This window comes from Vipera berus, assembly GCF_964194415.1.
Source record: "Vipera berus genome assembly, chromosome: 3".
In the NCBI taxonomy this organism is placed as follows: domain Eukaryota; kingdom Metazoa; phylum Chordata; class Lepidosauria; order Squamata; family Viperidae; genus Vipera; species Vipera berus.
This window is the reverse complement of record NC_138204.1, coordinates 71,150,561-71,222,649: the sequence shown is the minus strand read 5'-3', so window position 1 is coordinate 71,222,649 and position 72,089 is coordinate 71,150,561. Positions and strand designations below refer to the sequence as shown.

Below are 72,089 nucleotides of genomic sequence, written 5' to 3'. Positions count from 1 at the left end.
ATTCTGTTGTCTGCTTTCAAAAGAAAGTATATATGTATACATACATAACACCTATGTACACATACTGTATACATACATACAGATACATACCTACACCCATGTATTAACTGTTGTGTTAATGTAACTGTTATATTAATGTATATTAACATTAACTGTTAAAGATGTGAGCAGTTCCATAGGCAGAAGGCCACAAAAGCTATCAGTGGTCTCTGTAATATGGCCTTAAACAAAGCTTAGCTATATTTGCTTTACTTTAAGCGGGCTGAAGGTGACATTTAGACAGTATGCCATCTACTGTTATTTCTGGTTAATTCTTCCAATTTAATGGGGTGAAAATTGCACTCAGTTTAATAGAAACAGCTATCCTGCCTGGTATGCTAGACACCTTCATGTTCACCAGCTCCTATCTTTTGGGGGAGGGGGCCACAGTTTATAAATACTCTCTGCCCCCAACTCCTTAGCAATTAAACTTTCTGGAGGAGAAATAATGAAGACCAGAATACAGAACAGTGCTTTGAATTATCTCTCTGGATAAAGATAGCTTTTTCATTATCAGCAAGGTTTGTTCGTTTGTTTTTTTTACTGCACTGGCGAGTTTCCTTCAGTCCTTAGCCAAATAAGTTTTAAATACAAATTTAACTTTAAAAAAAAACCCACTCTTGAAATAAACAGCAAAATGACAACTAGAAAGTGGATTATGGAAAGTTAAAAATGGATTAAGGATCCGTATGGATTTGAAATAAGGTTTTGAAATGAATTATAACAATCTTTCCCATGGGTGAGTCCCTTTCGGTTGTTCAACAAAACATCACAGGACGGCCCCTTGCAATTTGACTGCTGCATTCTCCATTAGCTCTGCTTGTTGCAAGCTGGGTGGGAAACATGCATATAACAATCACATGACCGTGGGACGTTGCAGTGCTTGTAAATATGCATTGGTTACAACAGGGGTGTAAAACTGCCGGCCCATTGGCCGGATGCGTCATCAGGAAACTGCACCCACCCCATTGCCGGCAATGGAGAAAAAGCTCCGATACGTCGTGCGACGTCACGTGACATGTCTGGATTTCAATGTGCCTGAATGATGATTATATGACCCCAGGATGCAGGAGTGGTCATAGCTGCAAGGATTGGTCACAATTTGATAACGCTGTAAGTTCAGACAGTTGCTTAATGAGGCAGTTGGTAAGTAAGGACTGCCTGTACAACTACACTCAGTACCACGTGTTGGCTAAATTAAGCCAGTTGGGCTAGAAACCAGGAGACTGTGAGTTCTAGACCCACCTCAAGTCATGAAAGCCAGCTGGGTGACTTTGGGCCAGTCCCTCTCTCTCTCTCAGCCCAACCCACCTCACAGGGTTCTTTGTTGGGGGGGGGAAGTAGGAGGTAGGAATATTGAGTGTGTTTGCTGCCTTGAGTTATTTATAAAAAATAATAAATGCAGGATAAAGAAATCTGAAACAAAAAAATAAAAAAATAGTGCTGCTGTGTTTATACAGGCAGCAAGAATCTCCCAAACAATTCCTATTTTTGACCAAGGGTTGCTGTTTCAAACAAGAGACTCAGATCTTGTGCTCTAGCCCAAGGGGTCCCCCAACCTTGGCCACTTTATGACTTGTGGACTTCAACTCCCAGAATTCCTCACCAACCTTGGCCACTTTATGACTTGTGGACTTCAACTCCCAGAATTCCTCACCAACCTTGGCCACTTTATGACTTGTGGACTTCAACTCCCAGAATTCCTCACCAACCTTGGCCACTTTATGACTTGTGGACTTCAACTCCCAGAATTCCTCACCAACCTTGGCCACTTTATGACTTGTGGACTTCAACTCCCAGAATTCCGCACCAACCTTGGCCACTTTATGACTTGTGAACTACAACTCCCAGAATTCCTCAGCCAGCATGGCTGGCTGAGGAATTCTGAAAGTTCAAGTCCACAAGTCATAAAGTGGCCAAGGTTGCGGACTCCTGCTCTAGCCTTCTCTGGAGGCAACCCCCATAGGGGGAACTGCTTCAACTCAACAACAAAACAACAGATGCATTTACAAGGGAAGTTTGAAAATGCCTCCTTTTAAGATAGAGTTTCCAATCCAACTGATGATCAGTTTCCTGGTCAGAGTTTCTTTCCCGGGAGATGAAAACTGCACAACTGGTAGTACAAGTAATCCTCGACCTATGACCAAAATTTGTGTTGCTAAGTGAGACAGTTGTTAAGTGAGGTTTCCCCCATTTTATGAGCTTTCTTAGCGCAATTGTTTAAATGAATCCCTGCATTGTTTAAATTAGTAACATGGTTGTTAAGTGACTCTGGCTTCCGCATTGACTTTGATGTCAGAAGGTCACAAAAGGCGGCACTGCGGCCGTCATAAATGAGTCGGTTGCCAAGCATCTGAATTTTGATTACGTGACCATGGGGATGGTGCAATGGACGGAAGTGTGAAAAACAATTAAAAGTCACTTTTCTCAATGTCGTTGTAACATCGAATAGTCACTAAATGAACGGTTGTAATGGCATTCTTTACATTTAAGAATTATTGTTGCTGGGGCACCCTTGGTTTTGCAAATTTAAAGTGGCCCAAGGATTTTACTTAGGAATCCTGAAAGAGCAAATTATAATTTTTTAGAATGGAACTCTCAGGCCTGGTATAATAAATAGTCTCACTGTTATAAACATTAACAGCGGGGAGCCTTTGCGTTATTTTCGTAGTCTCTTGCGTGGAAAGGAGACAAGGCTTCTCAGGGGCTGAGTCTGGACATAAAAGGGAATGCCGAAGGCTCTCTCAATGAAGTATAGTGAGCGAAGCCTGGTCCTCTTCAGCCTGATTCCTGAGGAACAGCTGAGGTTTCTTCTGTTCTCCTTCATTATGATACATAACCTTAAGGCAGACGTGAACCAGATATTCAAAGAAGCAATTCCTTGGGTAGCAGGGTTACCTCAGTTAAGTAGGGCACATCACAACCACACACCGCAAGCTGGCAGCTATAGGATGCCTGACTGATATTCAAGTTAGGGGAGATGAAGATGCCAAGTTAATTTAAGGCTTTTGAGTGATACGCTGGAGGAGTCTGCTCTAGAAATACTGGATGGGATGATGAGAAAAACTGAACTTGATTTCGTTTGCAGTCGGCAAAATTATAGTGAATACTGTTTTTTTCCCCCCCAGTCATATATTTAGGAGTTTCCCTTGATTGTTGCATGAAAAACTACAATTTGACCATTTTTAGAGGTGCTTAGCGGGTGCACAGGCATGCCTTTTGAGGGCTACATATGTTTCTTCCAGAAAGCAATAGCATGAAATTTTCTCCTAGAGTTAATAGCTATAATCCTTTTATAGAAGATATGGTCCTCAACTTACAACATTTACTAACCATTTGACTTTACAACAGCACTGGAAAAAGTGGCTTCTGACTATTTTTCACACTTATGACCGCTGCAGCATCCCCATGATCATGTGATCAAAATTCAGATACTTGGCAACTGACTCACATTTGTGATGTCGTGCAATGTCCCGGAATCATGTGATCACCTTTCTGTGACTTTCTGACAAGCAAAATCAATGGGGAAGCTAGATTTGCTTAATAACCGTGTCGCTAACTTAAACAACTGCAGTGATGCACTTAACAACTGAGGCAAGAAAGGTCATAAAATGGGGCAAAATTCACTTAACACTTGTCTCACTTAGCAACAGAAATGTTGGGCTCAGTTGCGGTTGTAATTCGAGGATTACTTGCATTTCTCTTTTCATCTTTCCTTTTTCAACCCCAACATTTCTCCTGCTGCAAAAACACGCCGATTGGAACAGTTTGATGAATTTCCTTTGTATGTCTACCTTTCCTAATTTCAAAATGTTTCTAGATTTGTTTCTTGAAAATAATAATAAGTAATGAATCTTTGGCTATTGGAAGGAAGGTACCCTGTGCATGCACAAGAACCCTGAGTCCTTTCCCAAGAAACGGGATTCCTTTTTTTCCTGCCTCTCAGGTTTACAGCATCCGAATGGGAAAGCAATTAGCAATACTTCCTAAAGGCTGCACATGAATTCTAGAGGTCAGTGTTTTGGCAACAGCCTGTCCTTTCAGTAAAGGCAACCTATTTTTACCTGCTAGTGGCTACCCAGCATGCCTTGCTAAATACATAATTTCCACTGCCAAGAACTTGAGCCAACATGAAATCAGCAGAGTGCAATGTTCTGGACAGTTGTCAAGGGAACAACTCAGAGGCCTGACACAATGGATTCTAGTTTTCTTGCCTTCCAAAAGCCATTTCTCTAACACACACACACACACACACACACACACACACACACACACACAAACACATGTGTATATATACACATGTACACACACACACACACACACACATATATATACATGTACATACATATATGCACCAACCCTCCTATCCTTCCATAAGGGCCTAAAGACCTGGCTCTGCCAGATGTTCTGGGGCCCCAATGGGGGACCTTTACAATGGAGGTGGTTGATCTAGTAACAATGGATCCCACCTCCCCCATTCTGCCCCTGCCCTCCCCATGTGTCCTTGATTTTTAATTCTTGCTTTCAGTGTATTTATGTTTTACTGTATATATACCTTTTTGACTGTAAGCCACCCAGACTTACCTTATGGTAATATGGGCGGGCAATAAATTTTATTTAGGAATGAATGAATGAATGAACGAACAAACAATTGGAACTGACAAAAATAAAACTGAACTTGAAATAGAATTTTCTACAAATGATGATCATAAAATAGCTAAAATGTATGAATTGTTATTGAGTTTTGAAACAGATGAAGAACAGGTTGAGGTTTGGTAAAATGAGCTGCAATTTTGGTTTTACTAAACATGGATCAATGGATGAAAATGTGGGGAAGTGGTGTTACATTTACATGGTGTTATAATTTAAGAGAAAACTTTTATTAAATGATGTAATGAAGGTATATAGTGCCAGATAACTTGTCTAAAATGTATAAAGAAATATCAGATCAGTGCTGGAAATGTGAAAAGGAAGAGGAGACTTTTTATTATGCAGGATGGATGTGAAAAAGCAAGAAAATAGGATATACAGTATATTCATGCAATGATGCAAAAGATATTGTGGACTAATATCATGATGAAACTAATATTTTATTGGGTCTTATGAATAAGGTATTAGAAAACAAATATGGGAAATTAATACTGTAGATGGCTAACTGTGGCAAAACTATTGTATGGAAAAAGTTGGAAAAGCAATGAAATAATTGCAGTGGAAAACTGGATCACAACCAGTCTTGCAGAAATGGCAAAGCTGGCCAGTTTGGCCAGAGAAAAAACAATAAAGACTTTTTTTTAAAAAAAAGACTAGAATGTAGGAAAAGAGCAGGTAGAACTGGGGATGGAATTAAATGTGTCATCAGCCTAGAGTCATTATGTTGTCACAAATGGTCCAAGCCCAACCCCTCCTGAATTCCATTGACCCTTATCTGGTGCCAATTTAGTACTGAAGTTTAGTTGATAGGCTTGAGTAATAAATCTTCTGAACTGCAACTTAAATATGGTCCTGATCCTTTGCGCCTGACATGGAACCCTTATATGAAGTTTTGGCTGAAAGAAAAAAAAATGAATTGATGGTTATGAGATTTGATTGAACATGAGCTGAAAAACACGAGATGTTTTTTTTCCCCTAATTCCTTTTTTTGTTCTTTTCTATCTTCTTGTTTGTTTTGAATAATTTTATTACATTAAAATTCCTAACTGAAAAAGTAAACTTTCAAACACAGTTGAGCACAGTCGAGGAACTGAATCAAACTGATTAAGAAATGAGTTTGTGATGCATAGATAAACAAATAAATGGATAGACTGACATCGATAGAGAATGGATGCTTTACTAAGGTGTAGGAACTGGTCCTGTTAAAAAGCAGTTACTATCCTGATCTGGAGTCAGGAGTATAATTTTAAAACAAAACAAGCCAAAAAATGGATAAAAGAAATTCTGTTGTTTGATGCTTAGGGGAAAAAACAACCAGAATCTTGGCTTTGATGATTCTACTTGTAGCTGCTTTGGGCCACACAAAGCATCCTTGCAGAGGTAGAAGAAGGCCTCCTTTAACGTTTCTGAATGCCAGTTGAACAGAGGGACTAGTTCAATCTTTCTTCCCTACCATGGCAACGAGAAGCCAGTGTGAATTTCGGGGGTGGGGGTGGGGGAGATCAGAAAGACATAAAATGGGTGTGTATGTACATACATGAGAGAAAAGGTATTGTATGTTGAGTAGATGGGCCTGTACGAGTAGCTGCCAATCACATATTCTCGGGATCAAGAAAAGCTTTGTGCCTTGAAGTCTCAATCAGTTTGGGATCTATGTTCTTAAATAAAAAACGATCTTGTAGATGCAGCTAATCACAGTCCATAAAAGAGGACAGGTTTTGACTGAGGAAAGTGAGGGCTGATCCTCTAAGCAGGAGAATGGGTGACAAGGTCTGCTGGCTTTGTTTGTGGACTATATTTTACACTGGGAATTTAAAAGCTGGCATTGTGTTGCCTGATCTTGACCAAATTGCTTTGCCTTACTCCCTTTTTCTAAAAACCAGAATAATAGAGAGTGATTTCACAGAGTCCCGAAAGCAATCCAGCAAAGAAGGAATGGGCCTATCTGAAAATTAATGTGTGAAAGAATAAGTTACTTGGGCTTGAGAGGGAAAATGAATTACTCTAATTGCTACATGTTAAACTTACGTGGTTTAACATGTTTAGTTTTAATTGCTTATTGTGTGGTTTCAATGATTTGTACGTAATCGGACAACAAACTTGCATGTTACTTACATGAGCAAGAGAGCCCTTTTGAATAAAAAATTAACTTTTTTTTAAAAAAAGTCTGGAATGTAGTAAAAGATCAGGTAGTAAAATTTTGACTACCAGCTACACTGTGGGAGTGGGGTGTCTTTGTCTCCCAGCAATGCAATTTTTAAAATTTGGTTTGATTTTCATTTTATCAACTTGTATTCTGTTTTTATAAAATCTTGACTGTTGTAAGCTGCCTTAGGTGTTGGGTGTTGACCAAGTGAAAATTGGGCAGGTAAATAAATACAGCTGTTGAAAGGGCCCAAGACCCTGAATTTTGTGATTTATGCACAATGTCTCAGTCCAATTTCATCAGAAACAGTGATGAATATTCCCAATGTGATGCTTGAGCCAGCCCTGTACCTCCTTAACTGTCACATCATCCCATCCATACACAACGAGATGGTTAAATCAACCAGAATATTCTGGGTCATAAGCTTGGTTGAAATCAAGATATCCACAGCATTTCTCCTATCTGTTTAGGAAGTCGAGCTGATCAACCCACTGTTTAACTTTTTCAACATCTAAATGCTTCCACCCTCTGGGGAGTACTTAGGAATTGTAAGAAAGTACCAATGCAAATTAAGGCAATGGATAATCTGGTAAGACTTGTTCGCATGTTGACTTCAGTAATTATAGCTTTGTTTGCAGGATGCTACAGTCAGATCTCTTACTGATCTGCTCTAGAATCTTGCAAATCAGACTGGATTGTAGTTTCTAGATATTCCTTTTCCTTATTTCTACTGTCTTCTTGGCTCTTCTCAGATTATTCCATAATTCCTAAAAGTGTAAAACATGCAGTCCATTTGGCCCTAGTAATTTAAACTCATTCAAGGTAAATATACATTTCCTGTTCATGAATCTTTCAAGTCTTGAGCTTCAATCCTGCCCTTTCATTATTTTCTGCTGGGATGTACATCCTCTTACTGGAAATAATAGAGTCAAAATAAGAGTTGGGAAGGTGTTTCTCTTTTATTCCTAACATCCTTTGCCAACTCCAGCTTATTCTGAATTTAAACACTCATGAATGCAGCATATTTTGTCAAAGAAGCCACGATGAATTTACACAGCCATAAACCATGGTTTACAAATTGCAGTTGCAGTGTATGCCTCCCAGCATACACAAAGGACAGCACAGCAGGAGGCTGATGGTGCAGATCAGCAGAGGGGCTGGACAGCTCCGGGCGATGACTGCTCACTCAGGATAAGCCTAATGACTTAAGCTGTTGACAGCCCCAGGCATGGTCAGCCTGGTGGGAAGCCAGGATCTACACCCATTGTCACCTGCACTGGCCCAGGTTTGAACTGATTGGATGCCATCCACCTGGGCAGGTACAAATAGACGCCAGGCTTCCCTGTTTCCCCAGTTCGTTCTGCTCAGAATAAACTCATCTTTACCCCAGCTCTGTGTCCGTCTCTATGTGAAGCACGCGACTTTACAGCAGTAACTGGATTTTACATAACACATTAATTCAAAACTAAGCACCTAAGCTCCCCCCCTCCACCTTGTTCCCTTCCTCTCCATCTATGTCAATTTTAACTAATTTAAAGTCATTACAGGTAGTCCTCAACTCATAACAGTTCATTTAGTGACCGTTCAAAGTTAAAATTGCACTGAAAAAAAGTGACTTATAGCTATTTTTCACACTTAGAACCATTGCAACCTCCCGATGATCACATTATCAAAATTCAGGCACTTGGCAACTGACTCATATTTATGACCTCTGCAGTGTCCTGGGGATCATGTGATCACCTTTTGCGACCTTCTGACAAGCAAAGTCAGTGGGGAAGCCAGATTCACTTAACAACTGTGTTACTAACTTAACAACTGCAGTGATTGACTTAACAGCTGTGGCAAGAAAGGTCGTAAAATGGGACAAAATTCACTCAACGAATGTCTCACTTAGCAACAAAAATGTTGAGCTCAATTATGATTGTAAGTTGAGGACTACCTGTATTTATTGTTTTTATTGGTTTTAGTGATTGCAAGCTGCCTAAAGCCACTTCTGGGAAAAATGAGCGGCATATAAATTGAATAAATAAATAAATAAACAACAATAAAGCTATGCAACATCTACCACCGTACTGTGGGTTGGAACAACACATGAACCATGAAACAGATCTAACCCAGTTTACCCTGGCATCACATGCATAGGGATGACAGGGCGACAATATAAGTGAGGTCATGCATGTCATAACATCATTCTAACAACTGTGACATCACAATAGCATCTATTGGATGCCCATGACTGCATAGTCTCAGAGATCAAACCAATCAATCAGAATAGAGGTGAAAGGGACCTTGGAGGTCTTCTAGTCCAACGCTCGGCTCAAGCAGGAGACCCTATACCATTTCAGACAGATGGCTGTCCAGTCTTTTCTTAAAAACCTCCAGTGATGAAGTCCCTACAGCTTCTGAAGGCAAGTTGTTGCACCGGTTAATTATTCTCACTGTTACGAAGTTTCTCCTTAATTCCAGGTTGCTTCTCTCCGTGATTAGTTTCCATCCATTGTTTCTTGTCTTGCCTTCTGGTGCTTTGGAGAATAAGTTGACCCCCTCTTCTTTATGGCAGCCTCTCAAATACTGCTACCATGTCACCCCTAGTCCTTCTTTTCTCTAGACTGGCCATACCCAATTTGCTTGAGCTTGAAGCATTGTTTGGCTTACTTTTTTCATTAAGAACAAAGACTGTGTATAGTTCTTCATGAATGTGATGAATAAGGCAGAAAAAAAATAAAATGTGAGAGAAAATAAAATTAACAGAACTATCTAGGCAGATTCAGGCTACTGAATGTTTAACCTTAATAATCTGGATTTGAATCCTTAATGTATTCAACTACGGTATGTTTGTGAAGCTGAATTAAGGATGTTGATTTTCTTTCTTTTTCTTTTTGAAATGGGAGAATTCTTTAATAGTTACATGACAGGTGAATAGCACTGAATTTGGCACCTGCTGTTGAGTAAAACTTTAATCGTTGTGTAATGTAAATTTACTGTTGTTTTCAAAAATGAAATGGGAAGAATATAACTTTTTTTGTTGTTAGTCAATTGTGGAAAAAATATGGCAGATCTATTCATGCCTATTTGTAACTGAGGGGTGAGTGGGAGCATATGCAGGCTATGGGGCCCTCTCTTCCTGCCCAATTCATGGTTTAAAATGTGTGAAACCATCTAATAGTAGTTGAATCGGCAAACTATAGTTAACCAAACAATGACTTGCAATAGCACAATGTGTGAATCCAGTTGCTACCTGAATTTGTATGTCAAACTAACTCTAGTCTTTGAAACAACTAACAGGACAATGTACCTAGAATGGATTTTTACATTTTTTCTAAGCTACGACATTGTAGATACAGAAAGAAAAGGCTTACTAGCTACTGTTGGGAAGTCTCTCATTCCCTTGTACAGTTGTTTACAGTTGCCTGGGCACATCATTACCCATTGGGCCACACTTGATCAGGCCTTATGGCCAAACACATCCACTCAGTTTTAATTTTACCTTTTATAAATTAATCACATTTAGACTACTCGCTTGTAATTTTCATACATCTGTTGAGCAATGTTATTTATATAACCTGGGCCTTCTTGTAGTAGAGCTTGGTCTTTCACCTTTTTGCTAAGAAGGCAAATTTATCCTCTTCCACTGAGGATAAACTACCGGTAGTCCACAGTGAATGAGATGGTACAGTATTTTCTAAGACAACAGGAGGAGATCCACTTCCCGATGACTAGCAAGACCTAAATAAATGTGAGAGGTGACTCAGAGGCCAGAGTAGACCTACTAGGGATAGGCTGTAAAAATACCTGGCAACTATAAATTAGCAGAAAAAAGTCAGATTTTTCTGTCGCTCAGGAGAAATTTTCCCAGTTGATATAGAAGAGAGATTTAAATTTAAATAAATAAATGAAAAAAATACACAGCAGAATCAACCATCATTTCCACTTAGAACGCAACTCCTTCATACCAGAAACATGGCTCTAGGGAATTTACATTTAAAAGTACTTTTATTTCTTGCCTTTAATTTTTTTTAAAAAAGCATGAGATGTACTGATCAGTCCAACTCTCACAGTCTGACTGACTCAACTGGCCTGTCTGAGCCTATTTTCTAAGCTTGTTTTGCTCAGACAGGAAATGGTTGTTTAATTTCATAGAAATTAGAAAGTTCAACCACACCATTTCTCTTTCAAGATTCAACTTTCTTTCTCAGTTGTAGAAGTTTACATAACAATATCCATTTGTGTGGTTTGACTGATTAGTTTATAATCCACCTGTCTGCTTCAGCAAGTTTAGAAACTCCTTAATTAAGAAAATACATTAATATTTCAAATCTTCCAGAGTTGACCTTCTGATAGAACTTAAAGGCAACTTGTTTATTTTATTTATCCTTATCTTTAGGAAGTTGTGTGTGCATGCAAGTTAGGCAACTTATGGAGGCAAAGTTGAAAAATAAACTTTTTTGTGCCCTGTGAATATATTACTTAGGGAAGCTACAATAGGAAAGGGCAATCTGAGACCCCATGATATCATGTGGCCCTGGAAATGCTCAGTATGGCTTCTGAAGTTCTCAACATTTATTAACTGAATTCTGATGTTTAATGTTGTAAAAGAGGGAATATACTATAGACATGACTGAAGAACAACTATATTGTTGTTGTTAATTGCGAAGTCGTGTCCGACCCATCGCGACCCCATGGACAACGTTCCTCCAGGCCTTCCTGACCTCTACCATCTTCTGGAGTCCATTTAAGCTCATTCCTACTGCTTCAGTGACTCCATCCAGCCACCTCATTCTCTGTCGTCCCCTTCTGCTCTTGCCCTCAACCTTTCCCAGCATTAGGCTCTTCTCCAGTGAGTCCTTCCTTCTCATTAGGTGGCCAAAGTATTTGAGTTTCAACTTCAGGATCTGGCCTTCTAAAGAGCAGTCAGGGTTGATCTCCTCTAGGACTGACCGGTTTGATCGCCTTGCAGTCCAAGCACCATAGTTCAAAGGCCGCAATTCTTTGGCGCTCAGCCTTTCTTATGGTCCAACTTTCACAGCCATACATTGCAACTGGGAAAACCATGGCCTTTACTATATGCACTTTTGCTGGCAGGGTGACGTCTCTGCTTTTCAGTATGCTGTACATTTATGCTGTACATGTAGTTAATTTGACTTAAATGTACATGAATTTAAAGTAAATTAAATTTTTGTCCCAGCCTCAAGTATCACGTTTTGGAGAGTCTGGCCTTTAATACATCCCTCAAAGTCATTTGGTTTAGGAGAACATAAGAAACCCAAATGGTGGAAAATAAACTTGGGAATAATTGTGCTTAAACACTGCAGCTAAAGTAGGTTATCAATATAAGATAATATTTGTACTCAGGGTTGAACTGTGGGGTCGTTGGTGCTCTCTGAGCTTGCTTGTTTTCTTGCCAATGTTTCATTACTCAACTAGATAACATCTTCAGTGCTAGATGGGCCACTTGTATATAAATAGAGAGCAACCCCTTTTAGCACTGATGATGTCATGGTGTTTGGAAATGAAACATCTGCAAGAAAACAACCAAGCGCAGAAAGCACCAAGGGCCCTATGAAGTAGATTAACTTAACCATTTTTTATACATGTTCTAAACTAGAAAACACGTTAGGTCTGCAGATAAACTATTTCAGATGTGGCTTAAGAGATAATTTTTCTTGAAGTTTGTTTTATGGTCATCCAATTTCCCTTAGATTTTGATTCACACAGTACCACCTACCTTCCTTCAATTGCTGCTCTCCAATTCAAGCAGGACACTGAACAATCATAGGATTCTTCCCTCTGTTTTTGATATGATGTAAATAAACAAATCAGCTAGTATATTTGCATAAATTAATTGATGAAGCCAAGGAAGAAAGCAGCATTGCTCCGTTTGAAAATTAGAATGAATGAATGATATTTATATTTTGCAATCACATAGGACTTTTGATAATTTTATTGTATAGGAATTTACAGCCACTAAAGCATGCATAGTCACAATACTGAAAAAATCAAAACTTCAAAAGCATGCATTCCCTTCCCCAATTCAGTCATTGTCCTTTTGAATGGTGTGTAAATATGGTTTATTTCTATGTGTCTATTGATGGCTGATTTGTCTGAATGACAAGCTTCCAGGAATTCCCTAGCATTTTTAGCTTTAACTTGGTCTAGGACAGGGATCCCCAAGCCCCGGTTTGTGGACCAGTACCGGGCTAAGGCATGCCACCAACCGGTTCGCATAAACAAGCAAAGCCCCATCCATGGGATGCAGGCAGCACACAAAACCACACACTCTCTGGTCCGCGGAAAAACCTTTCTGCACGGAACTGGTTCCTGGTGCCCAAAAGGTTGGGGACCTCTGGTCTAGGATGCTCATAGTTTCCCAGTTGAAACGATGGTTGAGTCTGTCCCTGTGTTGTGACATTAAGGAGCTTTAATTGGGTTTGCTGACTGCTAGTTGGTCTTCATGTACATGCATAACAATAGACATTTAGAGAAAAAACATATTTACAAACCATTCAAAGAGACAATAAAAAAAAACTAAGAAGAAAATGGCCAGAACACATCCTCTCCAGGAACCAATACCCAGATAAGTAAGGATTAAACAGCAGACAAACAATCTAGTAGAAAACAATATACTGATCAAAGAGGAGAAAATCATACCTCCACCAACACTGGCATGGCAAGCTACCATATATAAATAGGGAGCAAGCCCCCCCCCCCTCACTCACACCGATGATGGTACCTAGTCAGGTAATGAAATGTCTGCAAGCAAACAAATAAGCTCAGAGAGCACCAAGGACTCCACAGTTCAACCTTGAACTACATATGTTCTCTTCTATTGAGAAGCTTTTTCTGAGGGCTTGGCGACTCTCCCTGTGCTACTAGCATTTCTGATCATGCTCTGCACTTGTGGCACTCAAAAACATTCAAATCATGCAGACTAAGTCCTTTCCCTCACACATGCCCAAACTCAGTTCAAGCCTCTCTAGGCAAATCCATTCCTTCAGCTCTCCATTCTTCTATCCCTAATATCCCACCGCTCTGATGCCATCTTAAAAACATAACTGTGAATCACAGTTCAAGTGCCCATATAAAAGACGTTGATGTTCATTGGTGGTGTTTTAAGGTTGTGGAAAGGATTGTTTGGACAACATCAGAGCTGAAGGGTGGAGGACAATTTGTAATATTCAGCAGAAAAAAACCAGTTGCAGGAGGGGGAGGGGGCAATTATATGCTTGGGTGTGGCAAGACAGAGAAGAAATGGGTGTGAACTCAGACACGCTCCCAAAAATTGTCTGTGGCCACCTCACAAGTAAGAGTCATGCTGCAAGTCAAAACTTGAGAGCGATGCTTTTTTAGATTCAGTTCCCCCAAAAAAGCTCCATGACCATTGTAAAAGTAAATATCAAATCATGCAACAGATGAGGTAAAAACAGACTGATCCCTGGAAGTGCTAATAATGAAATTCAAGTTTAGATATTTCAAGTACATAATATGAGGCAAGAGTAATTGGACAAGATGCTTGGAAAAATCAAAGACAATTTGAAAGACAAGATAACCAAAAGTAGTCTCCAACCTCTGATAACTTTTGTTCAGTGACCATTTGAAGTTACAGTGGTACTGAACGAATGGTGGTTATGAACTGTCCTTGGACTTCCAGCTGTCCCAGCACTCTGCAGTCTGGGCCCTTGGCAACTGGTTTGCATTTACAATACTTATATACATTTTCTCCAGGATAATCTTTTTTTAAAAAATAAATCTTTATTTACATTTCGTGTTAAAAACACACCATACACCGACAAAGAAAAAAAAAACCATTTACAATATACAAAAAATGAAGAAATCAAAAAATTGAAAACGATTTCAAAAATTTCACATTATATCTACTTCTAAACTAACAATTATATTCCACTCATTAAGTCTCTTATAACCATCCAACTCCAAAGCTTATTCATTAACAATATCACTTCATTTCTGACCAACCTCCAAGCCACCCTCATTTCTTTAATCTTTTATCCATCCAAATATACCATTTATTCCATGATAGAAATGCTGGTGTCTCTTCTTTACCCTTCAACTTCTTGGTCAATGTGTCTGCTTCCGCACAATCAAGTATTCTCCTAATTATAACTTCATCCGGCGGGGTATGATTTGCCTTCCAAAATTGAGCATACCCCATCCTTGCCGCCGTTAAGATATGTAAAACCAAATACCATATTTCCTTCTTAATATTTCCAGGCCTGGAGCCAAGCAGATACGTCTCTGGTTTAAGATCAACTAAACAACCTGTGATTTCCTCTATCCATTTTTGGATCCTCATCCAATATCTAACCACTTCCGGACATGTCCACCATAAGTGACAGTATGTGCCAATCCCTTTACCACACTTCCAACAATCGGCCAACAGTCCAGGATAATCTGTTCCCAACCTGATCCTTCTGGTTTTCTTAACTTTCCACCCATTACTGTTGGTCATCCTTTTCTTTCCTTCCACCTTTCCCAGCATTATAGACTTCTCCAGAGAGTTACGTCTTTGCATAATGGGTCTAAATATGATAACTTGAGCCTAGTCATTTGTGCCTTAAAAGAGAACTTTGAGTGGATTGGCTTGATGACTGGTTGGTTTTTTCGGCCATCCACAGTATTCTCGGGAGTCTCCTTCAATATTAAAATTCAAAAGTATCAATATTGGTTCTGTCCTGCTTCTTCCATAAAGTGTCACATGAAAACCAGTGTATATCTTAAAATAATGGATCATCATCATAATTAGTTCCTGTGCTGTGGTGGTGCAGTGGTTGGAATGCAGTATTGCAGGCTAATTCTGCCGGCTGCCAGTAGTTCGATCCTGACCAGCTCAAGGTTGATTCAGCCTTCTATCCTTCCGAAGTCAGTAAAATGAGGGCCCTGATTGTTGGGGGCAATATGCTGACTCTGTAAACCGCTTAGAGAGGGCTGTAAAGCACTATGAAGTGGTGTATAAGTCTAAGTGCTATTGCTGTGCAGAGTTCATTGGGCAGCAAGTATTTTCCAGCAGTTTCAATCATTTGCAGCATCTTCAGACATTATCTTCTATAAGTGTTTGGTGCCAAGTTTTCTGAGGCTGGCCAACATAGTGCAATTTTTGGATGCCAGTCTTTAGGCATACGTAAGATATGGCCAAGAAACCACATTCAACATTCATTCCCAGTTCTCTATAGGTGTTCTAAATCTTAATATTTGCAGCACCTCTTCTTTAATGATGTGATCATGATATGTGACATGAAGGATTCTTTTCAAGCCGGGTTTTTGGAAAACATTTAACCATTTGTACACCTCCATGTTTCACAAGCATACAAGCCAGTTGGTACAACAACATTCTGGAAGAGTGTTATTTTTGTGGTAGTACCTATGGGTGCTGTAGACCAAATTGGACACAGGGGTTGAAACACGGCAGCTGCCATTCCAATTTGATAATTAATGTCCTTATCTGTACCTCCATCAATAGACATATGGCTACCAAGATAAGTATGGACAGTTGTAGGCATATTATCCTGAGCACTTCCGACTTGCATAAACTTAGTATTCTCAAAATTTATACATAAGCCAATCTTGTAATGGATACCTTTTACATTTTGGAATCAGCTATCAACAGTAAAGGAACCAGCAGTCAAGGAAAATGCCATAGCACTTGGTATAGCAGCACTAAAAGGCAAAAACTAACTTTTTTCCATATATCACAGATCTTGATTTACAGGCTTTCATGTGACATATGACAACACAGCCCAGATGTGAGAGATTTGGGAAGGAAGCATTTTAAGAATATCATAATGAGCTTACTGTAATTCTGGGTAGAAGAAACAGACTTCCCATGTGGTGCAGCTGCTTTGGAATATGGGAAGTTTTGCTAAAAACAACTGAAGTGTTTTAGAGGGTGTGCATGAGTATTTCTAGGTTCAAGACTATGTAGATTGATTAGTGAAGCAGACCTTATAACTATAATTCAATGTGTTTCAAACTCGGCTACATTAAATGGTGTGCGCTTCAATTCCCAGAATTCCCTAGGCAGCATGGAGAATGTGGAAGTGACCTCACAACACCAGTCTTTTATGAAAAAAGCAGGCAAGGTGTCAGCAGAGAGGGGATGGAATATGCAATATAATCAGAACTCTATCCTGTTGCCCTCTTGTGGTTAATAAATTATGGGGTGCTGAAGAGGCAGTACTGTTGAATTTAAAACTCCCCCCCCCAAAAAAAATATCAGGGCATAAAATTATAGATCCTCTGTTTTCAAAATTTGCTTCTTGTTTGTATTTTCCAATTTACTTCCTATTTTTTGCTGCTTAGTCTATTACTAAGCAGCTGTTGGCTCTGTTTGAAAATAGCTTGTAGCATGTCACAAAGAATTTGGCTCCTCTTTCGGTAAGGCAGCTTCTTAGGTAAGTTATGACACAGTCAGTGTACAAGCAGTAAATAAATGCTATTTTCATTCTGTGGCCATAAATAGATCCGGCAATCTTGTTTTGTAGCTGTTGAAAATGGTGGCTTCACCCAAACACTAAATAGTGATTAACGCAATAACTTTATTCTAGGGAGCCTCGGTGCTTTAGAAATTGACTGAAGGTTCTGAAGTTTTTAGCTCCAGCTTGTAAGAAAATTACTTCTTAAGACTTGTTCTCTCTTCGTGGTGCATAAGTAATTTACTAACTGTACAATAATACGAAACAGCAAGCTTATTACCACTGACTGTATAAGCCCTGGCTCTTGTACACATAACAGAAGCAATGACATGAGAAGATATCACATAGAATTTTTTAAAAAATGGTTATGTGTTTGTGCCACATTGCTTCTGCTGTTAAACATTCTTTAAGGTTTGCTAGATGCTTACTTTGCTATGAGCAGCAACTATCCTATATTTACAGCTGAAGAGCTATGCCAGAGCAACAAAAGATGTATTCAGTAGTAAGTGAATTGGTAAAAAAAACCCAAAACACCACTTATATTAAAGAAAAATATCATTACTGTAACTGTCAAATCGTAGCCACTTCAAAATGTATAGGTAAAGGTAAAGGTAAAGGTTCCCCCGCACATGCGTGCTAGTCGTTTCCGACTCTAGGGGCCGGTGCTCATCTCCGTTTCAAAGCCAAAGAGCCAGCGCTTGTCCGAGGACGTCTCCGTGGTCATGTGGCCGGCATGACTGGACGCCAAAGGCGCACGGAACGCTGTTACCTTCCCACCGGAGTGGTCCCTATTTTTCTACTTGCATTTTTACGTGCTTTCGAACTGCTAGGTTGGCAGAAGCTGGGACGAGTAACAGGCGCTCACTCTGTTACGCGGCACTCGGGATTCGACCCGCCAAACTGCCGACCTTCTGATCGACAAGCTCAGCGTCCTAACCCGCTGAGCCACCGCGTCAAAATGTATACAGGGGTTTAAAGGTAACATTTCCAAAATGGTTACTCATCTGAACTCTTGGCTAGTGATGGGGAAAAGAATGCTTTTGTAGTTGTTGAAAATTCAGTACTTAAACGTTAAAAGAAACACACAGTTTACTAATACAAGAAGTTCTCATGCTTAGTACAGGTGGATGCAGATGGGCCACCAGTGACAGATAAAGGATGTTTTCATAGAACTTGCTTTCTCTCTTTCCAACTGTGGAACAAACATATAACCGTTTTTTAAAAAAAATACTGTGTGATACTTCTCATGTCACCACCTCTGTTATGTGTACTAGAGCCAGGTCTTATACAGTCATTAGCAATGAGTTTGCTAATTATTGATATAGTACAGGGAATGTTATAGGCTGTATTAATATTGTTATGGGCTATATGACACGTTTTGACCAGCAGATCACATATTTCAAGTGAAGTAGAAAACTATAATCCTATGCAGAAAAGAATTAGAGTCCTTTTTTAAAAAAAAGAAAAAAAGAATTAGCTATCAAAGATCCATTAAAAACATAATGAATAACTGGACATTCATCCATTCTTTGCAGCTGCTCCTGGAAGTCCTTAAGGAACTTTTTCCTGCAAATTACTTGTCATTACTTGCCATTCCTTCAAGACCTTGACCAGGGGGGGTCTTCAAACCTGGCCCTTTTATGACTTGTGGACTTCAACTCCCAGAATTCCTCAGCCAGGCACCCTCATTGAGGAATTCTGGGAGTTGAAGTCCACCAGTCATACTGTAAAAGGGCCAGGTTTGAAGACCCCTGCATTAGACCAAGTAACATTTAGCAGGTGATCTAATTTTAAAGAGACCAACTGCAGAAGAATAGAAAAGTACTTTGAACGTTAAAGGTGTATAACATTCAGTAAGAAGATTACATTTTCGTGTATCTTATTACTTTTTTGTGTGAATAAATACACTGCATGTCTTTTGGAAACAAAAAGTCTACTGCTTGTTTCCATTTATAAAATGTTCAAAAAAAGATTATTCATGGTTATGAACTTGCACTCCTACATCCCAGTTGCCAGAGGCCTGGGTTTTGAAGATGTGACCCTGGGGAGGCTCAACAGCTGTAAATATATATATATATATATATATATATATATATATATATATATATATATATATATATATATATATATATAGTCCTAAGTCACTTTTTTCAGTGTTCTGGTAACTTCTAATAGGCACTAAACAAATAGTTGTAAGTCAAGATCTACCTGTATTCCGTCTTGCTGGTGAAACGCTTTTCTTAAATATGAACGTATTGAACTGTTTTGCATTATTTATTCGATTAAAAAAAGTAGGAATTCTTCAGTAAGGGAAAAAGGTCACAAAAGATGGGTGGCAAATGTGTAAACACATGCACCAGCATTCTGTATTCCTGCTCAGTAAAGCCACAAATCTAATTTCTATTTAATTATAATAGGAAAGCATGGAAATATTGCCATGAGTTGCCCAAAGTTTTGATGGTGTGTTCTTCCTGAGTAAAATTCCTATTCCTCCCCGAAGGAGAATGTCAGGCAGTCCTAAGTGGAGAAAGCAAATGGAGAAGGAGACATCTGAGAAAGAACAGCGATATATTTGCCATTCTGCTGTAATTCTAATCACTTTCCCAATCTTTGGTAGGAAGTGCACTTGTGCCAAACCAAAATATTTCACAGCTCTCCCCATTTTCCCTGGATAGATAAAACTGGGCTCATGAAATAGCCCAGAAATACGGGAGGGTCACAAAAGTAATTACACCAAAAAGACAAGTAATCAGATGCTATTTTTGGTACTGACAAATGTTTACTTTTAGGGAACTGGTCGTGTTTGTTTAAACATGCTGTTTTCTACTGATTGTTAAACTCTGACACTGAGTGGCTTTTGCAATAAACAAGCTTCGCCCTCCGACTGGATTTTGGGAGTCTGTTTTGCTTCTTACACAAATAGTCCTCAATTTACAACCATTCCCTTAGCAACCATTCAATGTTACGATGATGGATCCCCCCAAAAGTTCTTTCAACTCAGATCCAAAGCTCCCATGGCTGACCTCTCTTTGCAGTCATGTGACTGTGATGTATGTTTTTGCAAAAAAAAACAGTGTTTCAGATTTGGGCAAAAACTCCTCTGATAGCAAACAGTGGGTTCATTTAACAACCGTGGTATTCACTTCATGATTGCTGCACAAAATTGTAAAATTGGGTCGGTCACATGACTGCTTTAGGACCGTCATAATTTGCGATCATGATGCCAGGTTACATAAGGGTCATAGGTCAAATATTACCTGTGATGGAAGGGGGTGATGGTGAGAACAGCTATGCTAAAAAGCCTAGGAGTGAAGGAAAAAGAAAACTGGCCACTAAGAACGTAAATCACGGATATGTGTATCTGCCATTGTGTATTATGAAGGTGGAAGATGGTTCTATGCTTTTGTAAAGTCGCGTGCTTCACATAGAGACGGACACAGAGCTGGGGTAAAGATGAGTTTATTCTGAACAGAACGAACTGGGGAAACAGGGAAGCCTGGCGTCTATTTATACCTTCCCAGGTGGATGGCATCCAATCAGTTCAAACCTGGGCTTCCTGCCAGTGCAGGTGACAATGGGTGTAGATCCTGGCTTCCCACCAGGCTGACCATGCCTGGGGCTGTCAAGAGCTTAAGTCATTAGGCTTATCCTGAGTGAGCAGTCATCGCCCGGAGCTGTCCAACCCCTCTGCTGATCTGCACCATCAGCCTCCTGCTGTGCTGTCCCTTTGTGTATGCTGGGAGGCATACACTGCAGCTTTCATGCAACCTGACCACTCTATTTGTCTGAGTGGATTTTATTTTATTTTTTGCTGATATTATCTTCACTGTGTTTTATTTATTTTTTATTAACTAACATTATGTGAAGTTTGCTTTCCTTCTCATCCCCTTTAAAAAAATACAGTTGACACTAGAACCTTACAACACAATCAACAAATTGCAACAGGAACATAAAAGCAGACATTGTGCCTATCATTAAGCAGTCCTTTCTCTTTAACTTACATTTATTGATGACGGGAAGCTTCTTACAGACTTTTTGTGTAAAAAATTAAAAGGAAAAGAATTTGTGATTTATGGTTTTGATGTTTAGACAAGATAGATTACAGAACAAGAAGTAACACGATGTAACTTTAGATAGGTTAAAATGGACTTATAAGTGATGTAAAGAATATTGGAAGCTGCTTCCTTATATCTTTTTTCTTTCTCTTCTGTTTTTCTTCAACTTTTCTTCTTTTCTTGCACTTTTTTCTTTTTTCTCTTTTTTCCTTATATTAGCTTGTTAGTTTTTCTTGTTTAAAAGTTCTAATGAAAGTTATATACAAAACAATTTTTTCTTTTGCTGGAAATAAAGAGTCAAATGAGCTTTAATTTGGAGCACATGGTCTCCAAACAAACACATTGTGAATTTTAGTTAATACTAAACAAATGGTGGTATTAATCCATTATAAATTTATATCACCCATAAATTTGTTTATAACTTCACATTAACTCTAATATTGTAAAAGAAATTTCCTGCTGATCAACTCACTTTATCACTATATCAGTCTTCTCCAATTTGGGGTCTTCTACAGATTTTGAACTACAGCCTATTACACATCACGATAGGTTCAGATTTTTGGTTTGGGAATGTTCCTTTTCATGATATTAAACCCAAGCGATTCCTAGATCATTAGAGGTGTTTTTGATTCTTGTGCTATGATTTTTGGATTGTCATGTTATAGTTGCTTGCCGGTGGACCTTCTTGGCAGCACTAACTCTGTGAAGTTCTTTCTGATATTGGGAGATATTTATGATGTCTTTTTGACACTAGTGAAAACCCATCTGTTCATCCAGATCCTCCCTGCAACAATGTCTTCTACAAATGGTTTTGATTTTACTCCTCCGCCCACATTTTTCATATTCATACTGTGGATACGATTTATGTCAGATGGCTTAATTTGGTATTGTAATGTATTTTAATATAGGGAAACAATAGAAAAACATATTAAATTAAAATGTTGATTCCAATTTTGAAAAGCCGGAGCAGAAAAACTGACAGAGAAGGTTGACTTATATGTGGATGACTTATGCACTGATTCTGTGCAAAGGACTCTGGAAAGTTAGGGTGCAAGATGCATTTGGCTCTGAGGCTGCTGATTACCTCTTCATGAATCAAGTGAATACTTGGGGTTACGCCAGTGGCATCTGATCTCAGTCACAAGTAATACCCTGAGTTCCAGGGCACATTGAAAATATGTAACATTTTTAGACAAACAATTGGATGGATCAGGAAAAGCTAGAAAACGCAGGTCTAAATAGAAGCTGGTTTTTTTTCCTGCTGCAGCCGATTCCAAAAATCGGGGATGGATTACAAAGCTGACAATTCTCCCTTTTTTTTCTGATTTCTTTCTAACCATGGAAGGGGTTGAATTTAAAAATAAGGGCTTTCTTTGTTTCTTTCATTTTTCCTGCAAATTTCAGATCACATTGCTTGTGGTCACAAGGCTGGAATGTTTGAGTCCAATGCTTTCTTTTCATCCAGAAAGTGGCAGATGCTTCCCAGTGAATTAAGTATAATTAATTGAACTATATGATAGCAAAGCAAGAGCTGGCATTCATTGTGAACTTGCTGAAATGCCAGCTTTGGCCAACATCACTAACTGCCGGGGGACGGGGGGGAGGGGGAAACATCACTTCATTTCATTTCATTTCATTTTATTAAATTTGTATACCGCCCTTCTCCCGAAGGACTCAGGGCAGTGAACAGGGCATATATAAATAGCAAATACAAAAGTTAAAAGGGAATTAAACAAGTGCCCAAATAAAAAACAATAACAATATAAGAAACCCATTAAAAAACCCTAACGTCCCCCATCAGGCCAGACCAGCTTGTTCAAATAAATGGGTCTTCAGACCGCGCCGGAAGGAGCGGAGATCCGGTGCCATCCGGAGCTCAACCGGCAGTTGATTCCACAGAGCCGGTGCGCCCACAGAGAAGGCCCTCCCCCTGGGGGCCACCAGCCGACATTCTCTGACCGGAGGCACCCTGAGGAGGCCCTCTCTGTGGGAACGCACGGGGCGGAGGGAAGTTGACGCCGGCAGCAGGTGGTCCCCTAGGTACCCCGGACCCATGCCATGTAAGGACTTGAAGATCGTAACCAAAACCTTGAATCTCACCCGGAAGACAACTGGTAACCAATGTAGCTCGCGGAGCAAAGGTGTAACATGGGAGTACCGGGAAACTCCCAAGACAACTCTCGCGGCCACATTCTGTACCAGTTGGAGCCTCCGAGTGGTCTTCAAGGAAAGCCCCATGTAAAGAGCATTGCAGTAGTCCAGGCGAGAGGTCACGAGCGCATGAGTGACCGTACACAGGGCATCCCGGTCCAGATAGGGCCGCAATCACTAATTGCCATAGCAGATTTATATGGCAGGGAGCAAGAAGACTGAAGTCTTCCTTCAGTTACCAGCTTCCATGTCTTAGTCTTTCCCCCAAACAAGAAACAAAGCTTATACAAGTTAGTCCTCTACTTACAACAGTTCGTTCAGTGACCTTTCAAAGATACAATGGCACTGAAAAAAGTAATGTATGATGATTTTCCACACTTATGACCACTGTAGCATCCCCATGATCACATGATCAAAATTCATCATAAATAGTGCATGGCAATATTTATGATGGTTGGAATGCCCTGGGGTCATGTCATCACCTTTTGTGGCCTTCTGACAAGCAAAGTCAATGGGGAAGCCAGAGTCACTTAACAACTGTGTTGCCAATTTAACAGATACAGTGATTCATTTAACAACTGGGGGCAAGAAAGGTCATAAAAGTGAGGCAAAACTAATTTAACACCTGTCTCACCCAGCAACCGAAATTTTGGGCTTGATTGTGGTCATAAGTCAAGGACTATCTGTATTGCAGAAAATAGTTGGGCAGCAAGTAGATACAATGCAAGCCACCTTTGGCGATTGATAGTTGAATTTCAGTCATTCTTCCAAGTCTCCAGCAATATTAAAGATGTGTTGGGATGAGACTTGTCTGTTCTAGTTTGATCAGTGTTCCTTGCTAATTCTGTGACAGAGGTTTGCCAATCAATCTAATCAACCTCCTGAAGGCAGCAGAGAGTTTTGTATCTTTTGGCTCCCCTTTGGTGGTCATTCGGATTTGTGAAGCTCAGATGCAGCTACTAGATAAACATTGAACAGCCATAGTTTGGTGAGAGTGTAAGAGGTGTTTGGTCTAGTGCAGGGGTAGGCAACCTCGGCTCTTTTATGACTCATGGACTTCATAGCTGACTCTTTTATGACTCATGGACTCATAGCTGACTCAGGAATTCTGGGAGTTGAGGTCCATGAGACATAAAAGAGCCGAGGTTGCCTACCCCTGGTCTAGTGGTTAAGGCACTAGACCAGTGATGGCAAACCTTTTAGAGACGGAGTGCCCAAACTGGAACCCAAAACCCACCTATGTATCATCGGGTGCCAGGTGGGTGTGGCCAATTGGGTAGGCGTGGCTGCAGTGGTAATGGCAGACTGGGTGGGACTAAAAAGTTCAATCAATCAATTCCAACTTTGCGAGAAGTTTTTTTCCCCGCGAAAAGTTGAAATTGATCGATTGAACTTTTTTTTGTTTTTGCACACAGCGGCGGAGGCCTAAAGCGAAAAGGTTTTATAAGGGCAACAGCATGCGTGCCAAAGGCGAGGGCTCGGCGTGCCACCTGTGGCACCCGTGCCATAGGTTCGCCACCACGGCACTAGACTAAATACCAGGAGAATGTGAGTTCTAGTCCTGCCTTAACCATGAAAGCCAGCTAGGTGACCTTGGGCCAGTCCCTGTCTCTCAGCCCAACCCACCTCATAGGGTGGCAGTTGTGGGGAAAATAGAGGAGGAAGGTGTCTCGGATATGTTTGTCGCCTTGAGTTATTTGTGAAAATAATAAAGGTGGGTTATGAATAAAAAATAAAAAATAAATTGTGGGGTTCTCTTGGGTTTTTCAGGTCTCATTCTTAGGCAGTAACCTCTCTATAGCTCAATAGGTCAACATTTCTTTTAAAATATACTGATTAATATTGCTGCATTCTCCCTTGCAGCCAAAACAAACTAGATCAAGTCCATTGTTCAGGGCATATTTATCCAAACATGTGCATTATTTCCTTAATGGACCTTTAAAAAACTTTCCTGAATGTCCTGTATTTTTGTACATTATTTTTTTAAATTAATGTACACTTTTCTGGGCAAACTAACTTCAGTAATTGGTGCTATAACACATTAAGAATAGAAATAAAATAATATACATATTTTTAACTGCAGAACTCAGTGGAAAAATTGGAGGGATGCAAACTTCAGAATAGTAGGGAATTTTATTTTGTGTTTTTGATTGAAAATGAAGTTCTGTTCTGCTCCTCCTTACAACCATAATCTAGATGTGCTTACTCAGAGGTGGGTAGAATCTTGCTTCTGAGGCCAGAAAAACCGTGGAAAATGGAAAGAATTTATCCTGTGGAATATAAATTTGCTCAGCGCTAGATAAGGTCAGGGCATTCACAAGGGGCTTTTAAGCCATGCATAAATATGCAATAATGAATTTGGTGGGTTTTTTTTATGTTGTCAGAAATGCCTTCATGCTTTGTGCTACAGCAGAGTAACATAATTACCTCCAGACATCTCTCCAGAAATAATTCCTTTCATAGTGACTCAGTCTCACATTTCCTTTACCCGCATGCTTAAAAATGGCACTGTTCTGCTTTTTTATTATTATTATTATGGTATGTTTAATGGATAGAAAAAAAGATAGAAATGTGATGGTACAGTACAGACTAGTTACAAATAAATCATAGTGCCTTTGGTAACATTCTTAAAGCACTCCATGAGCAAAGCATTGTGACTCTACAATAAAAACCTTGTCTGGAAGCGTCCCAAAACAGATAAAGAGCATGCAAAGCTACTGGAAACAGAGTAAAGCAGTTAATAAGAAGGTTAATAGGACAGGAAAAGTAGCAAAAATTTTATATAGCTTGTAAACCTGATGGTTCATGCTACAAAAAACTGTAACACAAATTGCTAGCTGTTGTAAAATAAAATTGGCTAAACATCTGCATAAAAGTGGAGAAAATCAGTACTTTGGAAATAAAACAGACAAATAAAACCCAGAAGTGACAGATAATGCCTTCCACTTTTCTACAGAATTACTAAAGAGCAAAGTCTAAATTCCAATTAACTTTAGTATGTAGAGTACCATAGGGTAATAAACAGGACAATAAAACATCAGTTGTAAATATAACAATACTACTACATATATTAGATAGTAGAAAAATGGAAACATTATCTCATCTAAACTGTTGTAATAGTGTCAGAAAAGGCTATAATGAAATCATACCATTATTATATAAGACTTACTAGAATGAATCTAAGTATTCACCTAGTGAATGGTCTATATTTAGTTTTTATGAGAACCACGTAACAACAAAAAATGTAAGCTAACATGTGAACTAAATTACAATTAAAAAGCAAAACTCATAAAACATTTAAGTTTTTTAAAATATAAAAAATATGCATTTTTTAAAAAGATACTTGTTCAAAGAGAGACATTATAACCCAATTCAATTTATACAATAAAAATGTAATTCCTCAATACCGTAGTCCTGTTTAGCAACCACAATTGGGACCACCAACTTGGTCATTAACTGAAATGGTTGCAAGTGAAACTATGATTGTGCTTATGATCTTTCCTTTGCTTTAATGATCTGTGAAGTTCATAAATGTAAGGATTGGTCCAAAGCTACTTTTTCATCAACACTATGAACAGTAACTAAATGAGGACCACCTGTAATTTATGCAAAGTAGCCAGAGGAAATAGTATTGATATCCAATAGCTGGGCCATATTACAAATATTATTCTTTTAGTAGAATTTATTTTCACTCTTCTTTTAACTCCCACCATACATACCTAGAGAATGCCCCAACACATGATAACAAATTTGGTAAGCTAATGGAAAAATAATCTATCATAATGGGAAATCCTTTTCTGGAAGATGAAATAGTTCTGCCTCAAGAATAGTAGCTATATTAAGCATTTGTGTTAATGCTAACTGGAAAAATACTTGGACTCATTTTCATGTCCCTCCTGCTGCACCATGCACCAGTAACCATTTTAAAGTGACATGTCCTCACAACATTGCTGTCATCTCATCTCATCTCCAGCCCAAAGCTAAAGCAGCTTAAAGTTGTCTTTCGCTGCTCCAAACTCACATTGTGTTTTCCTTCTTCCCTGAAGACAGTTTTTAGCAGAGAGAGAAACTTCTTCCCCTTGTAGATGCTGTAGTTGATGATACATCCAGGGACTTGAATTTGCCCTTTTTCAATGCTTTTCTTTAGGTTGCTATGCATCAGTTAAGGAGATCAACTGGCAGTTGTTTTTCCCCACTCATAGGTGGGGAAAGGAATGAAACCTGGGAATCCATTAATCATCTTCTTTCTCTTGTCCCAAATGAAAATAGGACACCAACCTCTCTCAGCAACCTTGCTACAGTGGCAGAATAGGACTCAGTGGTGATGGCACCAGAATTTATGTCTGCAAACTCTTCTTCCAGCTCACAGACTAAGTGAGAGAATTTCAGCGAAGCTGTGCAGCTCTGCTTTTTGTTAGCCAACACAGTCCAAAGCAAGCTCAGGTAATTGATATCCTCTACACATTGTGGACAAGGGACTCTGTGGCTCAGTGGGTTAGGACGCTGAGCTTGTCGATCACAAGGTCGGCAGTTTGGCGGGTCGAATCCCGAGTGCCGTGTAACAGAGTGAGTGCCTGTTACTCGTCCCAGCTTCTGCCAACCTAGCAGTTTGAAAGCATGTAAAAATGCAAGTAGAAAAATAGGGACCACTACGGTGGGAAGGTAATAGCGTTCCGTGCGCCTTTGGCGTCTAGTCATGCCGGCCACATGACCACGGAGACGTCCTCGGACAAGCGCTAGCTCTTCGGCTTTGAAACGGAGATGAGCACCGGCCCCTAGAGTCGGAAACAACTAGCACACATGTGCGGGGAAACCTTTACCTTTACCTTTTATACATTGTGGATTATCATTTTCAAAATATCTTCTGATTTCTGTGCAGCTGGAACAGATGGAGGCTGTAATAATCAAAAACATTTGAAAGTCCAAGATCCTTGGAGCACATTATGTCCATTTTTATATATACTGTACTATTCAGTTTTGCATGAGGTCATTTGTCTGTTAGACTCATAAACACAGCTTCTCATCCCTCATTCCCTAGAGTGCATTTAGATTAGTGTTTTGGCATGCATTTTAAATGAAGCTTGTGCAGAACCCAACTTTTAAGAATTAATCAATTGCAATACTAGTTGTTTGACAAAATGCATAAAAGTTTTGCCGTGACCTATTTGATATTGTCCCAGACACCTCTGCACATTATGGGCAAGTCTACAAGTCTCTTGATGTTTGGTTTGAGGATATTGTAGTTGGCTAACAAGATGCAGCCTTCTCATCCCCAACATGTAGCTAAAGCCAGCTGACTTTGAATTTTTCTAACTGAGGGTTTAGTGGAGTATGCAGTCTTCCCAATGCAAACATTTCTACAATTATGTGGTGTTTTGGCAGGATTAGAACTCACAATCTCTGGTTTGTAGTCTGGTGGCTTAACCACTGGCTATCTAGCCTGTATTGAATATGGAATACAGTACAGCCTGGCAGTTTAAGCAGAACAAATGTATGCTTGCGTAGTTTGAGCTGCCTTGTAAGATCCATGCCTCTGAATTTCTGTGGGAGCTGTTTATCTTATACAAGGCAACATAGTTGAAAACTGTGAAAAACATAAAGGATTAATTATTTGTTAATCTCAAATTGTAGTTTAAATGAGATAAAATAAACAATTTTGTTCTATGTTGAGGTCATGTGTATTTTCTAATCCGTTACTAAGCATATTGTGGAACTTCAAAATGGTTGCAACTCTTAAGATCTTCTGGTGACAAGAATGTACTGAAAGAATATGAGGGACTACAACTGTCCTGTTTGTCAGCACACAGCATAATTTAATAGTATGAAGCTATTGGCTACAGTGCAATCTTACACACATTTACAATTGTACTGCAAACTTGGTTTCCTCATAATGCTATTTTTACATGTCAAAAAACAGAAAAGCCCAGTGGATATGGCTAGAGAAAGGAACATTTTCCTTCTGTTTGTTCTGCATAAGAAGTACATTCGGAAATATTGGTAATATTTGTATTTATAGCTCTGAGCACAGGTGTCTTTTATATAGCAAAATCACGTGTAATGTTGCCTTAAGTATATTTTCTTAAACGAACTGAGCAGAATTCACATGTTAAACTAAAATGTAAGTGGCTAGTTTGTGACTGAGGACTGTAATTTAGATATAGCCGTTACGATTCCTTTTAGGTTCAGAGGGTTGATGAAACCCATATAATTGGGTTAATTCAATCAGTTATGCATTAATGTGTCTATAAGCCCAAGCCTGGAATCGTTGACCTTTCAGGTTTTCAGCAAACTGGGTCTTTTACTTTGTTTTATTTAAGACAATGCACTTTAAGGAGGAAAGAAGGGAAATGAATGTCATATCTTCTCAAGTTTTTTTTTTTAAAAAAAACACTTTCGCTGAACACATTCTGAGGGAAGAGATTGCCTCGGGAAACAAGACTTCATCGCCTTATTTCTCTGTTTCGTGATGCCTGCTGGGAATTGTGGTCTTTCTTTTTGCCAAGGACCGGTTCTTCTCACAGACGGGGAGTTCAGCCTTCAGTTCCCAAGATCCTCTGCGAGAGCTGGCGGCGTCTAGTTCTGTTTCCCGGATGTCGCTTTCGCCGGAAGAGAAGCGAGTTTCTGTGGGGGCCGGCCATCTTGTGTGGGCAGCAAAGAAGCACGTAGGGGGTGGGCCGGGGCCTGGGCAGCATCGGAGGAGGATCCCACCCAAAGGGGTCCATCATGCCCGGACACCTGCAGGAAGGCTTCGGTTGCGTCGTCACCAACCGCTTTGACCAGCTCTTGGACGACGAATCCGACCCTTTCGAGGTGATCCAGGCGGCCGAGAGCCGCAAGAAAGAGAGCACCGGTGGGGGCGGCGGCGGCGGCGGCGGCCACCAAGGCAGTCGCGGAGGCGGCCCGGCGGCCCAAGCTAATTCATCCTCAGGCGGCGGCGGCGGCGGCGGCGGCTCGGGTCAGGTGGGCTCCGGCGGAGGGAGCGGCAGCGCGGCGAAGCAGCTGCGCAGGGAATCTCAGAAGGAGCGCAGGAACCCGCTGCCGCCCTTCGCCTCTTCGACTGGGCCCGGAGGCGCTGGGGACCGGAGAGAGGATGGAGGCGGGCAGCCTGGCTCCGCGCCTCTCAGGAAGGAAGGTGAGTGGCGGGCCGCTCTCCTCTTCTGCGGGAGGCGGCGGCGGCGGCGGCTGGGGGAGACGACTAGGGCTCCCCACAAGGTCAGCCTTTCTATCGGGCGGGCGGAGAGAAGCAGCCGAGCCTCCCCCCGTCAGGAGCAGGTCTTTCCCCTCCCCCCAGCCCCCCTTCCACCTAGCACGTGGTGCTGGAGCGGGACCCCCTCCCCTCTTTTTTTTCCCCGCTTGTCTGGCCGGAGGCAGAGAGGTGCCCGTCTCCCTCACGTGGAGGGCATGGCGAGCCTGCCTGCCTGCCTGCTTGCTTGCTTGCCCCGAGCTCCACCCTGTCCAGAATGCCCCCCCCCTTCGTGTTGACCGGCCGTCGTGGGAAGCGCGCGCCTGGTGAAAGCCGCGCGAGCTCATTAGGCGAGCCTTCCACGTTCTCTGCTCGCGGGGGATGCAGCAGCAGCAGCCTTGCCGGAGGAGGGGGGGGAGGGGGGGCGCGCGCGCCGACCTGAGTTTGGGTTTCTCCTCGCGGTGGGATGGCCCCGGCCAGGCCTGTGGAAAAAGGCTCGGGGAAGGCTGGGAGGCCCTTTCCAATCTTGGAATGGTGGCTTGAGAAATGGAGGGCGATTCTGGCCCCCTTTCAAGTTTAGTCATCCTGCCGGTGCCCCCCGTAGAAGAAGAAGGAAGAAGAAGAAGAAGAAGAAGAGGCGGCGGCGGGGGCGACAACCCCGCTGGACACGGGTTTGGGAGGAACGGAGTTTGAGTCTCGTTTGTACCTGGGCCACGTGCATTTATCTCCCGCATGTTGCTGGGCTGGTCGTTTTTGATTTCGGTTGTCTGCTGCCGCCTACTTAAGAGGCTGAACGAATAAGACAAAATGGAACTGCTGAGGTGAAATGACTTGACTGCCTCGGATTCTGGACTTGTAACTTGTTAAAAAAAAGATTTTCCACGTTGCTGGCTTTTTTTTTATTTATTTCTCCCCTCAAAGGTGATTGAATCTATGGTTTGTTTTCCTGATTTGACTGTGTCCATAGAATTGGGGCTTATTTTTAAGGTTGAAAGGCTGGGGATCTGTGGACCGTTGTTTAAACATCTTGCAACAGTGTGTAAAATTGGACTAAAAAGTGTTAAATTTCACTGTGCTTTTTTACTTGATAAAATACTTTTTTAAAGGAAATAAAAGGTGCTCTTTGAGAATGTTAAATAGTGCTAATTATATGGTTTTAGCCTTACTTTCTGCAGGAGACTGAAGCATGGTAGTATTTCTAATGGCACCCTGCTACACCAAAAAAATGTTTTGCTTATAATATATGTTAAATAATCTTAAAGATTATTTAATAGTTATCAGTCAAGTGTCCTGTGTAATGGAGCACAATTCTCAAAACCAGTCAACCTGCACTGGCAGTTGCAGAAAAGAAAGTTACCGTAGATTAGGACAGGCAATAGGAGTAGGAGGTGATTATGAGATTAGTAATTGAAATATATTGTTCTTAAATTTATTTAACAGTCTTGTATACTCCAGAGAATATTTAAATATTCAGATAGTAAAAATATTCTTCTTGAATAAAACGGTTATTAAAATACTAAACCAAGATTTGTAATGTTTTAAACTTTAATCTGGGTGTTTTTCAATGGTTATAGAAATTTGCCAGAAGCAATTTTTTTTCTAGTTCTCTGATAGTATTTGAATATGAAATTGGCTACAAGACAGACAATTACAAAAGGCTCAGTTTTCAGCATATCTTTACTGCCATCTACTGGCTGTCAGGATTTTTGCAGCTATGTTGGATAGCTGTACATTCTGCTTGAAAATTTTCATGAGTAAGACATTTAATTTTGAAAAGTTGGGCTGATAACTTTGCAACAATGTGGCAGTTCAACATTAGCACTTCTGTAATTGCCTTGATTTAACATTGCTTGGAGTTTCTGCTTGTAATTTGAAGAAATAAAAGTATATTTGTGTTTTTATCTAGATTTTTATAGAAACTCCATATACTTATGGAGATGTCTATTTTTGGAGAATTTTGGGTCAGTCTGTATAAACTTTTGAGGAATTTTTTATACAGAACTGATCTGTTTGAATCCCACTTGTTTTAAAAAGTTTGGATTATATGTTCTTTCAAAGCTTTGCCTATTTTCACATATGATAGTCTGATAGAAACCCATTTTATGACATTCCATTTTTACTTTGACAGTAACTAGTAAAAAGATTATGTTACAAAAGCTGCCTTGGTTAGATAAAAGTATACATAATGGGGACAGTCCTTATGCAGTTGGGTGAAATATAAATAGCACCTAAATAATTTCAGAAAAGATTTTTTAAAAAGAATTAGTTTTTTTTCTTTGTATATATCATCTTATAGACATCTCCAAATGGTAGAGAAGGCAAAGGACAGGCTTACATGCTGAATTCTATGGTAACTTTAAAGATGGTAGAATAGTGGCAATATATGAATGAAGAAAAATATATCATCTTATTTTCATAATGGGTTGTATGTAAGGTTGTATACAGATACTTTGCATATATTTCTATATGAAAATTGCAGCATAATTTCTAGGCATTGTAGAAAAGAGTAGGATATTAATGGTAATATTATTTGTAATATAGTAAGTAGGTTCTGCTTACAAGCATCAAATCTATCCAATTTAATATAGATTCAATAACCTTACATGGCTCTATAAAAATTCAGTAATGATTGTTCATTAGATGAGCTATTCTAATTGAATCAGAATGCAACTATAATTTAGGCACTTGAAAGAGAAATGTTCATTTACATGAAGTTTATTTCACCTGCATATTTTTTTTATCCAATGATTGGGATTGTTCTAAACATTATTGAAAAAGTTTGGTGTATATCCAGATTTTGAGGTACCTGTTACATATGATTGGATGTGCATGATGCAGTTTACAAATGTCTAATAAGTGTTCATTAAATCTAAAATGCTCAGTTGAGCTGCATGGAAATGGTTTCATTTATACCATCCAATAGAATATCTTTATATTACCAGCAGATATACAATATATACAAGGGACGCGGTGGCTCAGTGGGTTAGGACGCTGAGCTTGTCGATCAGAAGGTCGGCAGTTTGGCGGGTCGAATCCCGAGTGCTGCGTAACAGAGTGAGCACCTGTTACTCATCCCAGCTTCTGCCAACCTAGCAGTTCAAAAGCACGTAAAAATGCAAGTAGAAAAATAGGGACCACTACGGTGGGAAGGTAACAGAGTTCCGTGCGCCTTTGGCGTCTAGTCATGCCGGCCACATGACCATGGAGACGTCCTCGGACAAGCGCTGGCTCTTCGGCTTTGAAACAGAGATGAGCACCGGCCCCTAGAGTCGGAAACGACTAGCACGCATGTGCCGGGGAACCTTTACCTTTACCTTTATACAATATATGGCAACACCATTAATAATAGGAAAGTCAAAAATACTATTTTGCTTTTATTCTGTACAACAGTTGCAGCAGTGAAAATTATAGGTTTGGCCTTGGATCCAGACTAAATTAATTCAATTTTAATCCAGCTGAGATAAAAGATAAGTTATGTCTGAAACATTAGTCAGGAACTAAAGCAAAAAGGTAGCATAGTCCTTCAGAAAACTAGTATGCCTTGGCAAGGCAACTAAGAAATGCTTTCCAATTTCTTTGGATTCAAAGTGGCAAGAGAAAAGTAAACTTGGCCTGATTAAAAGTGAGGGGAAAGCCAAGGAATACTTCACACATAATGGTGACTAGATAGGTATGAAGTTCAGTGTCAAGCATTCACTGGCGCCCTTTAATCAGAAGTAATAAATAGTATGTAGCTTCAGGACTTGGCTTGGTCTGAAATGCAGGCTTACCATATTAAAAGATATAGTCACTAATGATATCCCTGTTTCGGATTCTGGGATTCTTGGACATTTCTCTTTCAACACATCCTGTTGTGCCTCTGAGTATTAGGCATGGCTAATAGTTTTCATAAGCAATATTTTACTGATATTTCTTGTACTCCTTCTAGCAACTTAGAATTGTTTTATATTGTGATATATGTGACAGTTTTAGAACTCCTTGGTTTAGCATTCAGCAGAACTTTTGAATCCAATTCATAATATATGAGTGGATTTATAGCCCATAATATTTTGCCAACGATAGTATTATTTGAAGCCACCATTGTTCTCAGGAAGAGGAAAAGCCAACTTTTAATATAAAAATCATTTCTGTTTCTTTGTTTGAATGAAACTTTGGCACTGTTAGCCAATTGGTTTCAAGCAGTGTGGTGGAATTATTGTGAAGGAATTACTGGCACTCTTGACAGCTCCCAGGCAAAGAATAAAATATATTGCATGCTGAGACCTAGTGCTTTCAGTTGCAGAATGTTGCATGTTGGGAGGGGATTACTGTAGCAGATTAGTGCATTACTACAGAGATAATTATTTCTATGAAGTCATATTTCCAGCTTCCTTATCACTTATAAGTGAACATCTACTTTCTGTTATAACGAACTTGATAAGTATTAAAGCAGAGGAAGAAATGGTGGCTCTCCCACTTCCTAATTGTAACTGATTCTCCACATCCTATAAAGATTTCTGAAATAGAAATTATTGATCAGATTAACTTAATTAAATCTCACTATTTTCTTAAATAAGGAAAAAATATTCTGGAATTAGACTGATCTCTCCCAAAATAAATCTTTTGCAAACTATTCCAAGTATGCAAGACTGCAATTAGGGAAACAAGTAACTTGATTGTTTCACTAAAGAATACTACTTGTGAATTTTATTTAATGGAAACAAGAATGAATATTTTAATAAATATTGTTTCATATGTGTACGAGATTAATTTCAGCTTTTCCAGCTTGTAGCTTGAAGGATTATAAATACCTGTAGAGCTAGTTGACCACAATTCCTATAAGATAATAACTGTAAGAACTGCTAACAAAATCAGCTATACAATACAGTCTTCTATCAGAAAACTATTGTTTATTACATGTTAATAATACCTATATGTTAAAAGAATACCAGTTGCTTGGTGGAGATCAGTAAATAATTGACTGATGCAGATTCCCTTCTATTTTAGGGATAAGACGAATTGGCAGAAGGCCTGATCAGCAACAGCCTCAGGGAGAGGGCAAGCCTATTGAGAGGAGGCAGGAGAGACGGCCTCCTCGTGAACGACGATTTGATAAACCTGCCGAAGAAAAGGGTGAAGGAGGAGAATTTTCTGTTGATAAGTAAGGATTGTGCATTTTAAGATTGTTTAGAGGGGACGGTTGTGTGTTAGGATAATCAACATATTAACTTACTGATGAATGTAATTCAAAGTAACTTAATTAGGAAGCACAGAACATTTGCTTTTAGAAAAACAGGTTTCTTCATACATTTTAATTAAAATATTGTGAGTCACTTAATTTCAAGTAGACTGTGACAATACTTTTTAAAGCATATTAACAGTTTAAAGGGCCTCACATAGTCCCTATTCTATTTCTGCTTTTATAATAGACCCATTATTGATCGTCCTATGCGTGGTCGTGGTGGTCTTGGAAGAGGTGGTCGTGGTGGAAGAGGACGTGGAATGGGCAGAGGAGATGGCTTTGACTCTAGAGGCAAACGTGAATTTGATAGGCATAGTGGAAGCGACAGATCGTAAGTCTTAAAAACTCTGTAGCTTCTCTTTCAAAATATATTCTATACAAATATTTTGCAAATTTGCCTTTGAATTTCTGTATCCCAGCACTATTGTGTTAACTCAGTTTTGTTAGTTCTCATTCACATTTCAGTGGTCTAAAGCACGAAGACAAGCGTGGTGGGAGTGGATCACACAACTGGGGAACTGTCAAAGATGAACTGACGTTAGTATTTTATTTTAAGCTTATATTTAGAATAAATTATAAGCAAAATTATACATAGCTTTAAGATTACAAGATGACATAATGAAAATACAGAAATTATGTTTAATGTTCCACATCCTTAGCTAGAAAGCAGTAGTCACGATGAAAGGAGCATAAATCTTTTTTTGAAAACCTAATATTATGCAATAGGATAGAAATTATCATTTTGAGGCTGATGCCAACTGTATGTCTGCTAAACTTCATAATCTCACCTGTATTTTATTAGGGCATACATTTTTTAGAAAACAAAGGAATATATTTATTTGGGGAAAATTTGAACCTTGAGAAGGACCTTACAATTTTTCATAAATTTAAACTTTGTTTTGGCAAGTATGTTAGAAGTACTAATTGGAGACAATAACTTATTTTAAACTCTATAGTGACTTGGATCAATCGCATGCGACAGAGGAAACACCAGAAGGAGAGGAACATCCCCCTGCTGACTCAGAAAATAAGTAAATATTAAATTGTCACGTTTTCTTCTATTACTTAAACAAAAGTTAGTGATGATTTCTTTGTGCTGACCTTGGAATGTATGAATGATCTTGGGGAAAGAGATGCTGCCTAGGAAACAAGAGAAACGAGAAAGGGGGAGCCCCCAATAGCTTAATAGCCAAAGGAAGAAACTAGGAATGGTCTAATTCAGCGGTCTTCAAACTCGGCCCTTTTATCACTTGTGGACTTCAACTCCCAGTATTCTTTAGTCAGGCACGCTGGCTGAGGAATTCTGAGAGTTGAAGTCCACAAGTCATAAAAGGGCCAGGTTTGAAGACTCCTGGACTAATTGATCAGATGGTAGTTAAAAGATAGCAGTGGGAAGTTTGTACCTAGCAGTGGGAAGTTTGTACCTTTAAACTTGCAAGATTGTGTTGATGTAACTTTTGACTTTGGTTGTTGGAAGCCAGCATTGAAGATTGCAAATGGTGATTATGTGACCGTAGGAAGCTGTGATGTTAAGTGCAGACCAGTTGCAAGAACCATAACTGAGGATCGCTTTTAAGTCCCTCTCAGTCAGCACCATTGTAACTCCCAAAGGTTATTGAATAAGTAGTTGTAAAATGGGGACTATCTGTATTTAAACTGTCTTATATAAGTTGATCATATCTAGTGTTTTTGACGTTTACGTTGGGGGAAAAAAATAGAACCCTCATTTATGGTACAGACCTATTTCAGGGTGACGATCCCATATGGCAGCAAACAACCAAAACACAACTCTCCATTTCTAAGTAAGCAATAAAAAGATTCATTAAGCACAAATACTACTGTTTTAATATGTGAAGAATCAAGGAAAAAGAGGCTGAAAATGCATTTCTAAGTGGCTGAAGAGGGGAAAAATAGTGTTGCCACTATCCTAAACAGGTTGTTCACTCTGCTATATATGTATTACAATTATGTGTGCTATAACCAGTTCCCAAAATGTCCGTGAGTAGCATTTAAATTGATGAGCAGATAATCTTGACCTATGACCATTTGTTCTGCGACCACCCAAAGCTATCGCACCACTGAACTAATGTTTATAACTGCTCCTTGGAGTTCCAGCCGTATTGACACCCCACGGCCACGTGATTATGATCTGCGCACTTGCAACCAGCTCACACTTACAACCAATTGCAGGCCCTGTGACCGTGTGATCACCATTTGCAATCTTCCCTGCCTGTCAGAAAGAAAATGGGGAAGCCAGCAGGGAAGCTTCCAGGTTGCTGGAGTAAATCTCCTCCGCCTGAGGACCTTTCCCCATCCTCTCTGTGCTGTGCCTCCCTGGCAGCCTTTCCTGGACCCCTTCCTCCCCTGCTCGGCAACAGCTACTTATCCCTTTGTTGGCCTGAGATTTTCTGCAGGCTTCCCCATTGATTTTGGTTATGGGGAAACTGGCAGGAAACTGCCTTGTCTAATGACATGGCTGTTGGTTAACAAGTGGGACTGCCGGGTGATTGCTGTTGTTAAGTAATGCACTGTGCTTTTACTACTACATCATTTAGCGACAGAAATTCCAGTCCTAATTGCCATAATAAGTCAAGACTACCGGTAGTTTTGACTGAAATCTTCTGCCAAATTAAAAATTGGCAGTTTTAAAAAGGGTTGTAAAACTTAGCCTTGCTACTATTGTGCATAGTCTCACTGTTTAGAGTGTCTCTGTTATTAATGTGGATGTACGTACAAATCACAAAATGCTCCACCGAAAGCAGTTTTAGTGCCCTTAATTAGTTATCGCTTTAATACAAAAAAAGAAGTAAACATTTAAAAAATGCAAGACATATTACATATAGAGGAAATCATTCACCTGATATTTAAATACATCATGAAATCTTATATGGAGCCAGGTCATTGGCAGAAAGTTAACACGTGCTTTTTGTTCAATATTAGTTACACTGCCTTGGATAACAAATTTCATAATCTGCAAGATTTTGTTATTAGTGGCTTTTGATGTTCATAAATCATGGGGTTATAGCAGGTACAGTGTAACAACTATTTCAGCCAAAAGGCTAGTAATGTACCATACTTTGGCTTTCTATGATTTAGTGAATACTCTGTTTCAAGGGCATAGAGCAGAAATTAGTACACATAAAATGGGAAGAACTTGGGGTGTGTGTGTGTATGTGTGTGAATAAAATATACCTCTACTTCAAAAGAATACTTATTTCTGGAGTTGTATATAAAGGATTTAATGGAAATTAAGAGTGATTGTGGGCAATTCTTCAATTTGTACTTCAAATTGCTAACATACGCTGGATCATGGAGAAAGCTAGAGAGTTCCAGAAAAACATCTACTTCTGCTTCATTGACTATGCTAAAGCCTTTGATTGTGTGGATCATAACAAACTCTGGCAAGTCCTTAAAGAGATGGGCATACCGGACCATCTTATTTGTCTCTTGAGAAATCTATATGCAGGCCAAGAAGCAACAGTGAGAACTGGACACGGAACCACTGATTGGTTCAAAATTGGGAAAGGAGTCCGGCAAGGCTGTATACTGTCGCCTTGCCTATTTAACTTATATGCAGAGCACATCATGAGAAAGGCAGGGCTAGATGAATCAAAAGTTGGAATTAAGATTGCTGGAAGAAACATCAACAACCTAAGATATGCAGATGATACCACTCTAATGGCAGAAAGTGAAGAAGAACTAAAGAGCCTCTTGTTGCGGGTGAAGAAGGAGAGTGCAAAACTTGGGTTGAAACTAAACATTAAGAAAACCAAGATCATGGCATCTGGCCCTCTCAATTCCTGGCAAATAGATGGGGAAGAAATGGAGGTAGTGACAGATTTTATTTTCCTGGGTTCCAAGATCACTGCAGATGGGGACTGTAGTCAAGAAATTAAAAGACGCTTGCTCCTCGGGAGGAAAGCCATGGCAAATCTAGACAGCACACTAAAAAGCAGAGACATCATCCTGTCAACAAAAGTGCGTATAGTCAAGGCTATGGTCTTTCCAGTTGCAATGTATGGCAGTGAAAGTTGGACCATAAGAAAGGCTGAGCGCCAAAGAATTGAAGCCTTTGAACTATGGTGCTGGAGAAGACTCCTGCGAGTTCCTTGGACTGCAAGGCAATCAAACCGGTCAGTCCTAGAGGAGATCAACCCTGACTGCTCTTTAGAAGGCCAGATCCTGAAGCTAAAACTCAAATACTTTGGCCACCTAATGAGAAGGAAGGACTCACTGGAGAAGAGCCTAATGCTGGGAAAGATTGAGGGCAATAGAAGAAGGGGACGACAGAGAATGAGGTGGCTGGATGGAGTCATTGAAGCAGTAGGCGTGAGTTTAGATGGACTCCAAAAGATGGTAGAGGACAGGAAGGCCTGGAGGAACATTGTCCATAGGGTCGCGATGGGTCGGACACGACTTCGCAACTAACAACAACAACAACAGTATGGAACTTCTAGTTTGTAGCTAATGGTCAGCACTGTATTTATCTGTAATGAGTAAATCAGGATGCTACATATCAAGCATTCCAAGAGAATATCTGTAGCTCAGGATTGAACTGGAGTCCTTGGTGCTCTCTAAGCTTGGTTGTTTGCTTGCAGTCATTTTATTACTCAATGCACTAGTTGGGTAATGAAATATTTGCAAGGAAACAACCAAGCTCAGAAAACACCAAAGTCTCCATAGTATCAACCATTGTTTTTGAACTTGAAAGGTATGGCTGATAATAAAATTGAAAGTAATAGCAACATTTCATCATCAGAATAAAATTTTGTGGTAAAAATATATTCAGGCTGTATGTGCTGTTTTTAGGTGTTTTTCAATTTTTTTTTCTTGTGTTTCGATTTCACCCCTTAGAAACTTGTGTTTGTGTTAATTAAGTGCTTGACATTCATATTTATCATAGGGAAAATGAAGTAGAAGAAGTTAAGGAAGAAGGTCCTAAAGAAATGACTCTTGATGAATGGAAAGCTATTCAGAATAAGGATCGTGCAAAAGTTGAATTCAACATCCGTAAACCAAATGAAGGTGCTGATGGACAATGGAAAAAAGGCTTTGTTCTGCACAAGTCAAAGAGTGAGGAGGTAGGTACAAATTATTTTTATTGTATATTTATACATATAAGAATAATTGGCTTAAGACAATGTAACCATATATTTTCTAAATCTGATTTCAGAAAGAACAGATATTTGGTTAACTATTGTCCATTTTACTTTGAAACACAATTTTGTATCTTTTGCAGTTGAAAAATTAACCCAATGAACAAAATCTTACATTGTAATACTCCAGTGTTTAGCCTTGTGTGTAGCCCTCATAGACTTTCTAAAAAAATCATTTTGGGCTCGATTATGGTTATAAGTAAAGCACTACTCGTATCTTGCATCCTGGGCTTTTGCCTGGTTAATTGTAGAATAGTTACTCATGTATACATATTCACATGTGGGAGTCATTATCTTCCTTTTGTTTTTATTCCTTGCCCATTGACGTACAACTTGCTTCAGACAAAGGGGATGACAGAAATGCAGGGGAGTCAGCTGGAGTCTAATGAGGTACTTTATGGCTTATTTTTACCTAATGGATAAGGAACTCTCTATGTTCAAATTTGAAGATATTTTTAAAGAAAACCATTGAAAATGTTAATAAAGCTCTTGATGAATTCATTAATACCTTTTTTGTAACTAGTTTGATTGCTGACCAATCAGGATTTGTTCCTTTTTGTGCCAGCCTGCTTGCCCACAAGTTCAAATAATGTTAGTTTCTCAAGCCCATATTTTTATCATGATGACTGTATACATCCATGGCAATACTCCGATTCTCTAATTTTTTTTCCTGAAGAACAAAATTCTGACGGGATTTCAGTATTTGATTCCAGTTATTGGTAGGTTGATCTATGTTCCTTTTTCATTATTAGATGTATTCAGTAATAGCTGCTAAGGAATAGTACTAGGTAACATTGTCACAGCATCTGCTTTTCCTGTTCAAGTAGTTTGCTGTGGCTTATGTAGCTGAAACCATTTCAACCCAATGCATATTGCCAGACTGTGTTCTCCCATTCACAGAATAGGATGCTTCAAGTTCTAAATGATACTGTTATTGGACAAGGGATAATAGCAGTTTTTGCACTCCTCTGATTATAAGGCTCCCATTTTATTTGAATTTTAACTGTATAATTTTCTTGGTTATGGTTTGCTTGTATATTATGTATATATAAATGTGCTCTGGGCAATCTCATCATAGTGTGCTGGAATGGGATTTTGCCCAGAAGTATGGACAAGATGGTTTCCATCAAGTCAACTATTTTAAAGTATGCTTGGTGTCAGTTGATATTGAGATCTGGCATTTTCTTTTAACTATGTTTGATCTCTAGAAGATAGGACAATTTTTAATCAAGTGTATAGTTTTTTGTGTTCTGATTCATTTGCTTTATAGCTAGGTAATTGAATCTTCTCTGCAAATCCATAGCTCTAGGCTGGAGTTCTGGCATAATATTTCAGAGTATAATAATTATAGGGTTTCATAACTTCACCTGTTAAAAATGCAGTTTTGACACACAGTTTTGTGTACATTCAAATGTGGTTCACGTTCCATTCTAATGTTGATTTGTCTGGTTTGCAGCCTACTAGTGTAAGTAATATGAATGAAGTGCTATATAATTTTAAGCCATACCAGTTAAACCTGAATTACTTGATTTTGTTATAGACTCATGCTGAGGAGTCTGTAATGGATCACCATTTCCGCAAGCCAGCAAATGATATCACGTCCCAACTGGAGATCAATTTTGGGGATCTTGGTCGTCCTGGGCGTGGTGGTAGAGGTGGAAGAGGTGGTCGTGGACGTGGGGGAAGGGCTAACCGTGGAAGCAGAACTGACAAGGTAATAACTGATTTCAATAAATGAAATGTCAACTTACTGAGGCCAATGTTTTATGGAACTGAAGTGCTTCTAAAATGGTGCACAACGTTGCAAGTCTAGCTTTGCACAACTTTGTAAAAATAAAGTTATATCTGAAGGAGTAAGAAGCTACTTTTGGGCAGATGATTATGTAATAGTTTTATGGCTGAAATGTCAAATACATTACCTTTTCCTCAGTTTCGCTTAAGAGATTGGAATAGGGTATGAGAACTCGATAACTCCTTAAGTGCTAGAGGGATTAATTATTATCTTTTCCACTTAAGTTGCAGCCGACACCCCTTCCTCCAAAATTGTAGCAAGAGGAGGGAGGAAGTTAAGCCCTTTTGCATGCACTAAAGCTACTTCACTTCTTTTTTTTATATTTCCATGATATGTATTACATGATCTCAGAGTTACAGATAACAGTACTTTCTTTCAAATATAAATTTTCTCATTCATGAAATTAATTTCTTTGTTCCATTCGGTTTTGCATTCTTTGAAATTAAAAAAAAAATGTTATCACAGATAACAATAAAATGTCTTAATTCCAGATTTGTATATCCCAAGCAGGAATGAGATTATGTTACATTGTATGCATTTTTCTCTTTGTTTCTTCTTAATTTTGGGTTTGGGTTTCAAATCTGCGCCAGAATTTCCACTAGCTATTCAGAGCAATTTGAGATTTGGGGGATGGAAGATGGGCACTGCATGAAAAAGTGCCAACTACCCTGATTTCATCAACAAACAAGTGTTTAATGTTCTCACTTCAGCAACATATATACTAACAGAAGAATGCTTAATAAATAATTGTGCTTGTTCTCTTTTAGCTGGTTAAAGAGTTTGATGTGATCCACACACCCAACCAGGTTGGTGGCTTGATAATTTTATAACATCTTATGAGTACAGTAATGCTAGGGCTAGTGCTCTTCCTAGATTTCCTTCCCTCGAGTGTAGTGTATTCTTTTAAGCAGCAAATCATTTTGAGATCTCTGCTCCTCTGACTTTGGAATTATTTTGCCAAGGATTCTTTTACTATCCCTTGTGACTAATCTTCACAGAGTTGAAGTATGTATCACTGCACCTTGTAATGTTAAGTGCCAACGTTTTAGTTAAATGCTACATTCTTTCTGTCTCCTGCCCTTCATCTTCATTAATCATAGTCTCTTGTTATTTTGAGGGTCAAGAAAACCTTTTCTTTATGTAGGTCATTCACACTGTGATAATTTTATACCCATGTATAAAATATATTGGTTAACCCTTGCAACTGTTCACGATAGCAAAATGGGTACTTGATGATTTCCCCTATAGAAAGGATATTGCATAGAACAGACACCATTACTAAAAGGGGATTATGTTAATAAGTAATTCACGTACAGCAGTATGTGCAACTTACTTGTGTAACTTTACTACTTTCTGTATGTTTTATTTGTTATACATATTCAAATGTCTTAAATACTAGAGCTAAAGAAAGTGCTATATTTACTATCAGAATGATGGACCCCCTTTTTCCTTTCAGTCAAGTGCTTCTGCTCCTGATGTTGATGATCCAGAAGCTTTCCCGGCTTTGTCCTAAACTGGATGCCCTAAGCCAACCCTGCCTCTTGTTGGGCCCTTCTCTACAAGGCTTGCATGCTTAAGGATCCTAAAACCAACTTAAGATATTAAAACGGGGACTCTCATTCATGCCATTCACACCTGAAGACTGAATTTTACCTGTTTTGAAATGAACTTCTCTTGCTACACAGAAGCAACAATATGGTAGTCAGTTTTGTATTTAGAAATGTAATGGTAGCAGGGATGTTTTCATAATTTTTTTCAGAAATTATGCATTCTTCATGGATACTTTTTTGTATTGCTGCTTGAAAATATGCGTTTCCAAACTTGAAATATAGGTGTGAACAGTGTGTACCAGTTAAAGCTTTCACTTCATTTATTTTATTTTTTTTAAAATTAGGGTTAGATGTGCTTTCCCTAAACTACAAACAATTATAACTCTTGCACACTATATTTCTTTTAATACTGCTTAGCAGATGGTTTTCAGTCCACGGTCAGCTGGGATATGTATAAAAATAATATGGAAACTTGTTAGTACTGTGTGGAAAACTAACTTCTGGAGCATTTTGAGTTTTTAATACTTAAGTCAAACTTGGAAAGTCCATTTTCTTCTATCTTTGGTAGTTTGTGTATTCAAAATCTTTATACAAAATTGATATCAGATACTTGAAAAATAATCAAAGCACATTGGTTTATATTCTCAATACCTGCTTGTGAATCCAGCAGCTCTGGTTGGATAATTGGCCTATGCCATTTTTTAACAAAATCCATGTTGCACCTCTCATTCACCCTTTCTTCAAGAAAACTAGTTGTCTGTTTGGTAAACGTTGTTAAAACTTGTTAATATTGTTGCTACCAAAAATATTCTGTAGAGTGGAGCAACTTTTTTTCAAGACATGGAAGCTTGGGAACACAGTGGTATCTTATTTCTTAATATAGTTGGTTTAAACTACAGTTGATACACTGTGGCAGTGCTATAAATCTACATTAAAATGCATCCTCTTGGGTGCATCTAAACACTGTTCCACTAGCATGCAACCCTGATTCTGAAGAAGAAACCAAAGGGCACTGTATACTTCTTGGGAAAAGGATTATTTGACTTGTTTAAATTGGAGAACCGAGACCATGAAAGTGGGACAGCAGTAGTCTGCGTGGGACATAAACCAAACCTCACCACCCAATTGAAATGTGGATCTTGCTCTATGGCTTCAGCTTTTGGCCTTGCCTAGCTGAGAAGTGAATGTTTTATTTTTTGATGTGGGGGGTGATTGTAAGCTCTCCTTTCCACTGTAGAATTTTCTTAATATTTTAACTTAATCCCTGTGAACGAGAATGTTACCACTTTCAAAACATGAAAGGACTTGAGCAAATAATAAAAAAGGACTACTTTGCCTTTCTGTCTACAACACTTGTTAGGAGATCAGAACTGAAATATCCATTTATTTCAAGGTTTTGCTGAGTATCTAGTACCATTGGTGGGTTTCTTAAGGAATTGGAAATAATATCCCTTTTTTAAAAACGGGGTGGGCAAAAAGTATTGAACTAAAGCATAAACAGTATTGAGATGGTGCATTATCTGAATAATTTTTGTGAATATTTATGTATGCAAAGGTTACTACATTGAATCCGATTCTTGATGCGTTTAAATTTCAGCATTGTGATCAGGAAGTAGGGACGGAGAAGCGGATTTTTAAATGAGTCCAGTATTTGCCATCAAGGAAGATTTTAAAGCACACACACCCTTCAACCCTCTTCCTTTCCCCAATGTATTGGTTCTTACTTCCCAATTACTGATTTTGGAGATAGTCACATTTCTTAAGTCAATAGGTGCATTGTTTTTTCCCCATCCAAATGCATCTCATAGCACAGATTATTTTTGGAAGATACTTGGTGTTGTCTGTATCCTTAAAAAAAAACAACCCAATTCTTATTTCCTGCACAAATATGCTAGTGTCCAAATACATACTTATTAAGTATGTTGTTGTTCATGAATACTCCCAATCTAACTCTTTTGACTGCCAAACTTTAATTCTGGACAGCCATATTTGCAATGCCAGTTTGGTACTTGACGCGACATCTTCAGCTTCTAATACAGAGGCCCCCAATCTTTTGGGCACCAGGAACCGGTTCTGTGGAGAAAGGTTTTCCCACAGACCAGAGGGGGTTGGGGACCCCTGTTCTAATGTAATATAGAGTCAATCTAGAAATGCTGTTTAAAGATGGCCCATTTGCTGGCTTTTAGTAGCTGTGTACTTAACTTGTGTTGAGCTGTGAAAATGCTTTCATTAATATTGGTGCATTTTAGCAAAGTAAAGGTTTATTTTCATGCTCTTTTACAAAAGTGCTATTAAATTGGCATTGTGAATGTTTTCAGTCCCAGGCATCTTGCCAATTTTCTAGCTGAAACCATCTACATGTCTTTTTCAGGGAATGGTCCCCTTGCGGTGGAGCCATTAGCAGCTGTGAGCATAGCTTTAGCAAATAATTACTCGCATAGTTAATTTTAATATTAGCTATTAAATGAATTGGGCTTTGTATCATTCTCTTGCTTGTTTGTGTTGCTATTGCTCCATTTTTTTTAGAGCAAGCCTCCCTTAAAATGTGATACTAATTATGATTGATTTATTAAATGTTTGAGCATGAAAGTTCATCTTGTACCAGACTACTGGCAGAAAAGTTAAAATGAATAAACTGAAAGAGCACAAGCCCTTCTAAGGTAACCCTAAATATTAACTATATGTCTATCATGGATATACATTTTGTTAGACAGATACTGCGTCTGATCAGATGGTTACATTTTGCCCTGAAAATTACTAACTATCCTGTTGGCTTAATAAAAGCAGGACTGAGGCTTTTGGCTGTCTTGAGTGCTCAAAGTTTAGATACATATTCACTTTTGATTAAAATGCTAACTGCAAAATTACTGGTAAGAAAATTAGGGACTGTTAGTGACCTCCCCCCCCCCAACTTTGATTTGAAATGATGTATTTTTTTTTTAAAATGGTGAGATCTTATATGGTAATCTTTTATATTTTAACAAATGTGAGCTAAATGTCTTCATGCGCACATGACTTAAGGTAGATTAGTTGCTTAAAGAACAGTTGCTTCATCCTCCTCTGTAATCCGGGAGAAGATTTAAAGAGTTATGAATAGCAGTGGGGAGCATCAGAGAAAGTATCTGAAGATGAGGAGATTGCCTGCCTGCTTGCCTGCGGCTCAGGTGCATTGAATGTGAGAGAGTGCTGGTGTTATCAGCTCTGGGTTTGTAATTTAATATTTACAAGTACTGTGTTTCCCCGAAAGTAAGACCTACCCCCCCCAATAAGCCTTAATTTTGGGGCGAAGCACACCTAAAAGACAAGCCTGGGTGGGGGTGTGGGGCTGCCCCATGTGCCCTGCACCCACTTACCTTACAACCAGGCCTCTCTGCCGGCCCATTTCTGTGGAGTCCCCAGGCCTGCATTTTGCAATCAGAGGCCTTTCTGGAAGGCCACTGCAGCCGAGAACTGAGCTATGGATTCAATCCATACTCGGTTCTCAGCTGCAGGTGGCCGCCTGGAAAGGCTTGCAAAATGCAGGCTGGAGCTCCATTCTCAGCTGCAGAATGAAGCTGCTCCTTCAGCCACAGAAGAAGTAGGCCGGCTGGGCGGGGCTGTTGGTGCCCGAGGTGGAAGAGAGACATTTTCCCCACCCCACCCCCCAAAAAGACCTGGTGCCTCTTGGAGGCCCCCCAAAAATGGGTCTTATTTTCGGGAAAACATAGTATTTGCCTCAATTTTGCAATTTCTTAATAAGCAAAAGGATGCATGGAATAAAAAGGTATAAGATGAAAATTGAAAGGTAAGAGGCTGAAGCTTAAGCTGTTTTTATAAACACCTCTTATTTGTAGGTGAAATGCTGTGTGAGTTGACAAGCTTTTTTAAAATTATCTTTTGGCTCTTTTCCATATATAATGTGGAAAAAATTAAATAGGTGGGCAGAGTGCAGGCAAACCTTTTTAAAAAATGCTTTGGAAGTGGAGAAGAAAAATTGAATCACAAATCCCGTTGGGTTGGTTAGGGGGAAAAAACAGGATAATGGTGTCAACTCTTCAGAGTATCCCCTGTAATAGGTTAACAATGTTTGCAAATATTTACAAGGATCATTCTTATCCCTGTATTTTAGAAATTATCTCTGGACATTCTGTGGCCTTAATCTTGAAAAGCAAATACTAGTGCATGTTTTCTTGTCAGTTGTAAAGTGCTGTATATTACAGTTGATTGTATGAAGTGCACTTAGTCTTATATACAATCTGTCCTTCAATAATGTATATGTTACCGTACATATTTTAAGATAATGGGACAGCCTGCATTTTAAGAGATTTGTCATCTGATCTCATACATACTTCCATTTTAATGAGATTTTAACTGATGCTTAAAATCACAGCTGTTTGGAATGGGCAGGTTTGTTACATAGGTTTCAATCCCACATAGAGTAAGTTTCAATAAATGCAGAATGTTTTCTTTCTGATAGATGTAGCAAAAATACAATGGGCTGTGTTCTGTTCATGCAGAAGGTTATTCCAGATTACTGCACAATTAGAAGTTGGTTTAAAATACCACTCTACCTCCAACTGATAGAATTAATTTTAATGAAGTTATTTTGTAAGTGTCTGGTACATTTCGTAGAATTGGATGTTATGGATCAGTAGTAGTTTAAGCACAGATTTATTCCTGTGAATGCCTCATAAAATGCAATATATATATATATATATATATGGTTGCATCTAGCTTGCCTTGGATTCACAAGTTCACAAAGTTTTCTCCATAAAAACCACAATTTTGATCACCCAGAAAAATGGCTAACATTTTCAACGTTTGTATAAATGATCTTCAGGTACAATTGCCTTCTCCCATTTTGTTTTATTCCACGTGTATGTTGCTCAAATCAGTAGATACTGGATCAGTTTAGGATTGCATTTCAGCAAGTTCTGAAATCATGACTACAAATTTGTGTTTTACGAAGAGGATATACTTACAGAATTTCACAGCTACATTGACTAAACGTATCACAGTAGAAGCTACCCATATATTTTCTTTAAAATCTATACACATTGCACAAAATACAATTAAAAAACAAGCAACATTCACTTTCTCTTCGTTAACCATTTAAATTATATCTGGCTCATTGGAGTGAATACTGCATTCTACTTGTCCAGAATATAGTTACCTTAGAATAAATTGGTTTTGGCATTTTTTAAAAATCTAAAACATCTGTGTAGTATCCATATTGCAAAAATATATTCTGTAGTCAACATAGATGGATAAGGAACTATTCAAGACTGAGTAAAATCACAATAGGTTGAACACTGAGTGACAAACACTTGTGTTTTGCAGGATTTAATATCAAAGGACTATGTATAATTGCATGAAATCCTCCAAAAACGTTTGACTTGCAGCTTTGAAAACAAGAGGCAGTAAAATGTATCTTCCACAAATTGTGCTGGGAAGTCTTACATCTACATAAAAGCAGCATTTTATAAAATATTTTTACTATATACCTTGGGAGAACACTTGCCTGTTTCAAAACCTGAATATTGCTTTTACGTTTAGTAAATGAATAACTAGTTCTGGCATTTATATAGAAGCAAAACTGCAAATTTCCAGCTTATTGAAAAATCCAAAGTATTGTATTGCACAGAATATAACCTGCTTAAAAAGCATACTTCTATTAAGAGGTGTGATTAAAATGTATATACATATGACCGTGGAAAAATCAGCTCCTTTCTTTTGTTGCATTGGACAACTAGCTTCTGGAATACTACATTGATAAAAAAATTGTCAGAGTGCTTTGTACCTTTTATGAAATTTTGTACAAATTTCATAAAATTACAGTCAAATGTAGAAAACATTACTACATAGGTCTGCTATAAAACTAAGATTGAGATTAAATCTAAAGGAAGATTTTTCTTTAAAATTTAAAAGGAGTATGAGAAAGTAAACTTAAGCAATGTTTTTCAATTAATTAAAAGAGCTGGTTTGGTATAGTTGTTAAGGCAACAGGTATAGTTAAGGTTACAGGCCGGAAACCAGGAGATTGACTTCTAGTCCTGCCTTAAGGCAAAAAAACTCAGCTGAGTGACCTTGGATAGTCACATTCTCTCAGCCCTTGGTAGGAGATAACGGCAAACCACTTGAAATCCTTGCCAAGAAAACTGCCAGGACCTGAGTCTCCTGAGAAAATGATTGAATGGAGGGAGGGAAGGTCCTTTTGATTTGGGAAATGAAGGAACTCTTGAGAGGAATCCGGGAGATCTTGAAAGGGTGAGGTGCAGCAAGTGCATATAAGGCAAGTAAAATGAAAGGCTCACGGATCAATTTATGGGCAAAAAGTTTGGGGAAAAAACCTTTCTATTAAAAGCGTGGGTCTTGGACTCTGGGAAGCAGCAATTAGAGATGCTATGCCATTTTGCGGAATGATCAGATATTGGAGAAACACCTGAAAATTCTGGCAATTTCCTCTAGGAAAGCATTCAAGATCACTGATTTAAATCCTAGGGTTCTGTAAATTATATGTCACTACAGGTGGCAACAGCTGGCCAAGCGTGCTTGGGAATCTTTGCAGGATTGGACCTGTTAGTACTTGGACAGGAGACTCGCAGAAATACTAGTGCTGCAGGCTAGACCTAGAAGTTCAACAAAAGACAACAGTGAAACTCCTACTATTGCCAAGAAAATTTCAGGGGTCCTTGAAGTCACCAAGAGTTGAACTGAACTCTGGTTTCATTTAAAAGTTTAATTAGAAATACATTCTAGACCAGCTGACGGTCCACCCATTTTCTGAAGGTAGAGAGTAGTAGTTTGTCCAGAAACATACTAAGGAGCTTGTGCAGTTAAGTATGTGGTCCTCTGCCACTGCCAAAACGTGGCCATTTGATCTCCAGACTCTTGTGGTACGAACTCAATACAAGGCAAGGCAGCAAGACAGGATGAACTGTTGCCTTTCAAATGATGCAGAATGGCTTTGTCTTGTTTGAATTACAGTTAGGTTTACTCTTAATATTGCAGAGGGAATACTTGCATCCCGAAAAAGAATTTGAAGCAAGTTTCATCATGCTTTGGTGCAAAATAAAAAGGTTTGGGCTTGCATTGGGCGCGTGAGTTGTGTTGGGGGTCTCCCAATACTCCCATGTTACACCTCTGCTCCGTGAGCTGCATTGGCTTCCAGTTGCCCTCTGGGTGAGATTCAAGGTGCTGGTGATGACCTATAAAGCCCTACATGGCATGGGTCCGGATTACCTACGGGAGCACCTGCTGCCGGCGTCAACTTCCCTTCGTCCAGTGCGCTCCCACAGAGGGCCTCCTCAGGGTGCCACCGGTCAGAGAATGTCAACTGGTGACCCCCAGGGGGAGGGCGTTCTCTGGGCGCACCAGACCTTTGGAACCGCTTACCGGTTGAGCTCCGGATGGCTCCCCACCTTCGCTCCTTCCGCCGTGATCTAAAAACATATTTATTCGAACAAGCCGGCCTGGTCTGATGGGTTTGGGGTTTTAATATTGATTTTAATTAATTTATTGCATCGGGCACAATTATTTAATTTTTTTTTAACTTTTGTATCTTGTATTTTTGATATTTATTGCCCTGTACACCGCCCTGAGTCCTTCAGGAAAAGGGCGGTATATAAATCAAATAAATCAAATAAATAAATAAAAACTGATGAAGTTGACATGAACTGTGAAATATGTCAGGCATGTCAAACTCGCGACGTTTCGGAACTTTTTCCCATTGCTGAAAATGGGATGGGCGCGGATTCTCCGTGATGCTCCGGCCCACGGGCCGGCAGTTTGACACCCCTGAAATATGTCATAGTAATGTTAGCCAATAGTGCCCCAAACCTGAATGAAAGTTCAGGGGATTCTCACATCACGAGATCCCTAAGAATCAACCTAAATCAAACATTAGGATGTGAACTATAATTCGGAGTGCCAACCTTTGAATTCTTCCAGTGAGATGGATTATTCTAAAACCGTTCCTCAAGTCCTCTTCTATCACTGGCAGAAGGGAGCTCCAGGAGGATTCACATTTTCAGTGTGACAAAAATGCAGTAGCTCTGCCCCATTTTCTACCACAAATGGAGATATTTATTTTTTAAAAAATGATTCAGCTTTCTAGCAAATGATGTTCCTATTTCTTCAAATGAATTCACTGATTAGCAGTTGAACCTTAAATTAGAAATAAAATGTGCTTGGATAATTCAAGAACATTCTTTTCCGATTTAGAGGAAAAACTAAGTTCAGTCCACCCCCAATAATTTCTAAAGAATGAGGAACATTGACAAAGTACAAGCCAGGCTCCAAAGCCTGCTCAGGAACATTGCCTTTTTTGGGGGAGGGGTGGGGGGGGGCAAAAGTGTGATTTAAAATTTGGTTTCAACTTCATCAGTTCAATGGTTGAACAAAAAATCATAGGTTAAAAGTGTGTCAGGAGATATTTTGCAGCTCATTCCTCATCTGTTTGTATTGGGCTCTTGAACTGCTTTAATTTTGATTTTTCTAGTTTTTGGTCTTTTGGTATGGTCATAGCCGACACCACTGTGAATGAGTTTTTCCAAAGAAAGCACCAAAGGCATTCCGTTCCAAAACATGTTAAGCCTGTGCTTTAAATTAAGTGAAAAAGCGCCCTCTGTGGTATTTCAATGCTCAAATAAGCTCTCTTCACACTCTCCTGCTCCACTTCCCCTGAAAATATGGGAACATATTTTGCCACCAACGTAAAATAAACTGGGAGGCTGCATTTCATTTCTTCTAAGCTGGAAATATAACTGGGGTATTGTAAGTATGCAAACAAAAATGAATGCTCTCTTTCCAATTGCTTCTTTGGTGTATTTTTAATTTTGGTCTGAAATTGGTGTTACGGTACATAATAATATAAGCATTGTAGATTTGGGGATTCACACATAGTAGGTCTGAGTTTGTATAAAAATCATTTAGGGGTGTTTCAAAACCTAAGTTTGTTGTGGCAATCCCACTCATGCCCAGGTGTGCCCTTAAGGGCTGGTACTTCGTACCGTTTACCTGAGTTGGCTGCTGTTCTGATGTAATCACAAGAGTCCCAACACTGGTGTTTCAAGAGGGTGCCTTCAGATGCAGAGAGCTATGATCTCTTGTAATGAAGAGGTGTGGGGATTGGATTCTCTCCTCTCTACTGAAGATACCTGTAAAGAGTCGGCCAAGTGACAAGTTACACCTGTCAAAGACCTTGTTTTTCAGTTTGTACAATTGCCATGCTGCTGCCTGTCCTACTTAGTTCACATATAGTTTTATTAAGAGTTTTAATTATATTACTATAAACTATGGTACAAACTAAAACAGAATAAAAAGTAAAAAATGCAAAAAAAAAGGAAAGAGAAAGAAGAAAATAAAAATAAGAGCATAAGAAAAAGGAAAATATCTTAAAAAGTGATTCCAGCCTTCATCAGGAACGTAAACAAATTTAGTGATTATGGTTATAAACATTTATCACTTTATCCAAACTTACACCTCTTATCTGTAAACAAATGCACGCAACATCATCTTTTCAGTCCAGGTGTTACCAGAAAATCCCTAAGGGGTTCTAATAATCTGTCTTGTTTTAACATTGATCAAAAAAATCAACTTTATAATCTTTCTTTTTATTTCTGACCATCTTAATCTTTAGTTCATTCAAATATAGGATTTATTTTTCTCCATTTCTTCTTAGTCCCATCACACAGAGTTCTTCAAGACTTTAATAAGCCTCTTTTGTAAATCTAGGGAAACATCCAGGCCTTTTAAATTTTTAATTCTTGGCCAGTTTCTTTAGTAAATCCAGTGAAACATCCTTTTTTTTAAGTAATTGACTTGGTCTGTCAGTTATACATCCATTTTTGAAACCATCTATCTTGTAGAGATAAAATTTGTTCTACATCTGTCACTTCTTCAGTGACATTGAAGAACATGTGGACACCTATTCATAGAAGCAGAAATAATGACTGAGATGGTTGAAATTGCAGCTAGCATTTTCTGAATTCATTTTTCAAAAGCCTCCTTCGTGTACTCATTGTTATAACAACGAATTTTGCAATATTCTACAGACTTGTAAATCTTTCCTCTACTTAAAAATGTAATCCCCTCTAGTGTCCAGTTTTTGAAATCATGAAATTGCTTATCTTTCTTTTGTCTTGTAAAAAATCCAGACAGAACCTATTTCCCACGAGAAGCATTTGGGAGCCCTCTACAGTAGGGGGTCCCCAAACCCCGGGCCATGGACCAGTACCGGGCCGCAGCATGCCAGCAAACAGTCCACACAAACAAGCAAAACCCCCATCCATGAGATGCAGGCAGCACAGAAAACCAAGCCCCCTCTGGTCCGTGGAAAAACCTCTCTCCACGAACGGGTCCGTGGTGCCCAAAAGGTTGGGGATATCTGCTCTACAGTATCACAAGAATAGCACTTCCTGACAGAGCATAAGTAGTCTTAATGGTTAAGAGCAACATTCTCTGCATCTCTACTCTTAAAAGGGTCCTCTGTGAAAAAATTGCAGTCCATTTTTATAGCATCCAGAGTAAGTTTTCCACCCAAAAATCCTGAATTTCTTCGAAAAGAAGTTATAGGGAAAATAGGTAATGAATTGAGTTCAGATCCAGAGCTGTCTTCCTCAGTAGTCATAATGGCAGGTGTGATGGTTGGCAGGTAATCTATTGTGGCATCCTCAAGTGGATTAACCAAGCACTCAGAAAACACTTGGCTTTCGTTTGGATCCTCTGGTATAAATTTCTTGTACAGAGATGGCAGCTGGCGGTTCCCAGTATTATCTTTTATCTTGCTAGTCAAAGAATTGCAGTTGCTAGTTCTCATAGATAGTCCTTCTGCCTCAGTATTTTTAAATATGTGCACATCCATAAAAGCTAGGCACTGTCTTTTATTTGAGGCTTCCTTTATTTGTAGAGTTTCAGGGTCTTCGGATCTGACTGGGTTGCTTAAAAACTCTGTAGAATTTGAACTTGATTCATCATCCTTCATGAAGAAATTGGGAGAAAAAAGTGAGTTTGATAATATAACATACCCCTCTCTTTTTTTTAAAGCAAACATTTTGGCACAAATGTCACCTTTATATAACCGGTCGGCACAATTTGACATTCTTGTATAAAGTGGGGGTTTTCACCACAATGTTTAACAGATTCTGAGGTTTATATGAAAATGTCACATCCAATAAATTTGGCTTGTGCTTTTCATTAAGAAAATCTATTTTCGATAAGAGGAAACCTTAGCAAACTGAAGCTAAATTATTTATATTTTTATTCTTCTTTAAATATCTGCAAATTTAAGGAAGATCTTTTTCTATTCAGAGATAAAAATCAAATCAGCTGAGTTGGAGTTATCAAGTAGGTTGGTCTACCTTTTTAGATGTAAATTCTTTCGCCCATGTAGAGTTGGCTGGATCTGGAAACCAACCAAATACCAGAGCAGAAAAGAGAGAGAAAATCCTAGTGGGGGAAAAAACAACAACAATGCAGCTGTTAGTTTTAAGCGAGGATAATGCCACAACTATGGGGTGTGAAAATATCTCTAGAATTTATTAAACTAGGCAGAACTAGTATGAGACTCTTCTGGCACAAGTACAATACGTTTGCTTGTGAAGATGGATGGAGGTTTCTGCCCTATAAATTGTGAAGATCTGATGTGACCTGCTTAAGGTAGCAGATCTGCGTTATCTTAAAAGTGCAGAAACCTGCCAATTATTATTCTTACAAGAATTTTGCTATTTGATTTTTCTGTCTTGTGAAAGTGGGAACCAGTTCCAAAGTCAATGTGGTCTAGTGGTTTAAGGCAGCAGTCCCCAACCTTTACAGCTCCATAGACCGGCATTGGCAGCCGGGGCGGGATGGTTTCACGCATACAACCTATTCCTGCACATGCACAAATGGAGCTTTATATACTCGCCTGCTGCTTGCACGGACTGGGGATTGAGGACCGCAGGTTTAAGGCACCCAGCTAGAAAGCAGAAGACTCTTGAGTTTTAGTCCCGCATTAAAACTGTCTGCATGACCTTGAGCCAGTCACTCTTTCTCAGCCCAATTCATCTTACAGGGTTGTTATTGTGAGGAAAGTAGGAGAAAGAAGTATTAGGTATTCTCCAAAGCATTTGAGGGCAAGACAAGAAGCAATGGATGGAAACTAACCAAGGAGAGGACCAACCTACGGAGAAATTTTCTGACAGTGAGAACAATCAATCAGTGGAACAGCTTGCCTCCGGAAGTTGTGGGTGCTCCTTTACTGGAGGTTTTTAAGAAGAAATTGGACAGCCATTTATCCAGAATGGTATAGGGTTTCCTGCCTGAGCAGGGGGTTGGACTAGAAGACCTCCAGGGTCCCTTCCAACTTTGTTATTCTGTTTGTTCAACACCTTACTTATAAAAATGCAATAAAGGCAGGATATAAATTAAATAAATGAATAAATATTTACTAGTGATTACTTTTCTCTCTCTTCCAAAAGCAAGTTTTAGAAGGTGGTCACTTTATAAGCGTTTGATGGGCACCCTTCTCTACATATCTGGCTATCTCCGCATATCAGTATGTTTTCCTAAGCCTTTTCTGGTTGGCATTTGGGCTCCTAGTGGAGTAGCAGACAATAGAGGGGCTGCTACAATAAAGGAAGGAAGAAGCAACTAACAGCTAGAAAGATAATCATAGAGCATCCGTGTTTAAAACAGGGTCTTTTTGTAGCCTGCTTCTTTGGCTCCCAAAGATGAAACGTTATAGCAATGTTTGGGTATCTATAAGGAAATGTATGGGCACATTGGAACCCATCAAGACAAAGTGCAGTTCAAGGTGGAACACTTGAGCATAAGCATCATGAAGAATGAATGTACCTTTTAAAATTAATTAAAAATCATTCGACTTAACTTCACCATACATGTCTCAACTCATTCTGGATATTTTTACAACCAAGGGAGTACTTTCCCATATGAATTTATTTATTTATTATTTATTAATAATTAGCCTATTTAATTCCATTTTTACTATGTTCTTATTTCAGGTCACTCTACATCTAACAAACACTATCGAAAGAAAGCCAGTTTGATGTATTGGTTAAGGCATCAAACCAGAAACAAGGAGATTGTGAGTTCTAGTCCAGCCTTAGGTCCAAAACCGCTGGGTGACCTTGGGCCAGTCAGTTTCTCTCACCCTTGGGAAGGAGGCAATAAAGACAAAGAAACGTCTGACAACTAGACATGATTGAACAGAAAAAAAACATCTAAAAAAAAGTTGTGATCACTTACTTTTGCCGAACAATGGGTATACAGCAAACACAGACTGAAAGTCCAATAATAATTAAAATAGCTACAATTGGAACCCAGTCAGAAACATCTATAAATCCATCTGCTACGTTAAGACAAAAGCACAGGTATTAAAAAAAATACAACTTATATTAACCAGAATTTAAAAATCTGATTTCTTTTTTAAGACATTTATTGAATTTATTTAGTCTCTTACTATTGTTTTGGATGAGATCCATGATGCATTACTCTGTAAGACATATGTGTTACTACAGGTAGTTTCAACTTACAACTGGTTGCTTAAAGACCATTCAAAATCACAATGGGCTCAGAATGGATGGTTTGTAGCCCATAAAGCATTTTTGGCCATTCTAAAATGTCACACCACATCATCACACACGGCCACATTATGACCAATTGCCTGACCAGTTGTTTTTTGCTGGTTTCTGGTAAAAAAAAAAACCTACCTATTTGAAAGAATGGCTTCACATTTATTACTGTGCCATTCACTTAATGACTGCTGCAAAAAAATGTCATAAAACCAGATCTGGTCATACGGGTGCCTCAGCTTACGACCATAACAACTTATAGTGCGAAATCTGGTCCCAATTGTGTTTGTAAGACGAGGGCTACTTGTTTATTAAACCAGCCACCCTGGAACTATATATTAATCCCAACTTTTCAGCTGGAAAAGATAATGTAATAACGTTTGCAGCTTATTATCTAAAAATCAAACTTATTTCACCTAACATTTTGACAGATGACAATGTGCCCACCATGGTTTGTTTGAAAAAACAAACAAACTAAGCCATTATTCATAATGATGAGATAGTATAATTACTTTTTACGTAGATCAGCTCTTCGTTCCCTTTCGGGCTTTCCCCAGCATTTGTAGAAGCCGTCATCCAAATAACATAGGAAGCACCAGCCTCTACATTTTTTATACGAAAGGGCTGTGGGCCTGGTTTAGAGATCTCTGGAAAAATAAAAAGGTGAAAGAACAATTGTTTCACAGCGTAAGCTATTATCAGATCAAGGTGCATATCTTTGCCTTTGTGATTTTAGGCAGTGTCCATTTCTTTGGACACAGAGGAATACCTGTAACTCCTGATTGAAAGCTGTTGATAGATGAGAATATTTATAAATCAGGGTTGAAATGGTGCTTTCCAAGCATGCTAGTCTTCTTGCAAACATTTCGTTACCCAGCTAGGTAACATGCTCAGTGCTAGAAGGAACTGGAGTTTGCTGTTTTTTCAGGGACTTGCCCTGTCAGTATTGGGAGTGTTCGTCTTGGCTGTTCCTTGATTTGGCTATTGTTTACTGTTAGCTTATTTGTCTGATCTGCTAGTTCCTTGACTGAAAGTTGCCCACCCCCATTTTGTTAAGTCAAGGTTATTAATTTTTATCAGGTACCTACCATGGACAACTGGCGGTACAGAAAAGAATTGTTTCTGCAAATAAATCTTGTAACTAGTGATACATCCCATCCGCTGACGTTCTGGAACTTCTCTCCAGGAGACCAAAATGCTCCCATTTTTCACAGCTACATTCACAATCTGAGGTCCTGCTAATGGGGCTACAAAGGAATTCTTTGTGAGAAAGTTGATTATCTTAGTTCAGAGTTCCCCAGCATTTCTGGCTTTGCGGACTGCCGGGGGGGGGGAGAGGGGATGGTTCCATGTGAGCGGCCAGCAAGTGCATGCGTGTGTGCATAGCTCCATATGCATGAGCAGTGTGCACGCATCCCTGCCGCTCCCTTAAATGGAATGTGTAAGGATGTGTATGTGACTTGCCGGCCGTTTCCATGGCCCGGTTGCAAACCCCTCATGGCCCACTAGAGGGCCACAGCCCCCAGGTTGGGGACCCCTTTTCTTAGATGACCTTAAACCAAATCACCAGTTACTGTTACCTTTTGATGAGATATTTTCTGTGGTCACAGCTGCTTTTCCTGCTCTGGCCTGATAGAGCGCAAACACACTGATGTGGTAGCATACGTTGGGCTTTAAATTCTCTAGAAATTAGAAAGCGCTGGAGTCAACTCAAAATGAATTTTATTTAAGCTTATACTCCTGGGTACTGGCTCGGGAAGGTTGGCTTGGCTCATCAAACTGAGCTGACTGCAGTGCTTCACAATTGTAGGAGGAGAGTGGTTTTATTTTTTTCAACATGATGTTTGTAAATCATCAGTTTGTGGTGTAGACCAGGGGTAAGCAACCTTGGCTCTTTTATGAATCTTTTATGAATTATTGCTTTTGACCAAGTTACAGCCTCATAAAAATGCTTATGTGTTATAATGACTCAAAATCTTGAATAGAGGAATGGGGTGTTATCTCTTCCTCTGAGATTTTCTATAATTTTTATTCATCTCGCTGACAGTTCTATTTTCTATCTGATATCAGTAAGTCATGGCTGGCTCAGGAATTCTGGGAGTTGAAGTCCACGAGTCATAAAAGAGACAAGGTTGCCTACCTCTGGTATAGACATAGACTCATTGTTCTAGATTTAAACAACCATATCTAATGGCGCTGCTGGAAGCTAACAGATTCTCTCCCCCCCCATTCATTTTTTCCCCCTCAACCTTGGTGGCTATTAAGCTACGTGGACTTCAATTCCCCTAATTTCTCAGTCATTGCTTCTTGGTCCTCTATCCCAGACATGTCAAACACAAGGCCTGGGGGCCGGATTCGGCCCGCAAAGTGGTTTCATGTGGCCCGCGAAGCCATCCTGGAAACAGTGAGGGAACGGCCCCCACTGCCTTGGCCCTGGCCCAGAGACCCTCCTTCTGCCAGAGACCCTCAGATCTGTCCCACTCCTGCCCAGGCCCCCATAGGCACCCTTGATGCGAACGATGTAGAGCTGGCCATGCCCACCCAGTAGGCCATACACACTCTAGCCATGCCCACCCAGTAGGCCACACCCACCCTGGCCATACCCACCCGGCCCCTTGAGGGCAACCGCAATGCTGATGCGGCCCTCAATGAAATTGAGTTTGACACCCCTGCTCTATCCTAAAGGCCACATGTTTCAGGTACGTTTTCTGGCTCTTAGATAAATTTAAAAAAGATCAGAACTTTGAGGGATTAAAAGTGCATGCAAACTTGTTTCTGCTGGATTTATTGTCATAAGAAAATATTGTCTTGTTCCTTAACAAAATTAAGCTTTTTCAGAACAAAAGTATAGAATAAAATCAGATGCAAAAAGCATTTTTGTAAAATTATCAGTCTGTAGATGAAAAACCTTGGGAAAAGACTTTAGGGCAGAGGTTTTTTAAATGAAATATCGATTTTGGTAAATTATTCTGGATATTATTTTAAAATAGCAATCCCCAAACAGTACTCAGGACTATAAGCTTAAATAAAATTCAATGTAGGCAATCCTCGACTTACGACCACAATTGAGCCCCAAATCCCCATTGCTATGCAAGATAGTTGTTAAGTGAGTTTTGACCCAATGTACAGCCTTTCTTGCCAGAACTGTTAAGTGAATCACTGCAATTGTTAAGTCAGTTATATCGTTGTTAAGTGAATCTGGCTTCTCCTTTGACTGCTTGTCAGCAGGTCACAAAAGATGATCACATGACCCCAGAGACACTGCCATGATCATAAAAAGTTGCCAAGCGCCCAAATTTTGATCACCTGATCATGGGGATGCTGCAACGTGTCATTAAGTATGAAAACAGTCATAAATCACTTTTTTCATTGTTGTTGTAACTTCAATGAACAGTGAACAGTCACTAAACCAATGATTGTAAATTGAGGATTACCTGTAATCCATTCCGGCATATTGTCTATTACAGAGGTCCCCAACCTTTGGGGCACCAGGGACTGGTTCTGTGGAAAGAGGTTTTTGCACAGACTGGAAAGTACATGGTTTTGTCTGCTGCCTGCATCCTACGGATGGGGCTTTGCTTGTTTGTGTGGACTGGTTGATGGCATGCTGAGGCCTGGTACTGGTCCATGGACTAGGGGTTGGGGACCCCTGGTCCATTGCACTGAGTTGGGGAAGGTTGCACTGACTTGCTGTGGCAATGCTGAACTGTGACTTAATGTGTTATTTTTTAAAACAAACATTTGTTTGTAATTGCTTGTCTAAACTTTCTCATTAGCAATGTGTTTTCCCTGTGACATGAGCTTACCTTTTATTACTGTGCTATTAGAAACAGGAATTTTAAACCATGTTGGGGAGGTGTTCCTGGGATAGTCTTGAGGGACCTCTACCCATTCAACTACATATCCATTGATGAACGAGGATGATGCTGAAGGTGCTTTCCATTTAACAACGATTCTCTCGTCCACGAATGTGGCAGAGACCTGGTTAGGTGGTAGCAGTTCTTTGAAGAAGAAGGAAAAAAAATAGTTGTATTCAGCTCAACTGGAATGCAACTTCATCAGTGCTGGAGACATTCAAATTTAGAAATGGAAATACTCATAGAGATGCTAATAAGATGGAATAAGATTTGGAACTCCACAATGGGACTATAAGTAATCAGGGGCCTGTAATATTGAACTAAAGTAATGCTATAAAAATGTCATTAATAGGTAATGCAAAAGAAAATTAAAACTGAATAACCCTTATCTGTTCAGTTGCTACTACTGTACTACATTATATGGTGAAGCAATCTGTGAACTAAGCCTATTTAGTAAGAAACAAAGCAAAATCCACCCCTGGAATTCTTTGTGTGGCCAATAACTAATATTCAATTAGCTTAGAGTTTAAGTTCTATAGAATTTGTTTTTAACTTTTGTATTTTTGCTTTTAATCACCCTGTAAACCGCCCTGAGCCCTTCGGGAAAGGGCGGTATATAAATGTAATAAAATAAATAAATAAATAAATAAATAAATAAAAACGTACCTTACCTGCAATTCCCAATTTTGTGGTTATGTAGACAGATGGGGATACTCCCCGCGAATTCTTAGAATTAAGTGATATATTATAATCCATCTTTAGGGAGATGTGCGAGAAAGCAGTGTGGGTGGTCATACTCATTTCTGCGTTTCTAGGTGGCATCTGGTTGAGGTTTTGAAAGATCACTTGATAGCAAAAGTTTTTGCTTATCGTTTCTGATACATTTACTGACTGTAAAAAAAAATATGAATATTTTTGCATGTCAGTTCAGTGTGTTCTTCCATGTGTTCTTCCATACAGGACAACTGGATTAGAACTGAAAAAACACCGGGTTAAAAAATTCACTGTCATGAAGATGTCTCCTTCTCTGTTTGATTTTCTCTATGGCTGGCCAAAGAGGGCCTAAAGTAGAGAAGTGGGGGAGGTCTTCTGTAGCTTTCTGGAAGAGATGAAGAAAGTACTTTTCGACCCCCCCATCTGTCAAGGCTCCACCTTTGCATAGGAAAATGCAGCAGTGATGACTGCATTCTTTCACAACTATATTACGGTATGAATTGCTGATGCCTCCTTTTCCCCATCTCCTTTTTTAAAACCAGGATAATAAGAGGTGTACAGAAACGTTTACCTTCCAGAAGAGAGTAATGTTCTGCATTTTGGAAGAGACCTCCTCCTTTAAATACCAGACATCAACAGGTTCGAACGGCACTGGGAACCAAGAAAAAGAGCTTTGCAATGTAATGTTTATATCAATTCGGGAGCAAACTTTGCCAAGTGTTGGGCAGCTGGCAGGAAACCAATGGAAGAATGCTACGAATGCTTGGCAGTGAAGGACTTACTCCTCCTAACAAAAGAAGTACGTCATGATTTAGCCTACCCAACTAGGAAATTTCCCCAAAGTTACCAAAACTCAGACCAGAGATAGAAATTCTTCCAAGCATGACATCGGTGGATCTTCATCGTTGATAGTACATTTAAAAGGAGAGATATCCACGTACCCTGCAACACCAATTTATTTTCTGTTTTTCCCCCCAGATATCTATAGGCAGCCCTCAGCTTACAACAGTTGGTTTAGTGACCGTACGAAGTTACAACAGCATTGAAAAAAAGTGATTTATGACTGTTTCTCACTGCAGCAACCCCATGGTCACGTGATGAAAATTCAGAAACATCTATTTGTTACCCAGGGCACTCAGATTTCCTATGCTGGGTCTGCAGTGGCTTAGAAATGGCTCTGTAGTTATGTTATGCAAAAGTTACCACCCTTTGCCCAAATAGCTATGAACAGTGCTGGTGGCACTGTTTTCTGCATTTTTGACAGAAGCTCAGTTCTTAAACCTTGCTAATTCAAACTACTTTACTTCTAGCAACGTGAGAGTACATTTACCAAGCAAAATGAGAGACCAACATTCATATTATTATTAGTGTTGCTCTTATTTAGACAATTTGATGGTTTTCGGATGTTACAGAATTAATGTATGATATCACTATTTCATATAGGAGCAAACCGAAAACGTACAGGTAGTCCTCAACTTACAACACTTTGTTTATTTACTGTTCGAAGTTACAACAGCACTGAAAAAAGTGACTTATGGCCATTTTTCACACTTAGTACCGTTGCAGTATCCCCACGGTCAAATGATCAAAATTCAGACGCTTAGCAACTGATTCATATTTGTGACGGTTGCAGTGTCCTGGGGATCATGGGATCCTCTTTTGCGACCTGACAAGCAAAATCAATGGGGGAGACAGATTCACTTAACAACCGCGTCACTAACTTAATTGCAGTCATTGACTTAACTGCTGTTGTAAGAAATGTCATAAAATGGGGCAAAATTCACTTCACAAATGTCTCACTTAGCAACTGAAATTTCGGGCTCAATTGTGGTCATAAGTTGACGACTTCCTGTATGTTAGTATCCCATCTGGAAAAAGGTTAATTGGTCTCAGCTGGCCACAGTCTCAGCTTAGGGTTAGAGAAGGGACTATGCCAGGGATAGGCAACCTTGGCTCTTTTATGACTTGTGGACTTCAACTCCCAGAATTCTGGGAGTTGAAGTTCACGAGTCATAAAAGAGCCAAGGTTCCCTACCCCTGGACTATGCTGTATGAAACTACAGCTAAACCATAAGCAGCATGTTATATATATATATATCTCTCTTCAACCCCCAAATATATCACTGACGCCCAATAGATCCCAGAAGCACTTTTGAGAAAATAATTAAAAAATGAGTGACTGCCAGGGTTTGTCTAGAAATGTGTTTATCTGCCAATAAACAAAGATTTAAGATTAATTTTAAGGGATAGAAAATTCCCACAGACGACTAGAGGAGGCTGGACCAAAGCAACCTTCCTTATTTGTCCTTGAAAATGGAGTTTGACTGCCATCAATCCCCACCATTTTGTGAATGAGTAAATGCTTGTGGTAGCTATTTTGTGAAAGTGCTTTAGACCTCCCCTCTCTCCCTTAGTTTTTTAGGACATAAAAATACTTTTTTTCATTTCTCCCTAAATTCCTATGACATTATAGCCTGGCCTGAATTAGTTTATCCATAACTTATTTTTATGTCAACAACAACATAAATGTTAGACATGTGGAGTTATTATTTTACTACCTGCTTCTGTTTGAAATGCTGGGCTCCAGTCACTCCATAAACCTCTTTCCAGAAGAAGCCTGCAGGAAACTTGGAACTCATATTTTATCTTCGGCTGTAGGTCATGAAGATCATACCTTCTAGTATTTAGATTTTCAAGCTAGCATGAAAAGAGATGAAAGCACGCATTTACAACTTAATAAAAGCTGTTTTTCTCTGGTAATTGCAATTCCACTGAGAGACAAAGAAGCTTTATTTATGCTCAACAGAACCCTGTAACGATCCTGTAAATGCTATAGGATGCCCCAGTTGGGCACTGCAAGAGACATACGTGCTCTTCTAAATTAAATGCCAGACATTTAATTTACATTTGTTCCTAAATACGTGCTGGGACCAATGCTTCATTATTCTGTAAACACAAATCTCCATTTTGTTTCTTCTCTGTACAGAAGTGTGAGTCTGCTTTAAATTTGTCTGTCACTAATGAACATTACTAGGTCTATTAGGATGGGACAAGGCAGAATTGCAAAACTATTTTTATCATTGGTTGAATTCAGACATTGCACATGCTTTTCTTTACTGTTGTTACCTGAAGATGCCACATTGATTGGATCAACACATCATGCTCCTATTACATCGGTATACAGTATATTGCATAAAACATACCATTGATTTCTTTTCTGTTGGATGCTTACTATGGGACTGAAAAAATTGACATTATATCTGAGTATGACTAAAGCATCACATTAGTAATATAGAAAATAATGAAGTACTTACATAACCATTAAAAATAAAATATCCTTATTTTCTCTCTTTATTTGTACTGTTATCCAAAGACTGTAATAAAGCAATTTCATTTCATTTCAACGTTCCTACCGTAATCCAGGAATTACTGTGAATTGGTTGGTATCTCAGTCTAAAGCACTGTGTTTCTTGCGGATCTTGCCATAAAATGGTACAATTTTGGGGAGCAAAGGCATCACATGTTACTGTGAGGTCCACAGGAGGGTGAGGCTTCACTGTGTTGTGATGATCAGCGATGCACCAACATGAACAAAAACACAACATTATTTTGGAAATAAAATTCTGAACTATAAGAATCACAACACTCAAGGCCAGACTATCTAATCTGGTACCTTGTTACATGCAGTAACATGTTAGATGCTCTTGAGAAGACCATAAGTGGGAAATGAGGACAATACAACCACTAACTGATAAACTTGAAAATTATATTCAGCTATCCACAGTCTATAATCATGGAAGGGACACATATTCCCATTGCTTTATAGAATCATTATCTATTTCCTTGTTCCAACCATCTCTCTGTAACTTTACAGATAGTCCCCGAATTTACAAACATTCATTTAGCAACTGTTTAAAGTTACAACAGGACTGAAAAAAGGGACCTACAAGCTTGCACTATGACCACTGCAGCATCTCCACAGTCATGCGATCAAAATTTGGGCCCTTGGCAAGCGGCATGTATTTACAATGTTTGCTGCATCCTGGAATCATATGATGATCATTTGTGACCTTCCCAGCTGGCTTCTGACAAGCAAAGTCAACAGGGGTAGCCAGAATCACTTAGGAACCAAGTGATTCACTTAAACAACTGCAGTGGTTTGGGGGCATGCATTTGAAAAGCTAAGTCCAAAAATTCCAAAAGCAGTCTGGGTGAAAAGCACACAGGTTTCTATTTGCTTATTGTTTAACAATCGGTAGCAGAAACCTGACTTTTTATTAATTTTATCCCACCTGAGTTACTCAAAATAAGACACATGAGAGAAGTCCCCCTCATTTTCTCCCCATTAACATTATCATGTAAGATAGAGATAATGGGCTAAGACAGGGGTAGACAACCTTGGCTCTTTTATGACTTGTGGACTTCAACTCCCAGAATTCTGGGAGTTGACCTCCATGAGTCATAAAAGAGCCAAGGTTGTCTACCCCTGGGCTAAGAGATAATAAATGAATCAATGCCATACAGAAAGTTCCATGACCAGATGGGGAGTTAAACTTAGGTCCACTCTGACTGCAGTCCTATTTAGGCCCTATATCACAACAGGCTTCCTGGAATCTTATTCTGTATGCAGGCATTTCTACATCACTTTGGTTTAAACACCATCAAAAGGCCACCTCCAAAGTTAATTTGTCAAGGGTTGCAAAATACTATTTAGCAAAGGGAGCAAAAAGGCTTTCGCTTCAAGAGTTGTTTTATTTAGTTGAACTGACCGACTGGTTAGAAATTAAATCATTACTCAAAATATTCTTTCCAGTAATTTATCAGAATTCCTTATAATTACCAATGTCTATTAATGTGAACTGCATTGGTTCAGAAGAATTGCTCCCAAGTTTATTTGTGGCTTCAACCACAATTGTATAAGTAGTTTCAAAGTCCAGCTTTTCTCTGAGATCTACTGTGTGATCTGTAGTGCTAATTTTTTCTCCCAAGGCTGTTCCATTTGTTATCCTGCAACAAAAAAAGAAACTGCAATAAACAGTGTGAACAATCTTCCCTTCTCCTTCTCCTTCCCCTTCTCACTTTCCTTCCTTCCTTCCTTCCTTCCTTCCTTCCTTCCTTCCTTCCTTCCTTCCTTCCTTCCTTCCTTCCTTCCCTTCCTTCCTTCCTTCTTGCCTAAATTAATTTTACACCTATATAACATTGTATGACAGTGACTGAAATTATATTACCACTTAAATGTTCAGTTCATAAATAAGGGCTTTTTTCTTTGTAGATAATTTGAACCCGATACTTTTTATTATAATATCCAGTTTGATCATTTACTCTACTATTTCAGTTACTTTAATTTGGTTAATTTTACTTTGCCCTAATATTCAGTTTAGACTTCCATGTGATTAGTCAAAACCCCAATGCCTGCCCTCAGACTTACTGACCTATCTCAAGTATAGAATCATAAACTCAGAAAGATAAAATGAATAATAAAAATCCTGCACAACTTTTTCTGAAATCTGCATTTTATATATATCATGAAATCAAATCAAATCCAGAAGCTGGCAAAAATTTCTTTCACACTGTGTTTTTGCATCTGGATTGTGAATCAGATATTTTAACCAGTGTTACAATTTTTTTTGCATTTTTATTATCTCAAAATTCTTTTACATGGTCTCCATCCCAAGCATCTAAGAATTGTGAATATTTTTGTGATATAACCCGAGTCTATAGCACCAAGAGATATTTAACATGGGCCAAAAAGGGGAAGTGTGTTATCATAAGCCATGATATATGTCTACAATTGGATAAAATTACATTTTACCAACCATCAAGAAAATCTTCTGATGGGAATAGATGATTAGGGAAGGGAAGAGAATATTTTTTTATTCCTGGATTTTCTACTCACAATATAAAGATCTATGCAATTGTGAGGGACAGCCATAGGTTTTAAAGCCACAGAGATTAAAGAGGAAGCAACAATATCAGCTGGACCGAGTTTATTGAAGGATATCTAATCTAACTTTATTCTCTGAGCTATCCATTAAGGTGAACGATGTTATTCTTTTTGTAGAGTTAAGTAAGGTTCAATTCCTCATGGATGGACTATGCCATCCTCTCCTTTGCCTCAGACTGTATAATATTTTGAATTACTCTAATAATGGGATCAAATCCTTAAAAAGAAACCTTGCAGAGCAAAGATCGATGTCGGGTGTTTATGCCCTAATGGTTAACAGTCATGGTCAATATTTTGATTAAAGCTAGCTCAAATTCCACTCATTTCATCCCAGTGGTGCATAAGAAAATGGAAAAAAAGATGAAATAATGAAGCAAAATTGGTCAGATATAAACATTTTTATAAGGGAGACAGAACTTACCATAATGTATAGATAGTAATCAGATAGGTATAATATCCTTTATCCCAAGCACAAATGGTGCGTCCATATTTTCCATACTGAGTGCATGATACATTTTTTGGTTGATCTGGAGCGACTTTTAAAAAAGGAAAAATGGTCGGGCTGAGATAGGAAATGACTCTTTTGGTTTGAATTTTTGTTTTTTTGCAAAAACTCTTGTGTAAGAGTTTATATTTGCATTTGAATACTTCCAGTGTACAGTAAATCTCTGCATCAAAATCTCTTTTGAGGAAAGGCTGGCCACGTGTACAATAAAGTGAGTTATTATGATTTCATTCTATCTTCCCCATTAATTTGGGAAATACAATATTATCAAAAATAATTTGGTTTTGTAGTGGTTTTTTTATATAGATCTGATGGGCATTGCATCAAAGCAGTGGTGGTAAACACAGATATGTTCATGCACGACTCTTGTTCTTCTCACTGCAGTCCTATTCTTACAAATGATCCAGCTAAAGTCAAACACTTTATAGCATAAACGTGGAAAAAGGAAAGGCTGTACCTTATTTTCCTAGGCAATTGATTTCAAATAGAAAATAGAACTGTCAGTGACATGAATAAAAATTACAGAAAATCTCAGAGGAAGAGATAACACCACATTCCTCTATTCAAGATTTTGAGTCATTATAACACAAGCATTTTTATGAGGCTGTAACTTGGTCAAAAGCAATAATTCTCTTTTGTCTGACGGACATATTGAACAAAGCACCTATCTCACCAAAATCTGCCTTTCCTCAATTACTTCTATTATTCTAATATTATTTTTCCCCAATTAAATTATCCCACCCAAAGGCTCTATTTCATTATGTCTCCTTGGCTACATAAAACCATGTATTTGTAACAGAACCATGTCTCCAAAAGTAAATAAATTCCCTTCCCGTTTTCTTCCATTTAATTCAACAAAAGTTTTAAAAAGCTGCTTACTTCCAACAAAAACATAAATTCCACATATGAGCTGTAACCTCGATCCTTTGCACTTGCATTCAAACGTCTGCTTCCCAAAAGCATTCAGTAGAATCTGGGTCCTGATTGAAGGTTTCGGAGAGCTGCTGCTACTGATAATGGAGTCGTTTTGTAACAAAACTATGTTACAATTCGGACTGTTGGAACTCCTGTTTAGCCAGCAGGACAGATCCACCGTTGATTTTAGTGACAGCTCTGTGCCATTTGCACTCATGCCTCCCCTGGAAGGCAAGAAAGAACTGAACAAGGAAGGCGGTTAAGGTGCAGGATTTTTTTTGTTTTGTCATTTCACTCTTTTGTCATTGTTTTATTTATTGGTTTTGTTTTTGCGAGCTGCCCAGAGTTGCAGCCATATAAAAGGGCAGCCGTATAAATCTTTTAATAAACCAGGGGTTGCCAGAAAGAAGAGGGAGTCAAGCTATTTTCCAAAGCACCTGAAGGCAGGAGAGAAGCAATCTAGAACTAAGGAGAAATTTCCTGACAGAACAATTAATTAATGCTCCAACACTGGAAGTTTTTAAGAAGAGACTTGATAACCATTTGTCTAACTCAACCAAGGGTTGGATTAGAAGACCTCCAAGGTCTCTTCCAACTCCATCATCATCATCATCATCATGACCATCATCAAATATTACTTCTTGCAACATAAATAAACTGGTTTTGAGTACCATATGTTTTGCCCTGTGCCAGTAAAAATGCTTGTGTTGGATGCCCCCAACATGGCAAACAAATAGCTCATACAGGGACATCTACAGAAGAAGTAAAAAGGAAAAAAAAATCACAGCTGCAGCTGGAACTCCATTGTCAATCATCTTGGTTTTGTTAACAACCCAAGGCTCCCATTTATGGTCTTGGCTCCCATTAATCTCATCTTTACTCTTATTCCACACCTTAATCCTGGAGGCTATATTCAAAGTCTATCATCAGGGTAAAGTTGCTATCTAGTATTTTTCAGCTGGTGTCCTCCTCCCCAAAAAATGTTGGATTCGGGGTCTTTTTAAGTGCAGGACCCAATTATTCTTGGGGTCCCAATTGAACAGCCCCTCTTATCAAGTATAGTTCAGATTTTGACATCCCACATAGATACTTTAGGTCCCTCCATCTGTTATCTGGGCTACCAAGTTGGAGAACATAATATTGTTATAAGTTGCAAGTAAAAGGCAGCAGAGAAGCAATATTCTGCTCTCGGTTTCTCTGAATCATCTAAATGTCCTTGTTGGGCTTTGGTGCCCATTGTGCTGAGTGACCTACCGTATATTGATTGGGGATTACCGGAGTAAAATATAAGGCATAAGGAACACCAGATTGAAGGAAGCTGCTTTAAAGTTGAAGCCTGCTCTTTTTTTTTAACTTTCTGCAAAACCAAGTACCTATTTTCTCTCTACTTTTGTCTCGGCTTGTTAGCCGTGAAAATATTGTTGGGCAAAACAAGGGATCTCCTGCCATTGCCCTGTCTTCAAATTGCCTCCTAACCAAGCTTCCAGTGTTTATGAATGTAGGGAAGGAATACAAAATACGTAGTGGCTTCGCTTGCCCATGAGCTGCAACTTCCTGGGTGTTCCTCTTTTTTTTAGCTATTGAATGGAAATCACACACACTTCTCTGAAATGGTTGCACAGGTGAGTAACTTACACCATGAGATAGTGAGATGTGGGCACCCAGAGAGAACCATGGAGGTGGAGAGGAAGAAAGGGCTCTGCCAAGCTCTAATGCTGTCATCTCCACCCATTCTTATCTCTGCTTCCTCCCCTTTTTAACTTAGAAGTAGATTTGGAGTCGATAGATCATTATACATAGAACTTTTAAGGGGGGGGGGAATTCATGCAAGCAGTGTAGCTTGAACCTGGACTTTCCTGACTGAAATTCTCACTGTTTGTATGTTGTGTACCAAAAATAGCAGAGCCACTACCATTTCCTTTGCATGTGAAAACTGAATGGAAGATGAGGCATGCCACAACACAGCTTTTGCACGTCACACAAGGCAGGGGTATTAGAGAGGGTTTGCTAGAACACCCAAGCACTGCCAGAAAGGAGATCGGACAAGCCAGAAAATGCATGTTTGCAGGGCCCATCCTGATTCTTTACTAGACACAACTAGAGTAGAAAGCCTTGGAATGGAACAAGGTTTCAACTCTAAAAAAAACACAACTAAAAATACAAGAAGCTTACTTCTCCAATAGCTGTTTGTCCACAAAATAGTCTGCCTCTGCCTCGGCGGATGTCACAACCAACTG

The 72,089-nt window shown here is 39.1% G+C and overlaps 2 protein-coding genes across 4 annotated transcripts; one reads left to right on the top strand and one right to left on the bottom strand.

The window, feature by feature from the left end:
- Positions 1 to 30,066: 30,066 nt before the first annotated feature.
- SERBP1 (SERPINE1 mRNA binding protein 1) lies at positions 30,067 to 61,881 on the top strand. 3 transcript variants are annotated; one of them, XR_014025836.1, is made up of 12 exons: positions 30,130 to 30,597; positions 35,635 to 35,788; positions 36,057 to 36,200; positions 36,317 to 36,406; positions 36,826 to 36,900; positions 40,773 to 40,950; positions 41,368 to 41,415; positions 42,566 to 42,739; positions 43,585 to 43,623; positions 44,274 to 44,515; positions 57,348 to 57,716; positions 61,745 to 61,881. XR_014025836.1 is itself a non-coding variant. In XM_081322898.1 (10 exons), the coding sequence occupies exons 1-10, from the start codon at positions 30,189 to 30,191 to the stop codon at positions 44,328 to 44,330; spliced, it is 1,368 nt and encodes a 455-aa protein (XP_081179024.1). In that variant the 5' UTR covers positions 30,067 to 30,188; the 3' UTR covers positions 44,331 to 45,705. The 3 variants fall into 3 exon arrangements, 2 of the variants coding, with proteins under 2 accessions (XP_081179024.1, XP_081179023.1); XM_081322898.1 differs by lacking the exons at positions 57,348 to 57,716; positions 61,745 to 61,881 and having other exon boundaries at positions 30,067 to 30,597; positions 44,274 to 45,705; XM_081322897.1 differs by lacking the exons at positions 57,348 to 57,716; positions 61,745 to 61,881 and having other exon boundaries at positions 36,335 to 36,406; positions 44,274 to 45,705.
- IL12RB2 (interleukin 12 receptor subunit beta 2) lies at positions 53,120 to 70,198 on the bottom strand. Its single transcript, XM_081322899.1, has 14 exons — positions 69,817 to 70,198; positions 68,854 to 68,968; positions 67,329 to 67,495; positions 65,902 to 66,044; positions 65,047 to 65,185; positions 63,060 to 63,139; positions 62,446 to 62,665; positions 61,724 to 61,918; positions 59,498 to 59,599; positions 59,006 to 59,164; positions 58,430 to 58,564; positions 57,592 to 57,694; positions 55,707 to 55,794; positions 53,120 to 55,321 (listed from the first exon to the last, which is right to left on the bottom strand). Exons 1-14 carry the CDS (start codon positions 70,067 to 70,069, stop codon positions 54,785 to 54,787), a joined length of 2,436 nt encoding a protein of 811 aa, XP_081179025.1. The 5' UTR covers positions 70,070 to 70,198; the 3' UTR covers positions 53,120 to 54,784.
- Positions 70,199 to 72,089: the final 1,891 nt, after the last annotated feature.

Excerpts from the sequence above, each read along its gene's own strand:
- IL12RB2 (XM_081322899.1), bottom strand. The coding sequence starts at position 70,069 with ATGAGTGCAAATGGCACAGAGCTGTCACTAAAATCAACGGTGGATCTG. Across the intron at positions 65,186-65,901 it reads ACAGTAATTCCTGGATTACG|CTTGAAAATCTAAATACTAG; the intron begins GTAGGAACGTTG and ends TTTTCATGCTAG. Across the intron at positions 63,140-65,046 it reads AGCATTTCAAACAGAAGCAG|TGCCGTTCGAACCTGTTGAT; the intron begins GTAGTAAAATAA and ends CTTGGTTCCCAG.
- SERBP1 (XM_081322898.1), top strand. The coding sequence starts at position 30,189 with ATGCCCGGACACCTGCAGGAAGGCTTCGGTTGCGTCGTCACCAACCGC. Across the intron at positions 36,201-36,316 it reads CATAGTGGAAGCGACAGATC|TTCTCATTCACATTTCAGTG; the intron begins GTAAGTCTTAAA and ends CAGTTTTGTTAG. Across the intron at positions 43,624-44,273 it reads TGATCCACACACCCAACCAG|TCAAGTGCTTCTGCTCCTGA; the intron begins GTTGGTGGCTTG and ends TTTTCCTTTCAG.